Below are 71,375 nucleotides of genomic sequence, written 5' to 3' on the forward strand. Positions count from 1 at the left end.
TTTGAGCTCCAATCTTCAAACAACTTCACGATTTCAAAAGCACTCCCTCAATGTTTGAGATTTTCTCACTCCAAGGGTTTCCAATTCGTTGAGGTAGATTGGGAGACTGTTAGCACAGTCAGTCAACCAAATGAGTCATACACATGACATGTCCAATTAAACAAGTAAAAAGACGCTTTTGCCCCCGCTTTTGCCCCGTGAGTAACATATTTCATCTCTCACGGTGATAAATATGAATTTGCCGAAAAATAACTTATGAAATTTCTGATATAAATTTTCTTTTAGGAATCCCTACAAAGCGTATAATACAAAATTTGGGAGATTAATAAAAAACATAAAGTACTTCAATTATAGGTAGATCATTAGATGAGCTACTGCTCTATTTATTTTTAAAAAATGTTTTTTTTTGAACTACATAAAATGAATATTTTCTTGATTTTATTAAATTATACTGTATATAACTCTAACCAATAAATCTATCTACATAAACTAATTTCTTATGGATCATATATGTATAGAGGAGAAATTTACAATATAATTTATTTATTTATTTAATTTTTTTAAAAATCTTTGTCATCCCTTACATTAGAAGTTTATGCATAGTAAACATAAGTCTACTTCCTAAATTATGATAATTAAGATAGACAAGAATGTTAATAATTGAAAATAAGATTTATTATTGATATTCTAATATATGACGTATGTGGCAAGAGTTGTAATATTTTGATATTAGTTTTTCGAACATAAAAACATTATATTGTTCAACGTTAAAGGTGATCACGGGTCGAACTCAACTTTGGGTTGAAAATCATGCCCAAACTACTATTTCGGACCAAAAAATAATGAATTTTCGAGCTAAAATTTTTATTGTAACAACAACTTATAATTTTCTGTAGAATGGACAATTAATTATATTAAGTAAGCAAAGATTGTGCTATTATGTTGAATTGTATTTTAAGCCTATTTTTTTTAAAAAAAAATAAATACTTTTATATCTTTGGAATATTCTAAACTAGATAAATCCCGTGCGATGCACGGTTTGTTAGTATTTTTTTTTAAAAAAAAAATATTTTTCATTTTTATGTGATTGAATATTATATTTTTTTGAAGAAAAAAAAAATAATTTTCCTCAAAAAAAAAAAATAACAATTTTAATCACATAAAAATGAATTAGTTTTAAAATATTAGATTCCTAATCTCAAAAGATATTTTGTATTTAATTAATTTAAACTTTAAAATCTCATTCGTCAATTTTGCTTACGTTACATTTGAATTATTTAATTGTAAATAATACTCTCTTATTTAATTGGCTACAACTTAAATTTACAACTATATATGGCGCATTAAGAAAATATAATCCTACGTGGCTCTCTAAAAACTCGGGAAAAACTCCCTTTATATATATATGAGATTAGATAGATTGTGTTAACATGGGTAATTTTCATATTTTCATTGAAAAACTCGCATAATTTTACAAAATTGTGAATTGTTTATAATTTTAAGAGTACTTAAAATTTAGACACTAAATTTCTACTCCCCTCCCACTTTAACCCTTTTTTTTTTTTTTAATATATATAGATATAAAAATTAGTGACATATTTAATCATGGTGCAAAAAATTTCTGCCAAAACTCATACAAACTTACAAAGTATTCTCTCTTTTTTATTCTTTATACAAGAATGTGATATTTCATGTTCCATTTTATGAACTACATCAAATTTGTCAACGATATTTTGAAACCCTTTATATTTTTTAATCAATTAATTAAATATAGTAAAAAATATAGCATTAATTAAATATAACATTACATTAATAATAGATTACGAAATAACCGTTCATGATACGGGACCTAGCCCATTTACTTTTAATAATAATAAAAAAAAAACTACTACATATTTAGACCGGTTTGCCCCATCAAATACCCACGTTTAAGACCTAGCCCATTTACTACGTATTTATTTGCCCCTGCCTGTCACTCAGCTCTCCATTGAATCGCACTTCCCATCGCACATTGAAGCAGTTTCTGAGTGTTTTAGGGTTCGGAAATCTCAACTATTGGTTCTAATTTCTAAGATTATGAAAGTTCATAACTTGCGATTACATTGCTAGAAAAGAAATTTATTAGCCTAATTTGATAATTGACTCTCATATCCCTAAAATTATACTGTTATGATTTTTCGAGATGATTTAATTAAATTTGGTTGCTAATGTATTGCACAACCCTTTACTGTTGAGATTGAACTATGAAATTAGGGATGAGCCTAACGAAAAAGTAATCATCAAATTAATACTGCTGTAGTTTGAATCAAAGCAGTTGGATGTGATTTTTTAATTGTTATTTGGTAAAGAGTAAATTTTGATTGATTGTTAATTGTGGTAGATAGGTGAAGATGGAAAACAAACATGGTAAGCATAGGACTGATAGGAGGCGTCGTAAGCGCATACATGTACCTCTTGAGATTCTATCTAGACTGCCAATCAAGCCTCTTGCCATATGTACTGTAGTGTGCAAGAAATGGAGGTATATTGTCTTTAATCTTAGGAAGAAATTTGAAGTTCCTGATTGTGGTTTGTTTTTAAGGTTTGCCCCTAATACACAAGATTTGGTGGGTTATTTTTGTTTTAAAACTAAGAAGTTTATCAACATACCAAAAAGTTGTGCCATTGATGGATATGTGGATGCTATTAATAGTGGGTATGATAAGGGGTTATTGACTAACTTATCATTCAATTTGGGACCTTTATTCAAGATTAACCCCTTGAATCCTAACCGGCAGGGTACTTTCTTCACTTTCTACCGCGGCTTACTACTCTTGGGATTATATGATGGTACTTATGAGGTGCACAATGTCGCCACTAACCAAGTTTACACTGTGCCCAAGTCACCTATTGTGACGCGATATGGTTCAAAAACCGATTGTAGCCGGGCGGGTGCCATTATTAAACTTCGATCTAAGAATCGTGTTTGTCGTTTTCTTGTTGTGAGATTTAGCCTTGAGTACCGCAAGTATGAGGTATACTATTCAGAAGATGGTACGTGGGTTGGATTTGGGTTGGAAGGGTATAACTTCAATGCTGCTCATAAGTTGCTTACGGATAACTATGCTGTCATCCTTATGGAATCCAACATATATATATATTTATTGACAAATAGAAACCATGGTGTAAGATTTGCGATCTTTGGACCTAAAACTAATCACAAGATAACATATCATACATTTTCCTTGCCAAAGCTTTTGAATAGGAAACATTTGAGCAAAAAATTATGGATATGTGACAAGACACTCCATCTATCCTATTATGATATTGGTACTCTCTGCATTTGGAAAGCTGGGGAAGAAATTCAAAGACGTGGTGCAACATCAGCAAGCTGGGTATGGATTCGCAAGCTTGTGATTACCAATACCTTGGAGTTAAGTATATTGCCTTTCATCAAGACAAATGCTCAGAAATACCTAGCTAAAGGTTTTGATGTCGGTCATAGTGTGGTGCCAGTCACTTGCCTTCGTGATGCTCCCGTTATCTTCCTTCTTGTCAACTCGACTACCATTTATGCATATAATTATGCGATTGACTTGTTGGACAAAATTGGTTACATTAAAGATTATGATAATATATCTTGTGTCTCTATATTTGAGCCATGTTTTAGCTCGTTCCCTACCCATGGTAGTTGAGCGATGTAAGCAGATTTTTCGTTTTCTTGTTTTACTTTTGTGTGTAGAGTTAAGTCTTTTTTGACATTATATTCTTTAATTGATCTATTGTTACTTTTTTCTTAAATTGTCCATTTTATCATGGTTATGTTAAGCCTTGTATAGAAACCAAGTAATAAATAGAGGAGGGAAAGAGACCGATTATTTAACAAAATCACCCATTAAACTGTTGTTTCCCTTTCTTCTCCAATCCACCCAAGGCCCATGACTCTAACTTCGACAAAAATGAAATTGAACTCATCTTCAATTTGTTGATTTAAATGCATTCAAAACCCTAATCAACATGAATTTGGTGCTCCACTAACTTGATTTGTGTAAATTTTAGAAGAAATTTGAGTAATTGGTAAAGAAAAGAGCTGTAACATCACAGCCACACTGCTACTACTCCTCACTACACGTGCTCCCACTCCTTGTTGCTTATTTTATTTGCCAAAATGAGATGTCACACTCTTCCTTTCTTATCCATTTCTTTCATAAAGATAGATTATAATTGATTTTGTAATAATTTAGTTGTTGCCTCTATTGTTATTGTTGTTGATGTTGTTATTGACAATGATGTCAGTGCTATTTCATGCATTATTGTTGTTGCCTGTTGGTGTGCTGTTATCGCTGCTATTGTGTTGTTATTGTGGGCTCATTTATAGACATAGGAATGTATATTTATGACAGGTTTAGTATATGATTCATAACATTATTGCTCAACTTGTGACCTGTATTCAAAGATTGGTTTAAGGAGATGAGTTGTGATGTAAATGAGTATATATACTCGTGTTTAGTGTATAATTTGTGGAAATTACGTGATTATAGGTAGATTTACAGAATCACTAAGGTGGAATAATTGATGCCATATAATCCCTTAGTTTCGGCATGTAACATATTCAATCATCCCTATATACTAGGATTTAAAGCTCTCTACAACTATGGTTTTTGATCTTTTGAGGCTATATCATTCCTCCGTATCATTCTTCCGTTCTTTTTTATCTTCCCATGTGCTTTTTATTTGGTCAAACTTTAAAAAAACCTTGACCATGTTATGTAAAGTGTAAGTAGGAAGATAATTAAGCATAAAGGGGTTATGGAGGAGTATTGGTTATACAGTACTTATTAAGGGCCGAAGTTCATAGATATGCATCCAATACACGTGTAGATTTAGGATTAAGTAGAGGTACCCTTTACTTGGCACAAATTGTTGAGAGGTTATTTAGGGTATTGGTTATACAGTATATAGGGCCCGAAATTCATAGATACTCATTAATATCGTTACATTTCAATCTGTGAAAAAAGAAAGTAAAAAAGTTATGTGCTGCTAATTAGAAGTAAATGAAAATTATTAAGGTATAAGAGGGACATGTATAGTTGTACAATCAAGTAATCTCATCATAATCTGTGAAAATTGTGTTCCATTTGTTTCTTTGAATTGTTGGACTTGTGATTCCTTTTATACATGTGGTCAATTGATTTTTCATATAGTTTTCATTACACTAATCATTATCTGTTAACAGTACCTTGCTCATTTTTCATATTGCTGAGGCTCTTTTTTCTGTATGTGTGCGCATGCTTGATTTTCGGACAAGGGCATATAATGTATTGCAGTCTGCGTGATCAAAATCAGCATAAATTATTCATGACTGCTGTAATTTTTTATTAAGAGATCGTTGTTCAGGTTAGATTTTTTTTTGCTGTCTGTCTAAGTGTCTACTGTCTAGTCTCATATTATTGACTTGCACTGAATCTCTTGTCTCCTGCCATGGTGTTTATTTTATTTATTTTTTTTTTTTTTTTGGGTATACATGGAATACGTCTGAAATGTTTACTTGAGCTTGAGCTTGAGTTGCAAATATGTTATTCGAGTTTTGTCCCATGATGGCTTTGATTATACATTATATACTTTCTTACTTCAGCTAGGTGCTAGGAGTAATTGGCAGTTCAAATAATTTGTCCCGTGTTTTTTAGCCTTATTCATAATTTTATTTTGGTAGTAACACTAAAGTTATAATACTTAAAAATAAGTAAATTGATAGTGGTTTATGGAACAAATTCTTCTTTACTCTTCAATTGACCGGATTGTATTTGAGCCTTGTTTTATTTCAACAATGCATCTAAGTTGTCGATGTGTTTTCAAAGCAATGGATGGAGCAGGTTGGTTATCAAACGATTCAGTGTTTGCTGGCCCAATTTAACTTGTTGATATTATCAATGCTTGCATCTCGCTTCTTTGAAGCAAAATTTGAGGTACATATATTAATTACTAATCTCTCTTAAGTACTTATAAAACTTTGATTTCTGAATATTTTAGCTTAATGATTGCCCAAATTTAATGAAGGATTTGATACTTTGTATGCATTGCTTCTCTAACTTGAAGCATATATTGACATTGATCTAAGTTTGGAAGGAATTTTAAGTATGGCTCTTTACTTAATTGCTATAATTACATCTTTTGTTGTTTTCTGTTTTCTGATATAATTGTAGAACAAGATATGACAGTCTAAATTTTTCCTTTTTTGTGGTTGTATTACTCTACTTGCTATGCACTAGAATTAGATATTAGTTATCAACACCCTTAAGACGAGATTTTTGTTTTCAATTCCGTTTAGTTTTGACTTTAGAATGATGTTCAAAATTCTCTTAAGAGTTTCGATAATCTTTTGGTTATTGCTTTTATATGAAAGAGTCATTATGAAGTAATAAATGATAACTTGCAAATTATGCTGCAACCTGTGATCGGAGAAAGAAAATTTTGACTTGTAGTTTTGTCAAACATAGGTCCCTTGATTCCGGAGCTTACAAATCACTATTTTGTTGGAAGATTGCAATTAATTAATTTGTGGCGGGCACAAATATTTGTACTAACTGAGATAATCAACTAATTTAACCTTGTCATGTGAAAATTTTTAAATTTCAAAATCGATTTCAAATAATTTATAACTCAAAATGATTAATTTGCAAAATCGATTTCAATTAATTTGTTTTAATTAATTTTTTTGGATTTGGGATGAATTTGAATTAGGGGTTCTTAGGTGGATTATTGAACCCCTAATCAGGTATATATTCTTCCTTTGAATTAAAAGTAAGTTATAATTTCTTTTTTAAATTTGCTAATTTCGGTTACAATATTTGCTCTTCTTCATCAATGGTGCCAACACCACTTCCTCTTTTGCCTTTTCTCCTCTCTTTTCTTCATCGGGTAACTAAATATCAATGTTATTATTGTTATTTTCAGGAAATTAGATTCACCTTAATTTTTAGGGCTTTCTTTTTGCTCGTAAGGCTAATAAAGAGTCCAATTTCATCGGTGATGACATTAATGTAAGGCCCCTTTTAATTTTGCTTTGCTTATTTTTTTTTTGGCTAAATATTTTTTGTGCTCTTTAATTTGACATTTGATTTCATGTCCTTGCTGATTTTATGCTTTTTGGACCCTTGAATCTTAATTTGGTTGATGATATTATTAGCAAGCTTTAATTTGTATTTCTTGGGTTATGGCTGTTGTGTTTTTGAATTGTTAAATGATTATAATGATCTGTGAATGTTTGGAGAAATGGGTTAGTTACTAAGTTGAATATTTGGATGTTGAAGAGCTGATATGTTTGGTTTGGTTTGGTTTGGTTTATAAAGGTTTGGAGTTTTGGACTTTGGATTATGATTTATGCTATTTGTTTTTAGTTGTGAAAGAGCTGGTTGTTTGTTTGAGTATAACACCTTATCTTTTTCTCCATTTTATTTAGTTGAATTGCTGATCTTGATTGATGGTATTAGTTGTCTTTGTTGCAACCAATGTAGTGGAAAGTGTGTTCTATTTAGATATGAAGCTTTTCATTAGTATTATACAAGCTCATTCCCAGTTTTTCATAACAGAGAAGTTTTGAGAGCTGACAACTTTGTAATTGTCCGTAATTATGGAAAATTGTACGCCACATATGTTGGTAATGTGAGATTATATGGGAATTACATAATTTGATTCTCCACTTGTCCATATTAGCGGCAGTATACAAAGGTGTTTTCAACCCTAATTTAAGTTTTCAATTTCTTTTTTTTTTTTTTTTTTTTTTTTTTTTTTTTTTTTTTTTTTTTATTGAAATGAATTCTTGTTGGTTCTTAAATATACTTCGCAATTCGCATGAATGTAAAAAATTCTTACTTTTCATGCTTTCCAAAACAGTAAGTTTTGGTATGAACTTGAAAAAAAAATATTGTGAAACTCCTAAATTTCTCTCTTTTTCTTAGTTCATCATTAGTTAGCCAAATAAGAAACTCTTTCCATTTTAACCAATCAAATCAAACTATCGACCACGACCTCCCTCTTTCCTTAATTTCCATTTTAAAGCACATTTAAAAACCAAACAAGGTGTTAGCTATCAAAACTCATCTCTTAATTTCTTTGATAGTTGACGTGTAGCAATTTTAAAATTTTCTTCATATTTCCTAACATATTACTTTAGAAGAAATAAGAAGATTGCGTCTTTTGTTTAATTCAGTGTCTCTCTCTTACCCATTAAATTTGTTTTGGAAAATAGTTTTGATAGTTTTTGTTTCTTACTCTATATTCATTCAGCCACATAGCTTCCATTGCTGCCGGAAACAATGGAATTCCTGTCAGATCTCATAGATATAAATTTGGAAAAGCAAGTGGCATGGCTCCTCGTGTCAGGTAAGAATCACAGACCTTGCTGCTTATGAATTGCTGTTAAATTTTACAGATAATTCTTTTATTATCATAAGCAAGTGTTGTCTCTCAGTTATTATTGCAAGCCATTATCTCCAATAATCATCAGAAATAGACTCACCCATCCAAGCCATCAAACCTCTAACAGCTAACAGGTTAACAATAAAAGAAACGAATAATCTAGAAATTTTAAAAATAAACTAATTATCGAGTCTAGACACATATCCAGTTGGAGTAGAATTGCTTAAAGTGAGAGTGATAAACAAATGTATACCAAAGTTCTTCATCATTGCCTGTTTCTTGTCTTGTTGTCACTAGTTACTCAGTGCAGTTATTCTTGAATTTGATGATGTCCCATTGATAACTTATTTTTGAAGATTTTTCAACAAGGCAAAGCATGTGATCTTGGAGGTCCTGTTCTTGGTGGCATCGCTCAGCGTGAGCATCATGTTTTCTGCAGCAAGTCTTACATGCCCCAACCTCAACTACGAGCCTTCAAGTATATAAGAAAGCTACAGATAACTGCTGGTAAATTGCTAGAATTTTTTTTTTTAAAAATTTTTTTTGGAACAATGTTATTAATCTGATCAGTTCATGGACAATAATTTACAATCAATAATCTGTGTTGTTTAGTGATCTAAAACAATAAAAATACGCTGCGTTACAAAATTTGACTTTAAACTACTTGATAACTGACTCAGGCCCTAAATTGAAGGGTGTAAGGAAAGGGAAAATTATTGAATCGTTCTGTTAGGGGAACTTTCTGGAGCTTATGGCTGGACCAAAGAGGTTGACTTTCGCTTTGTGTCCCTTATCCTGTCAAGAAGCAATGGCGTCAAGCTTACATCTCTTACGGAGTCTTTACTATGGTACAATATATGAATTCTTTTTTCAATTAAGCATTTTCTTCCTGTTCTGATTTTTTTATTCTTCAATTTATTATTGTCTTTTGCAATATCATAATTCAGATTTATTATAAAACATTTATTATTGTGGTTGTTAAATGTCAATATCAATATAAGTAAATAATGATAGGTTGTTTAAACACGAATCTAAAACCAGCCGGATGGAGTGACAATTATCTAATGAGTTACTGTGAATTACTGTGTGTTTTGGGATGCTCTAGCTTTGGTTGATGTATGCAATTGTCTGTTTGAATGCTGAAGTTTTGGTTGTGGCACAATCTACTCCAATGCCTCCTGCTACCTAAGTATTCATCTATTCATCCTCATTGTCCACTGGGAAAATTACAATGTGACAGTTTTTCAAGTGTTATACGGAGTCAGTTTTATTGATGTCTTTGGTTGGTTTGTGTTGTGGTAATTATGACCTGCTAACTCATCTGATGAAAAAAAATTGATAGAGAGTAAGTGACAAGTAATCTACAGCATTTAGTCATTTTATCATCAAATGATTTAAACCCCAATTTATCATTTATGTACACTTTCGTACCGAATTTATAATATTTCTGGCAATTAGAAATAAATAATTTAATTTTGAAAATCTTTGTAGACTGTACACATGCCGAATAATTTATCACGGGTATCATGATTGAAATAGTCCATTTCCCAAATTTTTGCAGTGATTAAATTATCACAGTTTATTTCAACCAGTTCAAGAACTATTCCCAACCAATTCTAGCCTGAAGAAATTTGTTGTTGAATTGATGTCGGAGGTGGTCTCTTTGATTAAGAATGCGATCAAGGAGAGATCCATTGATGGTCACAATACCTCTGTGGTTACATTTACTATTTATCTTTGTAGGTTTTTGTCATTGCTGTCTTCCAAATCAATAGTGCTAGGCAAATCAATTTTTAGTTCAATTTTATTTGCTGATTTATTAACTTAAATTAGCAAAAAAAACTGTAATTATGAATTGTATACTTGCTGCTGCTTGCATTCCATAATCCTCTTTTCGTTGATCCTTACTTTCTTAATCCTTGTCTCATAACTTGCCATTGTTCCCTGGTGACTTGGTGAGAATGCAGTGGATCAACTTGTGGAGATTATCAAGGATTCAAGGTCAGAATCTAGCATTCATATGAAATTGCCACAAACTCAGCTTTTGAAGGCTATCAAGGGCTGAATCTATATTCCGTGGAATCGTACGGTTTTTAAATTCTGTATTATTGGTTTTAAATTATGTATTATTGGTTTAGCTTCCTTGGTGCACCTTCTTTGCATTATGTGGTTTTCTGTAGCAATATAATCAAGAGACTCGGTTTGTCTTAAACGACAAGACAGAAAGCTGCATTAGAATAATAGAATATTTTAGCTATATGCTACAGAACTATGAAGTTACCTTAGGGGATGTAAATTCCTTGTAGTCAGAATGATATAATGTGAGCAATAAAACCCAATATTTGAGAGGCACATATCCTAAGAATGATGGTTTAATTCATATGTTCAAGATGAAAGTGGATAAAGTTATATGGGATATTGCGCATGTCAAGGTTTTAGTCAGAATTTTTAAGTCTGTTAGCACATATCACTGATGACTTAGGCACTTCCAGCCGTGTAATTGTGGATGCTCAACATCTTCTGCTCATTTATATGAGAAATAGTTGGAGAAAATTTTATTCAAATGCCGAGACAAAACGCCTGCTGTCTGCTTGACTCTACTATAACACCACATTGCAAATTTTTCTGACCGACTTAAAATTTTCTAAGATCAATCAATAATACTGATGCTGAATAAGACTATAAGAGCAGAACTACAGAAACAAGTGTGTCAGCTTACCTGAATTTATTAAGGCTGATGTGAGTTTTCTGTTTCTCTTGATCTCCTTGAGTTGCATGATTTGCTACACCTGTTCACATACTCTGATGTTCTTGACACTACATCTATTATTGAGGATAGCTTTGAATATCTTGATGCACCTATTGTGAGGATTGCTGGGGCCGACGTACCAATGCCTTATGCACCCATTCTTGAGAGAATGGCTCTACCACAGTTTGTTTTTACTGTGTATCATGTTGTGTTAATGCATATTGCTTTCAGATTTTAGGAATATTTGTTTGTAATTTCAAAAATATTACTTGTGTTCCTTGGTTGATATCTAAGGGTAGTTATTTAGCTCTGATTTTTGACGATCTTTTGGTGCTTTACTGATTGGATACTCCAGATTGAAGATATTGTACGTGCTGCAAAGTGGGCATGTTATAGAGCAATACCAAAGGCGGCGCGGCAGCAGCATAAGTATTACCATACCTTTCATGTATCTTTGAGGTAGTTTCTTTGTTTTTGATAGTACACTATATTCGTGTTAAAAAAAATAAATTAAATAAGGATAGTGCACTATCTTTTTTCTTTTATGCAATGCATGAGTTAAATTTCACGAGTACTTTTTTATTTTTAAGTTTAGCCAGCTTATATGTTTATTTATATATTTTGAGGATTTTTTTTCTGTTTTTACTAAAATGCTGAAGTGTTAAGATTTATGACCTTTCTCAAATTTGTAAGTAACTTCAGAAAATATACGAAGTACTTTTTTTTAAAAAGAAATTATTTGTTGTAATGTATGAATTATCTCATCGCTTTACATTGTAGAACTTATGTCCTTAGCTTTGTTTCTTGTGTGATTCAATTGTAATCCTAGCATTTTTACTTTGTAATTTAATTTCTTTTCTTTAAATGTCGTTTTCATTTTGTAATTATTTAGTTGTTTTTGCTGCTAGAAGGCTAAGAACTACCAATAACAGAAGAGAGAAGGAAAGCCTTTGTAATATGAATTATTTGGTTGCGGCTGCTGGAAATTCAATTCATAGCTTAAGTTCTGGGCCATAACTTGATTTCAATGATGCTGCCAGTCACGTAAGTAAAAAAAATTGCCTAAAAGATGTGAAATTAGATTAGTTTAGCTTAAGGGAGAGGTAGAGAGAAGGAAAACCTTTTATATAAAAATTGCATAAAAGATGTGAAATTAGATTAGGTTAGCTGAAATACTCTTTCGATGCACCTTGCACCCAAGCGTATACAAACATTATCAAGAGAAGAGAAGAGAAGGAAAAGGAGTGTAGGATTTGGAGGAGTAAAAAGAGGGAATGAGAAAGAGTATAATGTTTATTGGCTCGGGGAAGGTGGAAAGTAGGAAACTATAGATTTAGAGATGCAGGGTTTGGAAGTTTATAATGCGAGAGAGAGGTGGGTAAGCAAAGCTGTAATAAAAGGGATACAAGGCTAATTTTCTTATAATGGACACATTAGATTCCAAATCTTTAGCATGCCCACCTAGGGAAATCATATGGAAATCCATCTAATTGTTCTTGTTCGAGTAGAGTAAATATGATCTGATATATCAAAACAGTAGAGCTACCTGGAATAGCTTGGATGACTTCAATTGCTACTCTTGATCTTTTGCCTAGATTAATGACTCTGACTAACCTTAGTCATATCAATTAGTTTTAGTGATGGGCTCCTACCCCAAAGTTATTTGAAATTTTATATCAGGAAATCTCCCACTATTCTATTTGGAATTTGCCTAAGGGGAAGGGCATTATAGGTAATGTAATTTACTGATGCTAATAGTATTATGAGGAGGAGGATAGTCGGTTAATAGAGGTAAATGAGAATCAGAAATACTAGAAATAAAAAAGAGTAGGCAAAGAGAAGCATTTGTAATATGAAATTATTGTGTTAGCTTAGTTTAGCTCTTTGTAGTTAATCAGGCCACTTGAAAGCTTGACATTCTATCTTTATTTTGATGTAATTCAGAACAGTCAGTCAAAATATCTTTTTCATTTTCGCCTTTTTTTAATGGTAAGGGAGGATTGTAGATGGTTCTTGTGTGATCCAGCTCTTTATATCAGGTAACATATATTTAATTTGTTATATTAATCTCCTTTTTCTAAAAAAGGAAGTTCTATTGCTGTTGAAAGGGAAGGAAACTCTACAAACATTAGTCATAGTGAATAAGGCGTGAGTTTAAACCTGATAAAATGGTAGCACTGCAGGCCCAGGCTGTACAATGAACCTACTCAAAGTATGGTAAGCTAAAATCAAATATGCATCTTCAGTCAAGCTGGTAGCAAGCATTGTAAAATCTATCTCAGTATCTCATTACAGCTCACTATATATAGTTCATTAGCCTGTATCTAATTTTGTGCATGTGTTCAGTGTGGGTTGATTTCTACAAGCTGAAGATATTGGAATCGATTCAGAATTGTATCCAATGTTCTTTAGTCTTGAGCTGATAGGAAAACTGAGCGTCTTTGATATAGGGATGTCTGACTGTGATGTGCTAAGTATTAGAAACTTAACCTACTTGATTTACTGGTGCAGTATCGCTGCTAGATGGCTTCCTGTACAAATTTGTCAATTGTAATGTTTACAAAATCAGTGCAGTGTCGCCAGCATACTCATAATTTTGTATTTCGTAGTAGAGAAGCAGAAACAATTATTTAAGAATGCTGGAGAGAAGACTATTGAGTGGTTAGACAAGCTAGGAAATTCTAATGGTACTTTTCAAATATCCCAAATCCGTTTGAACATGCAACGAGTAATGCAGAATATTGCTACGATTCTTCGTACACAAAGTACATTCAAGGTATGGACGTATGGCAATGTTTGTGATTTTTGTATTAGGTGTTTCTCATTTTTAGAATTATTACTCATCTCAATATAATTCACCTTTTTGAAGCCATTGAGCTGAGATTGAGATTATTTGATTATTATTCATTCTTTTAATTTTTACAGATTAATAGTTTATTTTTTTACACCGTATATTGTAATTTTTGTTTTCTGATGGATTTTATCGACAGAGGAGAGGATATTCTTGGTATTGGAGTATTTTGATGGTGGTGAGTTGGTGACTTTGGAGCTTACATTCATAGGCATGGTAGAGTTACAGAACTGCTGCTAGGCACTTTATCAAACAGCTGGGTACAAGTTAAAAAAAAATTAAAAAATAAATTAAAAAAATAAATAAATCTTGCTTTAGTTAATAATTGTTGTTGTAAATATTAGGGTTTGTTATTTTTATATTTGACACAGTAAATATTACTCCATCTGTCCCTTAATATTGAAACTTTTGCTATTGTAGTCATTATTCAATTTGGTACTAGATTTAGGCCCTGTTTAGTTCGCCTTATATTTGCTTATTTGATCTGATCTGATCTGATATGAATGTCAGATTTGACCAAGCTTTGACCTTAAATATACGATAATCTATACGGAAAAAAATATATCAAGTCTTGTTAGATTCGTAATAATATGTATTTTATTAATATGGGATTTTTAGAATTTTTTTAATTACGAAATTAAAGATATTTAGCGATAAAAAACTGTTGATAAAACGATGATTTGATATGAACTTATTTTTTCTGATCTGAATTTATTTTTAAAGGTGAACTAAACAAGGCCTTAGTCCAAGTTTCATCCTCTTACTTTCTCTACCCTCCTTCATTCTACAATCTAGAAATAGTAATTTTTAAAATTCAAATGTATCTTTTCGTTTGACTCTATGCAATGTGCAAAAATCTCTCTTTATAGTGCTAAGAACACAAAATACTACCTCTGGTTCAATTTACTCGCAACAAACTCACAAATATTACCCCTTTGTTGCGAGTAAATTGAACTGGAGGTAGTAATAAAGGCGAGTGATAGCGATATATGTGTGAGCCAAATCAGGTAGGCTACTAACTAACTGGAAATATGCAAACTATGGGGTGGTATAGTAGTTAATGATTATGGTGATAAGAAGAGTTATTCAAGTGTAGGTGAACAATAAAATAATTGAGGGGCCGTTTGGTTGGGGGTAATCATGAAAGGGAATGAGAATCAACTGGCCCGATTCCCTTTGTTGATGTCTGTTTAGCACTTTCTTTCATTCCCTTTCCCCTCTTCATTACCCTAAATCCCTCTAAGTTCATTCCCCACCCTCTAGACTTTTTCATTCCCATTCCCTAGCCACCACCACACCACCACACCACCACCTTCCTACCTCCACACACTACCGAGAAACCCAACCACCGCACTACCCATTGCTTCGTCGCCTCTCCAACGACCTTCGTCGCGTCCCCAACAACCCTTGCCGCCTCTCCCCCTCCCCGTAAAACTCCCTTCTCCTCCCGCAAACACTAACTTAGCCCCTAGAAATCCCTCCCTTTCCTCGCAAAACCGCCGTCCAACCCTCCCCCACCCTCGAAACTGAAGAGAGAGGGATTTCTAAGGGCTGGGTTAGTTTCTAGGGTTTTCGGGGTTGATTTTCGGGGAAGAGGGAGCTGCATGCCCGGGGCCGGCGAAAGGCGGCGAAGGGCGGCAAAGGTACGGCTGGTGGCTTGGTGGACGGATGGTGGCTACAAAAAGTGGAAAGTGAATAAATTAGGTGGTTGTGTGGTGGTTGTGGGGTGGTGGGTGGTGGGTGGTTGTGGGGTGGTGGGGTGATGAGATTGTTTCCCTTTATTTCTAAAACAAACAACATAGAGAATATTGGGTATTTTTATTCCATTCTCTTCCATTCCCTTTGTTCATTCCATTCCGTTTACCCCGGGTGAACCAAACGACCCCTGATTGTTTAACACCAATTCGAGATGTTATGTTATAGAAGCTACAAGTGATAAGAAGAGTTATTCAAGTGAAAAAAGAATAACATTTGGAAGACCATATTTAAAGAATTGCTTAATGAAATATTTATGTAAAACAGTAAAGGACGAGTATAAGGAATGAGAAAAAGAAAGTGAACCGAATTGAAAAAATGCTGCTCCCTTCGTCCCATATTTACAGGCAATATATCATTTTGGGTGTCCCATATATTCCTCCTATTAGAGAATCTTTCTATAGTTGGACTACTTTTTTGGACAACAATACCCTCATCAGATTTTTAAGAAATAAATAAATAAATAAATAAATATATATATATATATATATATATATATATATATATATATATATATAAAGTAGTACTCGTAATTACTTACAAAGCATAATTGAAGATTTGATGTATATTTCCAAAAAGACATATTGACAACCATAAACTTAGGTAAAAAAAAAAAAAAAAAAAAAAAAAATCTTACCTTATTTGTGACATATGGAGGATTTTTTTTTTTTTTTTTATGAAAGATATTATGTATTTAGTACGGTTATTACAATATGATTATACTCCGTATATATTTCTCTTGTTTTTTAAAATTATGTTATACAAAGCTACAAGTTTCAACAATAAAATGCGAATATCATATCAACAAATGATACTTTTGTTATTTCCTTGAATGATTATGATTAGAATTTTTATCAATTAATACTCTATAACTGACTACGGATACTTCAATAATGCTTGCCAAGAACAACAAATGTTGATTATTCTTAGCTTAGTTTGATTTTATTTTTATTTTAATTTTTTTTTTACCATTTTTGTTGTTCCATTCAATTTTAATTTATTGAATATTACCATGCGTGGCACGGGACCTAACTTGGTAGAATTTAAAAGAGAGATCCGTAGAAAATGATAGAAGTTTAAAAAGTTAAGTAGATGCAACATTTGTACAAGAGAATGTGAACAAGGATTGAAAAAAAATGTAAAATTAGAAGATGAAAATTAAAGTAAATTTAGGGACGGACTATGAGTGTTGATATTCAATAGACAAATACCATATTTTGTTGTTTTGGATGTCATCGTAAATCGACTAGTAAGCTTATGTAAATTTTAGCGTATTAAGCTAGTTATAATATTTTATCTCAAATTAAAACTTAGATTTATATAAGCATTTTAATTAGTTGGATGATAATGAAGATGATATGACCATTACAAAAATCATGATAGTTATTTAGGAATGTATGACATAAGAACACAAAAATAATTAACAAAGGCGAGTGATAGCCATAGATGTGTGAGCAAAAGCCAAAAGGGAAGGAGTTAAGAACAAAATGACTTAATCCTATAGGCTTGTTTTTATAGAGTAAGACGTAAGGAGCTAATGCATTTAGAGGAAGACGTGAGATCAAATCTCAACACAACCTATTTTTTTTTTTTTTTGCTTTGTTATTTTAAAATTTAAATTAAAAGGCAATTATTCAATTTTTGAAGTAAAAATGTTATTAATTGAGTACTACAAAAGTGCTATCATTCGTTGTTTAAAAAAAAAAAGAGTGCTATTAATCATTTTTCCTATAACCCAAGGACGTGTTCCATTTACATAATACGATGTATCTATTACTCAAAATTATTGCATTTATTTGAGGGTTCATATTTAATCGGATGACATATATTTATAAGCCGTTATATACCATTTCATTAACAAAAGGTCAAAAGGGTCTAGTTTTGGGATTTGTTAAACATCGCCCACAAATTACTACATAAAGCCCACAAAATTTACTTGGTTTGACAATATTGCCCTTAACCTTAAAAAAAAAAAACACTCACACTCTCATCACTCACACTCTCATCGCTCATCTTCTTTCAACCTCTCTAAAAAAAAAAAAAATTTCAAACAACGGCAATGTCGAGGCGGCAAGGCAAGGAATTGGCGGCGGCGGCGGAGGGAAGGAGGTCCCAAGGAGGCAAGGTACAATTTGTAAAAAAAAAAAAAAAAAAAAAAAAAAAAAAAAAAAAAAGGAAAAACCGCCGTGACGGAGGTGGGGCGCCCTGGCTGGACGCCCAGCCAGCGGTGGTGGCGCCAGCTGCAGACGCCGCCACCAGTGGGCTGGCGCCTGGGCTGGACGCCATAGCCACGGTTGTGGCGTTTAATCAAGGCGCCGCAGCCGTGGCTATGGCGTCCAGCCCAGGCGCCAGCCCACTGGTGGCGGCGTCTGCAGCTGGCGCCACCGCCGCTGGCTGGGCGTCCAGCCAAGGCGCCCCCCCCCCCCTTTTTTTTTATATTTGTTTTAAAATATTGTTTTTGTTTTTTTTTTGTGTAATATCTTTTTGAATTGTTTTTATATTTTGTTGTTTATTTTTATAAATTTTTTCAATTTTGTTGTGTTTTTTCTATGTTTATATTTTGTTTACAATTATTTGTTTGTTTTTTTTTGTACATTTTTATTTTTATTCTCTATTTTGATTTGTTTTTATATTTTTTTTGTGACTTTGATATTGTTTTTGGTTAGTTAATTTATTTTAAATTTTATTATTGATATTGTTTTTGGTTAGTTAATTTATCCTACCCCAGTGCACGTAGGACGCACGACGCACAACTGAGTGCTTATGTTTTTCTACTCCTCGGATGTACCTTGTTTCCGGATAAGAGCGGCGGAAACAAGCTCAGGCCACGCGACATAGTAGAGGCGTGTGACCCCGACAATGTAGGCCAGTTTTCCTGGGGATCGGCTACGTTGGCGTATTTGTATCGCCAACTAGGATTTGCGAGTCGGGCTGACGCGGCAGGTATCACTGGGTGTCTGACTCTATTGCAGACCTGGATATACGAGTACTTTCCTGCATTGCGACCACATCGTGACTCGGTTCCTATTGATGAGGGGATGCCGCGTGCTTGTGCGTGGAGTCCGCGCTCGGAGAAGAAGTCCGTTGACCGCCTCCGATCGATACGGTTATTGCTGGACAGGCTGTCCCCCTTAGAGGTAACGTTTATAAATTGTTTCTACATTTTATTATTTGCACATATTATATTCATGTTATTAAATTTTAAAACTATGTGCGGGTGAACTGGATGCCTTTCGGCCCGAACCCTAGTGTTAGGGTACCCATGACCCTGTACACGGGACTCATTCAGTATCGTGAGATCGTCGAGGCGTACATGCCCCAGCGTTGTCTTCGCCAGCTTGGATTTGTCCAAGTTGTCCCTCCTCCCCCGGCATGCCCGATGAAGGCGATCCGACCTGCATCGTCGAGGGACTACGTCGTGCAATGGCCGGATATCATGACCGGGACGTGGGACCAGTTTCCGATGGTGGCCCGCTTATGGACTGCGGAGTTGCAGCGGCCGCCCTCTGGGGTTCCTCCCATGTGTGACCATTACTACATGGAATGGTTCAACCGGTATTCGCACCCGAGGTTGATCGCAGATCTCAACCACAACGATGATGATTATGTGCCACCGCCTACTGCCATGGAAGCGGTATGTCTCATATTATATTTATCGTTGTCTTTTAATTAAGTTTTATATGTTGTTATTGTATTTCATCTTTTGTTTTTTGTTGTATGCAGTGGATGGGAAAGATAATGCAGGACGTACAGAAACTCTCTCTTGAGAAGGACAGCATGAGTGCATCAGGGAGAGTTGTTGTTGATAGTCTGGAACAGACCCTTGCGCAGTGGGAGTCGTCGTCGAGGAGGGATTACTGATGGTTTTGTCATTTTATTTATAGAGCACTTTAAATATTATCGTTTAATTTATTAAATTGGACATTATGTTGTAAGTTTGTAACATTTTAGATTGGTCTTTTAGCTTCCAGCTTAAACATATTATCATTGCTGTTTTTAAATTTTGATATAACCGTTCGTGGATCCGCGCAAATTTTGATATACTATCATCTCATGGTTGTGATACCCCCATTTAGAGTAACCAATCACTTCCCAACCGTCACGACTCCGTAGTTGTCGAACCTTTACTCTGAACTCACACCCACAACCTTTCCGCTTTGTATCAAACCGAGTGGCTGTACGAAAATCTCTGTCTTCTCTTTTGCGATAACGGTCACATCTCAAAATGCGATCCATTCTACCATCCCGTTGAGATTTATGAGTTACTACTACCAAGCAAAATCCAGCTGCAATTGCAACCTGTTTTGCCCAATCAATCGCCTGTTGAGCTTCTTCGAATGGACCATCATGTCCAAATATCCCACTGTAATCATTTCCGTCTCCACCATAATCCTGCATCAATTATATATTACAATAAATACATTTAACATATAATACATTTAATTTCTATATTTACACAGAATTAACACAAAAAAAAAGCATAATTATGTATAATCAAACTTAATTTTTATAAAAACCCAATTCGAATTTTCAAACTAAATTTAAAAATATACCATTTCGAATTTTCAAACTTAATTTTAAAAAAAACCTATTTCGAATTTTCAAAATTAATTTAAAAAAAAACCCATTTCGAATTTTTTTAAAAAATCATTTTCGAATTTTTTTTTAAAAAAAAAAATTAAATAAAAAACAAAAACAAAATCAAAAAAGAAAAAAAAATATATATATATATGAGGGTGGCGTCTGCCAGGGCTGGACTGGCGCCTGGCAGGGCCGCCGCAGCCAGTACAGTGGCGCCTGGCCAGGACGCCAGTCTGGTGGTCTGGGCGTCTGGGCTGGACGCCACTCTGGTGGTTCTGGCGTCTGGCTTGGACGTCCAGGCTACGGTTTGGGCGTCCATCCTAGGCGCCGGAGCCACTCCGACGGTAAACCGTCAATTTTAACGGTGACTTACCTCGTTTTCCGTCGACGACGACGTACCTCCGGCGTCCCCCACATCTCCGGCCTGCCCTCCGGTCTCCCCCGGCGAGCCAGTACGGCTCCACATTTTTTAAACCGAGATTATTTCAATTTTAGAAAATGGGCATAATGGTCACACCAAGTCATATTTGTGGGCTTTATATGGTAATTTGCGGGCGATGTTTAGCGATTCACCTAGTTTTATCTCAACTATACATGATCTCCATGGTGACCCTGTTTATCATTAATCATTATACACAATAGAGTATATATACAATGTACATCTTAGGGTTGAAAACCTAATTAAGTAAACTAAATATTATAAACAAATATATACGAAGTAACAAATATACGAAGTCTATCACACCCCATAGTCGGAGAGCCTATTATTTACACCCGGGTAATTTGCTCATTATTTTTTTGCTTATTTAATGAATGAACACAAATTGAGCAAATAACACGGGTGTACGATACACTCGAGTGTATATAACAAATTCTACGTAGTCAGTCGAAGCAGGAGATTCTCGAAACTAAAAAAGGCGCGTAAACTAATTAATTAATTAATAAAACAAACAAACAAATTCAATTTCAACAAAAGGAGACTACGTTCAATCGCAACAAAAGGCAGCACAAATAAAACTCAAAAAATCGCTATAAATAAAATCCTTCGCTCTCTACAAAACAGAAATCACACCTATTTCCAATTCTCTCTCTACCAAACAGAAACAAAATCAACTCACTTACTGCATTTCTCTCTCTGTAGCAATGGAGGTAAACGTCGCTAAATCGGAGAAGAAGGCGACAATGGAGGAAACTAGCGTCGCTGAGTCGGAGAAGAAGAAGACGACAGTGGAGGATACTAGCGTCGCTGAATCGGAGAAGAAGACTACAATGGAGGAACCGAACTCCAGCAAAGTTGCTACAATTGGTGAAGAAATTGAGAAGAAGAAGATGAGCTCTCAAGAAATCTTGATGGAGGAGGAGAAGAAGACTACAATGGAGGAACCGAGCTCCAGCAAAGTTGCTGCAATTGGTGAAGAAATTGAGAAGAAGGAGATGAACTCTCAAAAAATCTTGATAGAGGAGGAGAAGAAGACTACAATGGAGGAACCGAGCTTCAGCAAAGTTGCTGCAATTGGTGAAGAAATTGAGAAGAAGGAGATGAGCTCTCAAGAAATCTTGATGGATGAGGAAAAGAATATTCAAGAAATTTCTATGGTGGAGAAGCCAAAGAAGAGGAATGCGAACCCTAAAATGAAGGAAAAGAAGAAGAAGAAGAGGATTCGAGTTCATGTTGAAGATGAATATGACTATTGAACAACAAGATTTCAACTATCCTGACGAGGACGATCTGGATAGTAGAACCGATTATGAGCCCGACACTGAGGACGATTCAAATGATGAAAACAGCTCAGGCAATTCAGATGAAGGAAGCGGCAATTCAGAGGACAACAACAATTCTGAGGAATCTGTTTAACCTGCTGGTGATGAAATCTGTGAGAAATTCTTGTTGATAATACTGTTTTGTGGTGAATATTCTGATGATAATACTCAATAGTGAATTGTAGCGTAAGTTTGTTGCAATTCTTAAGTTTCGCAAATGAAATGAAATTAGTATGTGAATGATATACTCAATAGATTGTAAACAGTAAGTTTCGCTTTCGCAAATGCTATATTAGTATGTGGTCTAGGTAGTGTGAATAATAGCATATTGAATCATATTTGATTCATTGACTAGTAGTGTTTGGGTACATGATAAGTGTAATTTCAGTATTGTGGTTTTTGATATATGATAAGTGTAATTTCAGTATTGTGGTTTTTGATATATGATTGACAATCTAAAGTCAAATACAATATTAGCGGCATAATCATGAGCTGTAGCTATGCCTTGATTTAAGGAATTCAATTCCATTATGATAGCTGTAATTATTCCTTTGATATTATCCTCCTTGATTCAAGAGGTTGTAATCTTGTATTACCGTATTTAGTTAACTCTTGTACTACTATATATACTTTGTGAATATTCAATGAGAAAAGTATCCTTCTTCCATCACTCTTTATATTGCTCACAAGCCGTAAAGAGTTATATTTTGTAAGAAGTCGAGGGATTTCTGTTTTAATTCCTTATGGCAGTTATGTGGTTACAAGTTCTGTCTTTGCAAGTCTCTGAAACAACTTCCTTATTTGCACTTTCTTCTTAAAGTTAATTACCCTCCCAGATTTTGCTACAGTGTGAATGTGTGATGCATATTGGTTTGTTGATGTTTCTGTTTTAAGTAGTCATGAGATTGCAAAGTGTGGAGCTATAGATTTTGTTTTAAAAAAAAAAATTGATCAGAAGTTGGGTTCCTTTCATCCAATTTGAACCAGATCACTATGCTTTGTCAGCTCTTGGACGTCAATCTTAAGTAGTCATGCATACCAACAATTTCAGGCATTCAAGCTAAACTATTAAGAGTGTCAATTGATTTGCTAATAATTAATCTCCAGAATCATGGTACAATTTTCCTCCCTATTTGAGGGACTGGCAAAGAGTGTTTCATCCAAAGGCAGGAACACTAAGAATGATGAGGGAAGTAGAGCTACTGAGTCCTTGGAAGATGAAGCAAGGAAGAATCATCTTATCTTAAGATGTCCTGGTGTAACAACTTCGAGGTCCAATGTTGCTGCATCAGTTCTTTCCAAGAAAGGGGAGAAAGGAATTAATCAAGATTGCTTGACAATGTGGAAGGTACGTTTACAAGTTAATTGTTAGGAATTTGTAGTTGGAGGGGAGGAATATTACGAAGTGATCTCATGCTTTCGGCCGGTTCGAGTAGGCTGGCAAAAACTTTTTTGTTTTTCTGTATCCCACCCAACCAGGCCAATCTAAATTTGGTATAGCCCCAAACAAAATTAAATCACATGGGGAAGTCACTTTTAGGCTATACTAAATAATTTCCGAGTCATGCTTAAGTTTTAAAATTAATAGTAATTGAAATATAGAAAATTTTAGAGAAATGTAAATATGCAATCAATATGAGTGATGGTTACTTTCTTAATTTGAGTAATTTGATGGTTTCTGAAGATATAATGGATTATATCTTATAGGTTGAATAGATGCATTCACTAGCTATGTTAATCTACCGGCATGTGGTTCAAGATGACAGAACCTTTGCTAGAGCTGCTGTTCCGAGTGGTGTATTCACTGGTGAGTTCTCCTTTTCTGTAACAGAGGCTTCTAGCTTATTGATTGTAGTTAATCTTGCTCGTATGATTTCAGTTGTCTAACTGCTGTGAGAATATAGTTTCCTCATTGTTTAGTAATAAAGTAACATATTTTTCCTGGTCCATCGGGATTTCTGATTAATCATAGATATATGCCCCAATTCTGTAGTCTTTAATATGATCACATCTTTCATATATAGCTCCTACTGGAAGGATAAGTTGTAGAATTGTATGTTCTTGTTGCTTTTAAAGTTTTAATCTGATCAAGAGATCTCTGAATATTATTTGCGAAATTAGGTGTATTCCTTATCAGTTTTTTTTTTTAATTTTTTTTTTTTTTTTTTTTATATATATTACCTCAAGAGTTTTGAAGACGAAAATTTCAACTCTGGTAGGGATCAATCATCGGTTTTACATATGAATTAAGATCTGTTCAGCTTGAAATAGAAATTTAGGTGGTGGCTACTTAGGTTTTGTAAAATTGATTAGTATATTCTCCTCCCCAAAAATAAATAAATAAATAAAAAAAAAAAAAAAAAAAAAAAAACGTGTTTAACTGTGCTTCATTTCCCTGTCAGTTTATGATACCTGCTGTATTTGTACTTGCATTACATAAAAATATATGTTGCTGCTAAGTTAGGGAACATGAACTAGGTTTATTCTGTGATTTGCTGACTTTTTAAGAGGTACTCTCCTGACCTTTTCTCATGCATCAGTGTCTTAGCCTACATTATTTCTCCTGCACAAGGAGTTACTACTTGCATTGCTTCTGCCAGGTTTGCATTTGAACTGCTTGGTCTGTTTAGAATGTGTTTCTTTAACCCTTCTACAACACATGCACTGGTTTACTTTGGTTATCCTAAATGCTTGCATAATGTCTAAGGGTTAATTAATTAGTTGACGATGGAATTGTTATGATTAAATCTCAGTTTTTTTGAGATAAGGTATTATATAGCATTTGTAGATGCATACTTTTTTATACTGATTTTCTTTCATTTCATTAAAGCAGATTGCTTTTAGCTTTGTTTTTCCTCTTGACTGATTTGATTAATTTGAAACTCAGGTGGTTGGATAGATGGAGAGGTTATAACTTTAACTATTGAGAAAACAAAAGGCTAATACACATATACCAAAAATTGTCTGTTGTTTGACCTCCTATTTCATTTTGAGAGACTGCTATGTTGTGTGTTTTTGTAAATCTGATAACCAAAGATCTTGCTTTTAGATTGCTTTGTCTCCGCAAACAATACTTGACACCTTTACGTCCATGGTTTACCTATAACATGCTACTTTCTCGTAATATCTTTGTGGGGTGTTGACTTATGCCTCACTTCTGTGTCAGGATGAAAATAGATGCAATGTAGGAAAATGCTCTCATCTCATCCTCAAACATGCAGCGAAAGCATGAACAATAGTTAATAAGCTTCCAGGTAAATATTATTACATTACGCTGTAATCCAACATCCAAGCATAATTGTAATGGTTGGATTATGAAATCTTCATTTAGTTTGTATTTTCTGAGGACCAATTTTATGAATTTATTTCACAAATATTTGGTTGTTTATGTAGAGCATGAGGTTAAACCAGATTGGTTACACATTTGAGGTTCATCAGTTTAAATTTCTCGTTAGTCAACATAATATTTAGAGATTTAGTTGAGATATGATTCTTGTAGAAGATGGCTAGGCACCATCCTCATCTATAGAATTGTGAAATGTAGGCTCTGATTGCTGAGGTAGGTTGCTGTGGGGTGACACACTGATAATATGGGGAAAAATGTTTGCTTCTTTGATGACTGGGGAACTCATAAGTCATAAGCAGTGGGATGAAGTTACGCAATGTTGTGCAAATTGAAAGGTGATTTTTCGCTGATGCCAATCACATAGTTGTTTGTATACATAACTATTGAGAGCACTGACTACTTAACTTTTTGGATCACAATCTTGTCACATTCCAGGCACAATTATTTGACAAGGGATACATATCGAATGCCTTGGCAAGGGCTGGCCTAGGCATGGAAACAGATGGCAAGGGAAGCAGGAAGGGGGTAATTCATAGGGATTTTGATTCTTGCAAGTTTTTTACAGGTACAAACTTCTGTAATAATTATAGAACAAACTGTCTGTAAGTTAAGTAGAATAAACCCCCCTCCCAGTGTGCTTCATGGTGCAAGAAATCTGCTTGATAAATAGCTCGTTGTTTTATAGTTACTGATAATCTCTTTGGTTGGTTAATTGTTTGATTTATAGGTCGATATTCAAGAGTACATATATGGACATTGTAGCATACCGACACTTAAGTAAAGAAGTGGACTCACACACAGTAAATTGCTGAAATGACCATTGCAGTTGACATACAGCCGCAAAAAATTGAGCCTTTTATGCTCTGGAATGCTCTCTTGCAAAAACTTTATAGGCTGCTTATATTAGAATTAGCTCTAATTCACCAACTTCAGGTAAAAGACTATACAGCAAACTAGCAAAGCGTGCAAAGATGTATGGTAGCAGCTCAGAGGCTGCATCCAGTGAGAAGGATGCTGAGGCTTGAAGTAGTGGTTACATGCATCTCAGAGTTGGAAGTGAGATAGCCGATAAGTTACTGCTAGAATGTGTATAATATGATTGCCACCTTGTAGTATTAAATGGGTATACTTTTGGGCATAGTTGTCTTGAAGACTCGATTCAAAGTTACCTTATGCCTATGTTAATTAACTTTGCTGTCACTGATTCAGGATGATGATACTAATCCAAGTTTTTTTCCCCCCCCCCCCCCCCCCCCTTTTTGATGATAATGAAGAAAAACATATTTGGAACTAAAGATTTGTATCATTGTGAGAGCTGCTCGTGTTGGATGCTTGATTAACCTGTAAAACATGAAATTAGCTTTGTAAGTGGAACCTGTATTGTGTTTGGTTGTTTCTTAATTGTCTACTTCGGGCATAGTGTTACTCCAAAATTCAGTAGCATTAATTATAGCTAAAACCTAATCATTTGCTACAAAAAATGGTCAAACTAGCAAAATTATAACAGTTTGTTAATTGTTAACAAATTAAAATCTAATCCTTTGCTACAAAATAGTCAAACTAGCAAAATTATAACATTATAAAGAACATGATAATTTAATGTAATAAACATTATTTTAGAACATTTCAAAATAAACAATAAAAGTACACTAGATGAAGCCCGTGCGATGCACGGTTTGTTTAATTTTTAAAAATTATTATTATATATATATGTGCTAAAATTTGTTATATATTTAGATAAAATTCCTGATATCAAAAGATAATATTATTCTATATTTAATTAATTTAAACTAGGAAATCTCATTCGCCAATTTTGCTTACGTGTCATTTAAATTATTTAATTTTAAAAGAAATTAATAATCTCGTATTTAATTGGCTACCACTAAAATTTATTATCCTACGTGGCGCACTGAAAAAATTAAATCCTACATGGCTCTCTAAATCCTCGGCAAAAACTCCCCTTTATATATATACTAGTTTTGTACCCGTGCGATGCCCGGGTTGTTTTTTAAATTTTAAAATAAATTTTTAATCTTTATACGATTTGCTAGATTGTGAACTATATTATTTTAACCGATTAATATATATTATAAATGTATGTTTTACTCTTTGAACTATTTCCTTTGTCCAAAAAATATTATAATACAAAAAATAATTTATTTGATAATTTTTGAGAATTATAATCTAATAATTTTTTTAATAAATTATAATTGAATTTGTACATTTGAAATATTGGTATTTTATCCAAATAGAATTCTAATTTAATTTTTTTTATCTTATGAGGTTTATTTAAATCTATCCAACGTGGCGCGACACTTGGCGAAAAGTTATAACGCCAAGTGTCGCTGTCTCATGACCTGGCTAAAAGTTTAGCTATATATATATATATATATATATATATATATATATATATATATATATATATATATACACACACACACACACTGACAAGCATGTTATGTCCTTTACATTCTAAATCCTCGGGCAAAAATTCTTTTTATTAATTTTTTTTAAATGGTGCACATGAGTAGCAAGCCCCAAAAGAAAAACAAAGCAAAAACTAAAAAGAAAAACAACAAAAATAGAAGCTACTAACTACACCCCTCTAAGTAAGTAGTTCGATCTGAAACCATCCTAATACAAGCCACACCAAGCCAGGCCACATAAATCCTTCTATAAAACGACACCAAGATTCGAAGGGACCGCCTTAAAGAAAATAAACTTCTGCTCCATTGTAACACCAAAGTTAGCAAGCTAATCCGCATCACTTTTAAGTTGTTATGTTGTAACTATATTTAGCTAGGTTGTTAAAAGAAAGTCAAACTAAGAACAATCAAACTTAACAAAATAATAAGAACAATATGTAAATAAATCACTAATCAAATTAAGAACAATCACTAAACAAATCAAATTCTTCATCATCATTGGATTATACTAAGAAATCAAGCTTTTTTTTTTAAGACAAAACAAGCTAAGTAATCAAGCTAATATCAAATCAAACTAAGTAATCAAGCTAATTATCAAACTAATCAAGTCAAAACTAACAAAATCATGCAAATAACTTGATCATCAATGAAAACTTAGAACTAATTATAAAAAAAATTAAAAAAAACAAATGGGAAGACAAAACAATGGTGATTTTCTTTTAATATTATAAACAACGGAAAAAAGTCTAATGTGTTATAAATTAACCCCTAATATACTAACAGGTTAGTAGAAAATTAGTAAATCATTATAATTGATTCACAGTTTATTTACATATTTTTTTTACTGGATAAATAATTGCTTGAATTGAGTTTGATAATTAATATTAGTGAGGTTACAATTAGGTTCAACAACACAGTTTCAAAAAAAAAAAGGGTCCAACATCATTAATTAGGAAAGATGTTGGCCGCCATAGGAATAATGCGGGGGAGGGAAAAAAAATTAAGTTGAAGGAACAACCTGCTCAAATAATACCATGAAAGGGTTAAGATTGATTGTATATAATTCACAAAGAATTACATCATTAGGAATGGTGTACCGCTGGTAAATATAATTAGAGAGGGTGTACTTTTAACAAAAGTCGGGGTGTATTAACGAAAATTTTCCTTATATTTATCATAATTGTATAGATATTACACAATTTGAAGTTAGTGTTTTCAATATAAATAATTAACTCATCGCAAAAATAAAATTTTAATAATTAACAATAAAAAAAAAGTTTTAAAAAAAAAGATAATAAAAAGTCAAGATTCTTCGTGAATAGTTTGAGTTCAGCTCGGTCAAACCTCGACTCGTAAAGTTGTGCGTGAACTCGACTCAAATTCGAATAAACTTAAATAAACATGAGTCAATCTGACCATATATAGTTCGGGTCCGGCTCACCCGATTAGCACCCTTAGGTGTAGCCGTATAGGTATTATTCCCTCCGTTTTAAATACTTGCACAACTTTCCTTTTTATAGCTGTTTTTAAATATTTGCTCCATTTCCTTATTTGGAAACCTATTACAATAATTAATTCATTTCTCTCAACTAGTGGACCCAACGTAAATCATATTTTATTAATTACATATTTTCTCTCTTCTAATTCTCTCCACTACTTTTGTTTTTTACAATTTTTTATTCTTCCACCAACCTCACTGCCTCCATATTTTTTTTACTTTCTCCAATTTTTCTTAAAACTCCGCATATGGCTTGGAAAAATAAAGCAAGTATTTATATTTAAAAACAGATAGAGTAATACTGTAATAATTAACCATAAAAAGACCCAAGCCACTTACTTATTGGACAGATCTGACCCATTTATGAATGGACAGGTTAGGGCTTTTATTAATGGCCCATTGAAATGTTGTGAATAAATAAGGAGAAAAAAACCTGATGAAATGCACTTAACATCTCCATTGAAGCGCACTCATCAATTCATCTTCATTGCACTCCACGTTCTCCATTTATGAGGTAAGTTGTTGTTTCTTTTAGTATTCATCATATCAATTTCACAATCTGGGTTCATCTTTCATCTAATTGAATTTAATTGTCAATGCAATAAGTTTAGGGTTCGAAATTCTCAATTATTAATTCTATTACTAAGATTATGAAGGATCATAACCACCGATTATGTTGCTAGCAAAGAAATTTATGAGCCTAATTTGATAATTGAATTTCATATTCCTAAAATTATGTGATTTTTCCAGATAATTGAATCATATTTGGTTGCTAATAGAAAATCTCAAATATTGGTTCTACATACTAAGTTTATGAAAAGTAATCATCAAATTAGTACTCGTATTGCTTTAGTTTGAATAAAAAAATAAAAGCAGTTAAAGAGTAAATTTTTATTACGTGATAGTTAATACTCGTGATAATTTTTTTTACTCACTTTTGAATATGTTACTCCCTCCGTTACAGGTTATGGGCAAAGGCAATGATTAGACATTTTCCCTTTGTGCTTTATGTAAAATCGTTGCACATAACCTGTATTTGAGGTAGTATTTGGTAAAGAGTAATTTTTTATTGATGGTTAATTGTTAATTGTGGTAGATAGGTGACGATGGAAAACAAACATGGTAAGCGTAGGAGGCGTTTTAAGCGCGTACATTTACCTCTTGAGATGTGGCTTGAGATTCTATCTAGACTGCCAATCAAGCCTCTTGCGATGTGTACTGTTGTGTGCAAGAAATGGAGGTATATTGTCTATAATTTTAGGAAGAAATTTAAAGTTCCTAATTGTGGTTTGTTTTTAAGTCTTGCCACTAACACACAAGATTTGGTGGGTTATTTTTGTTTTAAAACTAAGAAGTTTATCAACATACCAAAAAGTTGTGCCATTGATGGGTATGTTGATGCTATTAATAGTGGGTATGATAAGGGGTTATTGACTAACTTATCGTTCGATTTGGGACCTTTATACAAGATTAATCCCTTGAATCCCAACAGGCAGGGTAGTTTCTTCACTTTCTACCTCGGGTTGTTACTCTTGGGATTATATGATGGTACTTATGAGGTACACAATGTTGCCACTAACCAAGTCTATGTTGTGCCCAAGTCACCTATTGTGTTGCTATATGGTCCAGAAACCGATTGTAGTCGGGCGGGTGCCATTATTCAACTTCCATCTAGGAATCTTGTTTGTCATTTTATTGTTGTGAGATTTAGCCTTGAGTACCACAAGTATGAGGTATACTATTCGGAAGATGGTACTTGGGTTGGATTTGGGTTGGAAGGGTATGACTTTGATGATGCTGCTCATAAGTTGCTTACAGATAACTAGGGTGCTGTCATTTTTATGGAATTCAGCATATGTATATATTTATTGACAAACAGCAACCATGGTGTAGGATTTATGATCTCTGGGCCTAAAACTAATCAACCGAAAACATATCGTATAATACCCTTGCCAAAGCTTTTGGATGGGAAACATTTGAGCACAAAATTAATGGTATGTGACAGTACACTCCATCTATCTTATTATGATATTGGTACACTCTGCATTTGGAGATCTGATAAAGAAATTCGAAGACCTGGTGCAACATCAGTAACCTGGGCATGGATTCGCAAGCTTGTGATTACCAATACCTTGGAGTTAAGTATATTGCCTTTCATCAAGACGAATGCTCAAAAACACCTAGCCAAAGCTTTTGATGCCGGTCATAGTGTGGTGCCACTCACTTGCCTTCGTGATGCTCCCATTATCTTCCTCCTTGTCAACTCGACTACCATTTATGCATATAATTACACTATTGACTTCTTGGAGAAAATTGGTGACATTAAAGATTGTGATGATGTAGCTTGTGTATCTATATTCAAGCCATGTTTAAGATCGATCCCTACCCATGGTATTTGAGCAATGTTAGCAAATTTTTTGTATGTAGTAACTACTAAAGGTATAATACTTTAAAATAAGTAAATTGATAGCGGTTCATGGAGCAAATTGATGTTCTTTTCTCTTCAATTATCAGTGCTTGCATAAATTGAGGTATATATATTAATTACTAATCTCCCCTGATTGTTTATTAAATTTAGATTTCTGATTTTTTTTTTTTTCCTTTTACGCTTAATGATTGCCCAATTTTATAAAGGATTTGATACTTCGTAATTTGTATGCATTGCTTCTCTAGTTTGAAGCATTTATCCATATTGATCTAAGTTTGGAAGGAAGTTTTAGTATGTTAATTTACTTTATTGCTTTATTTAGATCTTTTGTTGTTTTCTGATTTAATTGTAGAACAAGATTTGACAGTCTAAACATTTAGTCAACTTGCTAAGCACTAGAATTAGATATTAAAGTAAAACAACTGTATGTTTCAAAAAAAAGTAAAACAATTGTAAATAATTATCCTAGTCGTAGTTAGTTACATATGATAATTTTTGCATAGTCAAATATAGTTAGCATTCTTATCACTTAAAGTGCTTTTTTTTTTTTTGTGCACCCAAGTAGCAAGCCCCAAAAGAAAACAAAGCAAAACTAAAAAGAAAAACAACAAAAATAGAAGCTACTAACTAAACCCCTTTGAGTAAGTAGTTCGATCTGAAACCATCCTAGTCCAAGCTACACTAGGCCGCATAAATCCTTCTATAAAACGTCACCAAGATTCGAAGTGACCTCAAAATAAACTTTGGCTCCATTGTAACACCAAAATTAGCAAGTCAATCCGCATCACTTTTAAGTTGTTATGTTGTAACTATATTTAGCTAGGTTGTTAAAATAAAATCAAACTAACAAATTAATAAGAACAATATGTAAATAAATCACTAATCAAATCAAATTCATCATCATTGGATTGATTATACTAAGAAATCAAGCCTTTTTTTTTTCTTCTTTTTTACAAATCAAGCTAGTTATCAAACTAATCAAGTCAAAACTAACAAAATCAAGCAAATAACTTGATCATCAATGAAAACTTAGAACTAATTAAAAAAAATTTAAAAAACAAATGGGAAGCCAAAACAAAGGAAGAGACATTGGGTAGCCACATAATCAAAAAGTAGACCCCACAAAAATCAGAAATCAAACCCACTATCTATCCTCACCAAGATTACATTTACATCACTCACTCAAACATTACTTGGTTCAATTTCAAACACCCACTTCACTAGTTCACTCCTCCTTTCTCCAATGGCATCCTTAGCAACCACCACCACCCTTTCCCTGAACCACCTCACTCGCAACAACCCCACCACCACATTCTCTCTCCACCCCCACAAACGCAGACTCACCCCACCACCCCTCTCCGCTCTCCCACCCCTCCTCTCCACCATCACCGACATCGACTCCAACCCAACAACACTCGCCGTAATCGGTGGCGGATCACTCGCCGCATCAATCGCAGCACTAGCAGCATTGCTCTCGCTAACAGACCCCGAGAAGCGGCGTCAGCAGCAGGCCGAGGTCGTTGGCGGGAGCGACAAGGAGGTTGTTAGAGAATACTTTAACGGTACAGGGTTTCAGAGATGGAAGAAGATTTACGGGGAGACTGATGATGTTAATAAGGTTCAATTGGATATTCGGATTGGACATGCTAAAACTGTTGAGAGTGTTGTGATGATGTTGAAGGAGGATGGGTCGCTTAGTGGTGTTTCGGTTTGTGATGCTGGGTGTGGGACTGGGTCTTTGTCTATTCCTTTGGCTAAGGAAGGTGCTCTTGTTTGTGCTAGTGATATTTCTGCTGCTATGGTTCAGGAAGCCCAGGCTAAGGTACTACTCATCTTATCGTGTTATTGTCTCAATTTAATTGTCACGAAGGTAAGGTATTATAATGGTACTGTCTCAATTTAATTGTCTAGGAATTTAAGTAAGGCACATTTTATTGTTGTAGTAGAATTGTAGATTAGTCTTAGATGATTGTTAGTTACTCTTAGCTATTTCAATATAAATTATTATGTTTTTAGTTTGAATTACAGTAGTAATATAAATGTATATTGTGAGCTAGCTTGGTGAAGATGATGGGGAACTCACGAATTGAGCCTACCATCTGCTCGTGCTTGGGAGTGTGGGATTCCCTTACTTTTCCCTAACGATTACATTAATATCAACATCAACTCAATCAGATGTACGCGGACTTACCCTGTGGCTTGTGGCATTAGAAAGATTGTTTCCAATTGGCTTTAATCCTGATATTCAATAACTCTGTGCTACTTTAACATTATAAGAGATCTTTGCACCAGTCTTAGAAATCAAGATAAAGGCCACTTGTTTACAAATTTGTACTTCTTGCATTCATTTTGAACCAAACCGATGGTACCCTTAAGCACTGCAAATATGTTATATAAACAAGCAATAGTACATCAGTGTGTCATTAGAAAAAATCTGTTTGAAATGCTTTAGCATTAAGTGGCAATGAGTGCTCTCATGTTCGAATTTCGAGCAGCAGAGGTGTTGGTATGGTCTTCGATGTTTATAATTTCATAGACTTTGAGCAGGATCAAACAGAAGTTTCCGTTTCTATAAACTATAGCTCTTTCAGCAAAGAGAAATGCAGTAGATTCATGATTAGACCATTCTAGAAAGAGTAACTTTGTTTTCTTTTATGAACCTAAAAGTTATAATGACATTCACATATTTTATAACTCACAAAGAATGGCATAAATAACTGAACTCAATGCATGAGCGCAGTACAACCTTCTTGGTAAAGTTAGTTCAAGGAGCAGCGTTTGAATTAGAAAAATACAACTGACTTTCATGGTTTAATTTTATTAACCAACTTTCATGGTTTAGTTTTATAAGCTGGTTTATATGGTGGCATCTATGTTACAGTAGACACCCAAGTTGTCAGACTGTATGACAATATGATCCATTTTATAGTTTTAGTAATCGTAAACTCTTAATCAGCACTCTCTTCTGTTAATTAAATTGTAAATTGCTTTCATTTGATATGTTGAACCTGTTCTATACACGCAGGCAAAAGAGGAGCTTCAAATTACCGATACTAGTCCCTCATCAAATATTGTGATGCCAAAATTCGAGGTGAAGGATTTGGAGAGCTTGGATGGGAAGTATGATACAGTTGTTTGCCTTGACGTTCTTATTCATTACCCCCAAGATAAAGCAGATGCAATGATTGGCCACCTTGCTTCATTGGCTGAGAATCGATTAATACTAAGTTTTGCACCCAAGACATTTTTTTATTCTCTATTGAAGAGAATAGGAGAGCTATTTCCAGGGCCTTCAAAAGCCACAAGGGCATATTTGCATGCAGAGGCTGATGTAGAAAGGGCGTTGCAGAAGGCTGGGTGGAAGATTAGAAAGAGAGGATTAACTACCACACAATTCTACTTCGCCAAAATTGTCGAGGCAGTACCTGCATAAATAAATTCAGAGGTTAGATCCATGTTTTGATTTGTTCACATTCTCAACCTGTAGATTATTTTTTTGGGTTAGTCTTATGTAAAGTCCTGTGATTTAAGTGTATCTTAATATTCTGTGTTATTATAAATTTCTGTATTCGTCAAGTATAGGCAACTCTAACTTTAATTAGACAAAGAACAGAAGTTCCAATTTTGTATGGGAGGCTTTTGTTGTCCATGATAATGAAAATAATCAGCTCATTTTTCTTATGACGGCAGATATTTTTTTACTTCTTGCGTCCAATGTGTTCTGGACAGCATGTGTGATGTACATTTTTTGAAGTAGTCGAACACTCGAACTCTTTGTTCACCTCAAGTATTCGTGTGCTAACATGAATGAGTTAATAGACGCTTGATGCTTTACTTTGGACCAAAAAAATTGAATTACTATCTATCTCATACATACAGTGTATATTATGTGCTTTGAAGTGATGATATTCAACTGTAATGGCCAATTGTAAATGCTGCTATGACTATCCTCTGGATCTATGTACCATAAACAAAACATTGTACCTTAATAAATAGTGACATATGTGCAGCAAATCAATATACAAAATGTTTCAATGTTAACTTCCAGTTCAGAGAAAAGATATGCCTGTTATGTTGGGTAAAGCCGAACAATGATATGTTGAAGGCAGTGTGATTGTCTTTACATGGTAATGGTTACAAAAACGAAGACTGGTGTCTCCGCAGTTTTAGTTAGGACATCAGTAAGCTTGCTGAGTATATTCGTCAATGCATTGTTGTTTTTCTTCTTCTGTTCAATGTCCAGTTGATACTGTTGACAGATGTTGTTGTGCCTGTTGAGTACAGTTCTGCATTCTATAATTTGTCTTCTGCCTCTATGACCCTATGTATCTGTGCCTTAAGAGGAGTTAGAGCAAGTTTTGTTCTGTGCCTTTGAGCAATTAGAGATGTCTAGGCATGATTCAATTGCAGTGTAGAATGTGAAGAAATCAAATGATTGAACCATAATTGTGACAGAATATAAGGAGGTAAAAGGCATACTCCAAAGATATGATGGCCTCCCTAATGGAATGGCGAAACTCGACTTGGGTGAAACCAAAATTGTAACCTGGAGAAAACTCAACCGTCTCCGAGAGTATTTCATTCTTATGGTGCCAAAATTTGAGGTGAAGAATTTTAAGAGAATTGACTTATATCACCTTATGTTTAACCTGTACTTTTGTTGACCTTGATAATTGGGAAAAAAATAAATCACCCCATTTTTCTTATGATCAACATAATTTCATTGCTTCCTCTTCATCTTGTTTGAGACATCACGTGTGATTTTTTGACTAGCCACCTTGGGTATAAATATGAATTGCAGATCAAAATATGAATTTATGTATTGAATAGCAGAGATTGACACTTGGACACGCACCCCATGTTTGACAGCAGGGGTCTTTTAGCAAAGTATGCAATTATTCCAGTATCTATATCGTTTATTCAATCATTCAATGTATATCCTGTGCTTTGAACTTCTGATATATGCATTTTAAATCGCCATTGCCATATCCAGTGTGTAAAATAAAGAATGATTCCTGGATTTTTGCCCCTTGTTTTTAGTATACCTAAATAAAAGGGACTTGGGTGAAACAAATCAGAAGTACAAAATGTTTAAATGAAAATTTGCAATTCAAAGATAATAAGTAATTGTGTCATGCATGACGAAGGTCTGAAGGTACTATGAGGTGTGGACATCTTTTACATGGTAAAGGTCTCGAATTCTCAGGTCACAGCTTCTCAGCAATCTTAGACAGGACATCAGTAAGGTTGCTAAGTGTAGACATCAATTCATTGTTGTTCTGTTTCCTCTGTTCTCTCTCCAGTTGACAGTTTTTGTTATGACTTTCGAGTTGTGCATTCAACAATCTGTTGTTTTCCTCCAACACCTTTAAGAGTTGTTCTTCCGAGCAGTTTGCTTTACATTCATCTGTAGATAATCGCTGTCTTTTGCCCTTTCCTTGTGAATCCTCGTTAGAGAAGTTTGGCCTTGATTCTTTTGAAGTATCTGTTAGTGTGAAGAGACATCAGATTATCTAACAATTACAGAATGAAGAATGCCTGAGATAATAGTAAATTTCATTTAGTTTAGCTTGTTTTGTAGAGAATTCAGAGAAATCAATAGACTGATAACCCGATAATGCATATGCATACTAATATTTGGTCTTGGTTTGGATTCCTAAGTCGAAGATTAGGGTAAATCCATAGATATTTATAAAATGCAACATGTGAACTATTGGGTTTGGTTAAGCTAATGTGTATAGAGTGTTTCATTCTCGTACCTTGATTCGAGCTTTTGTTCTTTTTCTGGAATGCTTGATGATGCTGCTCTTCTGCTCCCAAAGAAATTACAATCAGAAATGTATGTCATAGAAACAAACTGAATTTCAATACAAAAACACTAGATGGCAAAAAGAAAACAACTCTTTAAGACTGAACTAAAGGTGCAACACAATATTGTCATCCAATACCAAGAGTGTCTTAAGACAATATGACCCATCAATTCAATCAACACTGAACAATAATTTTATATGTTTCAATCAACAAACTCAGGTGTGGCATTGTAACCATTTTATATGGCGTCTGATATCCCGGTTCTGTTCGATATCAAAGGGCATTTTATATGTTTCAATATCTTTTTACGACGTAAAGAAGGGTTGAAATGCAAGGGCGATAAACTCAAAAACTTATACGAAGTACAATGTACATACAATGGTCTTATGGCCAATTTTATATTATGTTGCACAAAATCAAGAAATTCAAACGTCAAGAAAAACAATAATTGTATGTTTTTGGTTTTTAAAATACCTGAAATCGGTTCTTGAATGCAGAAATTCTTAACAGGTTCCTCAGTCACATTGTCAGCAGACTTAACATCATCCAACTTCCCTGTTATTGCCAGAGTCTCCTGCACTTTATTCTTGATTTCAGACAAAACCTCTGCACCATCCTGCATTTTCTCATCCTCCTCATCAACCTCGTCATCGTCGCCACCCTCCTCGGAACCAAACTCAGCATCATCAGATACAGCAGCAGCAGCAGGAACCGCCTGTAAAGGCAACGGCGAAACAGCACCAGCAGCACCAGTCTCCCTTCCTTCCAAAACCTTAAACACTTCGACATCGAACGTAACAGGCAGCTTCTTCTCTTTTCTAAGATCATTTCTCATATTCCAAAAAGAGTCAGCCTTATTTACCATCTTAGACTCCCAATTTTTCACCTTCCTGAAATCTCCTATCAGATTACTCCACCTCTTCTTGCATTGTGCAGGACCCCTCTTCACACCTTGCTGCTTACAGTAACATGATATCATTACCCACTTCGGCTCCGTGTTATCAAACAACAACGACGGCGACGATGATGATGATCCTGCTCCTGCTCCTGCACCTGCACCTGCATTAACTAGTAATGCAGAACTGATCTTTCTGCCTTTGTGAGGGGAGTTTTCAGTGATTTCCTTAGCCTGAATGAGTGTAAGAGTTTCTTGCCTAGTCCATCTTGGGTGTCTTTTGCTCTTTGCATCAGTTACACTGCCATCATCCAAACCCGGGTTTTGGTTTCCGTTTAATTCAGAAACAATTGCCATTGTTTTTTATTTAAAAAAGCAGGGAAAAATAATAGTAAAGATTCAATCTTTTTTTTTTTTTATTATTGGTTTTTGGGATGTTCTTAAGTTTTGGGGCTGTGCTATACAATTGAAAGGGGTGATTAGGGTAAAGGAAATTGATAATTTTTGGAGATAATATTTGGGGTCTGTAAGTAATCTTACAGTTTAGGTAGGATAGTGATCTTTTTGGGTGTTTTTCCAATTTTAATTAATTGAGAAAATCTTTTCTTTTAAGTCAGTAATAATGGGTATTATTTGATAGCTAGGTTAATTGTGTATCTTATAAATAGGGTGATTATTTCCTTGCTTTGGATGATTTACTTACCTAATATATATGGTACATTGTATAAAATAGAAGATCAAGTTTATTGCCATTCTAGGACTTAGGGAAATAGAAATTGATACAAATTCTTAAATGAAACTGATTCACATTAATTTATTGTGAACCACTAAATATTAGAGAAACTGTGGTTGTTTAATTAATAAAAAAAAAAAAGTCACTATAATAAAAATAAGGTCATTATGTTGAAATAAAAGTCATTTTGGTATTATATAGTCTATAAGAGGTTAAATTTTTTTAATGAAATATTTTATATAATGGTCAATATGAAAATTAAAGGTCACTATGTTAAAATTAGGGTCATAACGCCGTATTCAAGTTCAGAATAATATTAAAATTATACAAGTTTTAATAAAAGTTACTATGTTAAAAATAAGGGTTACTATGTTTAATATAATGTCAGTTGCGTGTGTATAAATTTCGGGTCCATAATAATATTATTGTGGACCAGGTCCATACAAGTCTTTTTTTTTATTGGCATTAAGATACAACTTTAACCGCAAGTGTTTAATATTGCACGAAACTACGGAGTAATAATTTAGCGGGATAATGAACAAAATTACCCTTGGCCTCTTTACATAAACCTATTAAGCAAGTCAGAAGTCGACAATGCATAACATCATCCAAGGCAATGTCCAAAATAAAAAAGAATACCATGTCAACTTTGAGAGTCTTAAAGATGAGAATCAAGAATCTCTAAGGGTTATTGGAAGTGGAAAGATTTTTATCAAGCAAAATGATCAAGTTTTATTTGTATATGAACTAGTTGTGATTTCCTAGATACATTGGGCTTTTGGGTAAGACTATTTGGGAAATTCGGTATTTTTATCCTTTTTCTCTCAGTAATTTTACACTTTCTTCATCTCAATTTACACATTTTTTATTATTCACCATATACCTCTGAATTTTTTTAAAATTTACCATATATCCTTGAATTATTACACAAATTCACCATATACCCCTAATGACAACGAAATGAGTTCATAGATATATAGTGAATAAATAAAAAAACTCAAAGATATATGGTGAAAAAACCGTTAAACAAATATATAAAACTAGTTCAAATCCAACTTGGAATAACCCTTAAATTAAACTTGGATAATCCTTATTACCGCTATTAATTTAAAACTTATCAAATTCATTAAAACTTACTAAAACTGAAAAATAAGATGAATATCATAGATTCATTAGGTCCTTATTTTAGGATAGAAAAAATTCAAATAAATGTTTACAAACTTGGGAAAAAAAAAATGGAACGATCAGTTTGGATAATCCAAGTTTAATCTACAACTAAAACTATTTTTTCCTTTTTTTTTAATTGATAAGTTTCTTGAATAAATCTTGTGTACAAGGGTATAAGCATTTGTTTATTTTAAAATTCTCTTTTAGTCAACAACGTACCTTGTCAATAGTGTTAGTAGTCAAATACTAAGCACAAAGTTTCATATGCGGCTGGCCGCACTATATCTCCTATTCTCTTTTCTGTTTTCTTCTTCCTACCTAAACACACCCCTTTCTCGAACTCTCTTCTATGTCTCCTTTCTCCTCTTTCTCTCTCTCTCCTATTTTCATCTTCTCTAGTTAGCCCACTCAAATTAAACAAGTTAAATGGAGCGGCGGTGGTAGGGGGTAAGGAAGCTCCTCGTACTCCGTCGCCGAAAAACAAGCTAGAGGTTTTAAGGCCAAATTCATCCATGAAAACTCTAGATCTAGAGTTTTCATGGCTAAATTTGGTCTTATTAAACATATTTCAAGTGAAATTCGAAGCCAATATTAATTTTGAGGTATTTGTTCGATTTAATTTTTTTTAACAATTTTAATGGTTGTTAGTGGTACGGGAGTTGGTGGTGGTGTGGTGGAGTTTAAGGTTTTGAGGACGGAGGTTGAGAAAGGTCGGTGTTGGTGGTGGTTACGGTGGGTTTGGGTGTGGGTTAATGGTTACTAGGTCGGGGGCTACCAGGGGTTACTAGGTTGGTCAGGGGTTATTAGGTCGGTCAGGGGTTACTAGGTAGGGGGTTAATAAGGGTTACTATGTTAGGGGTTACTTGGTCGGTTACTAGGTTACGGGTTATTAGGTCGGTTAAGGGTTACTAGGTCGGTCAAGGGTTACTAGATCGGGGTTACTAGGTCAGTCAGAGGTTACTTGGTCAGGGGTTACTAAGTTAGTCAGGGGTAACTTTGTCTGGGGGGTTACTAGAGGTGTTACTTAAGTTGGGTTACTGGAGGGGTTACTGATATGGCACCTTGCCGCACCGTGCGGCCAGCCACATCAGAAACGTGCTAAAGAGCTTAAACTCCTATTCAAACCCAAACTACAATTCCTACTCATACTTGAATTGGGAAACCAAACCAATATACTTATACAAAAGGAAAAATTGCCCGAAATAATTTCATCTTTGGGGCGTCTGCTAAAAATAATCCTACATTTGTGTTATTTTTAAATAATCCGACCTTTATACTTAATCCGCTTAAATGGTCCCAACCGGTCATGTAACTTGTTATAACAAATCATGTGACACGTGTCGTCCTATGATTAGTAAAAAAAATAAAAAATTAAATTAAAAATAATAATATCTTTTTTGAAAGAAAAAAATAATAATAATAATTTAGTAATAATTACCACCAGCAGCCCAACAACCCTCCATGGTCGCCCGACACCCTGACTGACACCTAACGCCGAAACGCCGCGCCAAACACCTCCCCTGAACTACCGACCCTCCTCCCCTCCACCTGAACCGCCGACCCTCCCTCCCCTCCCCTTTCACGTCGCGATTCTAGCCCCCTTTTTCCTCCGTCCCAATTTCGCCCGCGAAAGAGGATTGTTCTTCTTCGACGGCGTTGATAAGAGGAGCACGAAGCAACCGAGCTCGTCAATGAGAGAGAAGACGGTGGAGGTGGGTTCGGAGGAGGTGGATATCGCCGGCATTGGAGAGATAGTTAGGGTTCCGCTGGAGCTTGGTTCGGAGGAGATTTAGTACAACAAGAAGGTTGGTTGGGCTGGGGGATGGGTGGCTGGGGCTGGGGGACTAGTGGCTGGGGCTGGAGGACGGGTGGCTGGAGCTAAGGAACCGGTGACTGGGGTTGGGGGCTGCTGGTTTCTTTCCTTTTTTTTTTTTTAAAATTCATTTTTTTTTTTTTAATTTTAAATTTTAGATAAATCACGTGGTGACACGTGTATTTTCAAACTTAAAATAAAAACCTGTTGAAAAAGTTACCAATCACTTGGGATCATTTAAAGCAGATTGATATTAAAGGTCGGATTATTTAAAAATAACCCAAAAGTGGGATTGTTTTGGGCTAACACCTGTATACACCTAAAAATGTCTCCCCAAAACCACACCCGATGATGAACAACCTTTCATCGCTGTTATTGGTTGGGTTGAGTATTTTAATCTTTGGAGTGCTTAAATCTATTTTCAATCCCAATACATTTCATAAACCAACTCAATTTCTAGTCCGGCCCATTTCACTAAACCATAACTTTTTTTTTTGGGTCCACATCACAAAACCGAGATAAACTGATTTTTTGGCCCTATAATTTTGATCCAAATAGGTTGGATAGGCCTTGAAATAATATTTCCAATGATATATCATAAGCTCAATTCCAATTTAAAACGAAGAAGATATGAGCAAAATACTAAACTCGGCCCAAAACCGACACCCTTTCACTAAAATGGAAAAAATCTTAAAATCTACAAATGATTTTTATCCGATTCTATTAGGTTGGAAAGTAGAATTTATAAGATTTCTAACGATATATTATATGCCTTTATTCCGAGTTACGGATCAAAAGTTATCTTAATTTTAAAAATGCGTAAAAAAACTAGAATTACTGGCAACAGTTTAAAAACGCGCCACGGTATAAGTTGACGTGGCACAATGCTATATACCAAGACACGGTATTCTTCACCGTGTCACAGTGCTTTTTCCGTGTTTTTTCCGCATATCTAGGAAAACTGTGCAGCGCAACACGATCTGCAATACTGTGCCACGGTGAACTGCGTCGCGTCGCGTCGCAGTATCCTGTGTCGTGTCCCCGCATACCGTGACACAGGAATTCCTTTGTGCTTTCCGTGTACAAAACCTCACGCGTTTTCTGAACTTAGCCGTATTTTTGGTAAAATTGTCTATCGCGACACACTTCTTTATCCCGTGTCACGGTAGACAGTACTGCGACACGGTGTTCAGTGCCGCATCACGGTACACACACCGTGTCACGGCGCTTAATTAGGGTTTTTTTCCGCTGATTTATCTCTTTTAGGGTTCCTTGGAGTCCCCTTGTTCGTCTCCTCTATAAATACAAACCTCATTTCTGCAGTTTCGGGGCACCAAAAATCATTCTCTCTCTCCTTACACCAAAAATCGTTCTCTTCTCCCTCTTTAGCCTAAACACTAGCCTTCTTATTATTCCATAATACTTCTTCTAAGCACTCCAAGGAGTCCATATTTGACCCGAGGTTCCGTCCATAAACCAAGACGTGAAAGGTATAATTAACTGAGGGTTTGAACCAAATTAACTCTAATATTTATTTAAATTAGTTGTTTCAATTTGATTTATATTTTAATTGAAGTTACTAACAGTTTATTCATGATGTAGCAATTCAAGTAAACGCGAAAAATGAGTAATTAATTAATTTAATTACTTATTTTATTTTATATTGCTAGTATCATGATTAGGTTTATTTGATTTGACTAACGATATCATTGTTAAATTGCTTCCAATATAAATGTTTATTTTATTATATTTATTGATCATCATATTGCATGTTAAAGGGAATATTTAATTGAATATCACGCTTAATAAGATAATTTGGACAACCGGTTTAGGTTCCTTTTTAATCTTGTTGTTTAATTAAGTGAACACAATATTTTAGAATTATATGTTGCATTAATATTCAACCACTACTAAATTTCGGCCAAATTGCGACCGCCTCAAACGGTCGCAGAAAATAGCAAAAACGGTCGCAAAACAAAATTGCGGTCGTCAACAGTTGTAACATGGTGGTCTTTATTCTCTTGGTCGCAAAAAAACAATATTGCGACCGTTTGACGGTCACAATTTTTTTGCGACCGTTTTTACTATTTTCAATGACCGTTTAGAGAACGGTCGCAAATATTAGTAATTGCGACCGCTTAATGGAACGGTCGCAAATATTGAAATTAGCGACCTTCATAAGCAGTCGCAAAAAGTTTTAAAAAAAAACAAAAAAAAAATAAAAAGAAAAAGACCCACCACCCAGGCACCCACCCGTAACCTAGATCCCCCAAAATCCCAAACCAGATCCCACCCAAACCATTACCACTTCCAACCCTAAATGACCACCATTACCACTGCCGCCGCCGCCCTCTACTCACCATCACCATCGCCTACCTTCAACCACCAATACCCACCACCCCCCACCCACCCTTAACCTAGAAAAACATTTTAAAAAATAAAAAATAATAAAAATAATAATAATAAAAAAAAACAGAAATTTAATCAACAAAAACAACCCGCATAATTTCAAACAAAAATACAAAAATCAAACCAAAAATCGAACAAAAAAAACAACATAAATTTATCAAAACAATTTAACCCACAAATAACACGCACAAAAATTAAACCAAAAAAAGCACAAAAATTAAATACAAAATCAACAAAAAATTCGAACACACAATCACACAATTCCGAACCCACAAAAAATTCGAACACAAAATCACACAAAAATTCAACTCACAAAAATAAAACCTACAAAAAAACCCACAAAAATTCCAACAATCACACAATTTTGAACCCAATTCGAACTACTATTCGAACAAAATAAACAAAAATTCGAACAAAAAAACGAAAGTAAACCACAAAAATAAAAAATATGTGAAAAACAAACACCATTTTCAGAAAATCAACATACCTTCCTTAATATTTCTTCATCTTAGGGTTTCTATGGTCAAATTCGACCATGAAAACTCCATATCTGGAATTTTCATGGTCGAATTTGACCATGAACAACAAAATTAGATAAGTCTAGCGCCGGTGAAGAAGGCGAGCATGGCTCGAGCGACGTTTAGAGAGTAAAGGGAGGTGGTAATTAAAGAGAAAAGCACTACTAGAAAACAGCTTAATTCCGAACGTTGAGGACAAGAAAATCCGTCGGAAAGTACGAAATTTCCGACGGATTATAACCCGTTTCCGACGGAATTTAATTTTTTTTTTTTAAAAAAAAAGGAAAAAACGCCAAAACCCTAATACTAAAACGGCGCCCCAACCCCCCCCTCATTCACATCCGCCTCTCTTCTCCCTTTTCCCTCTCCTCTCCTCTTCTCATTTCTCTTTTCCCTCTGTGGCTCTGCCCCTCCCCTCTTTCAATCTCTTTCGCCTCTCCTCTTCCATTTCCTCTTCTTTCCTCTTCCCTTTCCTTTCCTCTTATCTTCCTCTTGTGTATATCCGCAACATCAACCACCGACGTCGACCTAAAAATCCAAGGAATACCGACATCAACCATCTTCTCCATCAACCACCACCAAACCACCACCAACATCGACCGCAACAACATCAACAACGCTACAACGCAACAGCAACAACAACGACGCAACAATATTATAACAAAGCCGACTATTTTCAAGGTTTTTATTTTATAGATCTAGTTTTAATTTAGGTTAGATTGTAGATCTAGTTAATTTCTTTGTAATTGTTATGTTAATTTATGAATTTTATTGGCTAATTGTATTTTTTGTAATTTTATGTTAATTTATGAATTTATTAGATAATTTGTGGATTTTTCGATTTCATTGTTAATTTAAGATTTTTGGGCTAATTTTCGTTGTGGTGGTGAATTTTTCTGGGGGTGGATTTTCATTTCGTCGGGTTGATTTTTGTTTCGCTGGGTTTAATTTTCGTTTTTTGGTGTTTAATTTTCGTTTTTTTGGGTGTTTTCGGGATTTATTTTCATTTTTTGGGGTTCAATAATGGTGTGGTAGTGTCAGTGGTGGTGGGATAAGAACGATCTGGAGGTTCTGGGGTGGGGTCTGGTGGTTCTGGTGATTCTGGGGTGGGGGCTGGTGGTTTTGGGTGGGTGCAGTTTTTTTTTTGTTTTTTTAATTAAATTTTCCGACGGAATTTCCGTCGTTATTTTCCGGCGGAATAATATCCGTTGGAAATTTTCGACGGACTTTCCTAGGCCCGAAAACCTCTTCAGACGGACTAGTTTCCATCGGAAATTCCGTCGGAAAACGCTTTTTCCGACGGAATTTTCGTCGGAAAAGTGCGTTTTTTCCGACAAAGTATATCGCGACAACCAGTTACGACGGATTTCCGTCGGAAACTGGTTTTCCGACGGAAAACGAGATGTTTCCGACGGAAAATTTCCGTCGTAATTTGGCTGTTTTCTAGTAGTGAAGAGAGAAAGATGATAGAAGAGGGCGGTGTTTAGAGGGAGGTGGAAACTTCCATGAACCGTTTAGAAGAGAAGAGGAAAGAGAACGAGTGGGAGAAGAGGAAAGAGGAAGAGAAAAGGAGAGACGGAAATGGGAAGAAAAAGATGGAGAAGAGGAAAGAGAAGAGAGTAGATCAGGGAGGAGAAGTGTGAGAAGAGAGAGAAAGGAAATAGAAGTGAGAAGCTGCGTTCATATCTAGGGTTATTAGGGGGAGTTGGCCACTCAATTTATACCTGTTTTTTATTACAAAAATAAAAATCCTATTACGACCGCTGAAGACGGTCGCAACTTACGACTGCTTTTGCAACGGTCGCAATTCCGGTAATTTGCGACCGTTTTAAGCGGTCGCAATATAATTATATTTATTTAGAATTATTTTATACATGTTTTTTTTAAAAAGAAATCTTTAATTACCTTTGCGACCGTTTAATAGCCCAAAAACGGTCGTAAATCTGCGACCGCCTTAAAAACGGTCGCAATTTTGCGACTGTGTTAAAAACGGTCGCAGATTTTATATTTTACGACCGTTTTAATGACGGTCGTAAAAAACAGTCGCAATTTGACCGAATTTTAGTAGTGAACCAATTTAGCATAATTGTAGTTTGGAGCAAATTGAATCTTTGTTTGCATGCCTTTGAGATCGCAGGGAATACTTTTCACTATAAGAATCGAGTAGATGCCATACGGGCAAATGTGACTCCATGTCTCACTTCGTAGCATCATCCCCGATCCTCCTTTTGTGGTTTCGAACCATATGGAGTTAGTAATCTCATGGATTATGAATGGGGTGTAACCTTCACGGGTGAATCGATGTTGCCTATCGTTGTCCCTTATTCGTGGTTGTCTTAAATGATCCATGGACGGTTTACAAGTTCCTTAAAAACTTGTTGGCGGCTCTCTACTTTCCTTTTCCCTAATCGTATTGTATCAATTCTCACTTCCTATGAGTGTCAAGCATATTCACACATGCTTAACATAGGCGCACTTCAAGCGACGCCTACAGCGCCCCAAAGGTAGGATTAATCCGGACAATTTTTCTTATATAAAACCCCCAAAACCCTCAAAATTTCCCCTCACCTCACATTAAAATTTTCTATTGCTTTCCCTCATGTGCTCCCTGCTTTCACGATAAATTAACTGCCGCCTACTTTTGCCACTACTCAGCCACCACCGATGCCACCCTCCTCCGGCGACCTCACTGCAGCACCACAGCACAACCAGTTCGCCCTTTTGTAGGGAATAAATTTCAAGCGTTAACCCCATGCTTGAACCCCACTGTGATCATACACTAAAGTACGGTGGCGTCCAAAAGGGAAGAAGATAGAGCAAAGGAGTCGCCAACAAGTTTTAGGAACTTGTAAACCATTCACAGGGTGAAGGTTACACCCCTTAACGATCCAAGAGATCGTCAACTCCATAAGGTCTAGAACCAAATAAGGGTTCGGGGATGAAGGTACAAGTCCAACCTAAAAGAGATTGAACCTGCCCTAATAATAGGCCTCTACTTTATTCTGATCGTATTCATGTGAACTTTTCAATTAACATGCAATCAATAGGTTAACCCTAAACCTGTTTATCTATGTTGGTTGAATATTAATGCACAAATAAACTATTATTGGCGATCACTTGAAATTATAATCAAATTAACCCTAACAAGATTATTAATTATCTTATTAAGCGTGATTACAAGTATAAATTCCCTTTAAACATGCATAAAAAGGTGTGATCAAGCAAATAACAATAAATATCAAGCAACATAATTATAATCAATATCATGAATAATAATTATAATAATCATAATCATCATAATCATAATCATAATAATAATAATAATAATCATGACAATAAAATTATAATCATAATAATAATCATCATAGATAAAATAATCATAATCAAAATAATAATAATAATAATAATATTCATAATCATCATAAATTATAACAATTATAATCATAATTATGTTCATGTTAATATTAAAGCATAATAATAGCAAGAGCCTAGGCATGATACTAACAAGATTATAACAAACCCTAGCATGTCACTAAGCAATAAAAATCAAAGCTTTAGCCCTAACATGATACTAAAATCATAAATATTAGGAAGAAAATAGGAAGCATCGTAACAATCATATTTAATATTACCCTAGACATGATACTAGGAATATCATAATAACAATATAAACATGATTTCTACATCATAATATCAATAAATCAATTAAAGCACTTACTTTGATGCCTCGTACCTCTTTCTAATAACAAAATACACACGTTAGTAACTTCAAGGAAAATAATAATCAAACAATTAAATTAAATAATTGAAATAGAGATTTGGGACCAAACCCTCATAAATTAAACCTTTCACGTCTACGGCGAAGGCAACTTCGAATATGGCTAGGTGTTTCTAGATCTTGTGAATGCGGAATTTTGTATGTGAAAACAAAGTTTAGAAAAGAAAGATGAATGAATTAAGAGAGAATTAGAGAATTAAAGATTGCGAATGAAAACTGATTGTAAATGAGAATTCGTGAGAATTGGTGAATGAAAACGAAGTTTTTAATACGTTATTTATAGAGAAAATTAGCCAAAAAAGATAAAATAAACAAAACAGAGTCTGACGCATAAAAAACAGAGCTGGCGCAAACCCTGACTAACTGGCGCCAGGCACCAACACTAGCGCCAGGCCTGGTTCCAGGCGCCAAGCCTGGTTTTAACGCGTTTTCGAAAATCAGATAAGTTTGTCGTACTGGAGGATAAAATCATATAATTTCCTCGAAAATGCTATTTGATTTTAATTAAAACTCTAAAAAGTCAACAAAAGTCAATTTATCAATGCTAATTGAATTAGGAATGAAAAGAACCTTCTAGAAGAATCTAGAAGACTAAAACCATTCCTAATTGCATTAGGAATGATAAATCATATTAGGCCCTCCCCTAGATCATTGGGCCGCATATAAAGCTCAAACCGGGCCTAGTTTAGTAAATTGGCCATAACTTCCTCAATATTCATCGGACTTGGGCTTATAATATATCGTTGGAAAGCTCTTGTCAAGCCCCATCCAACTACACTATTATTGGACCCATATCATGGACTAACCAAACTGGATTGGCTGTTTTCTTAAAATAAGTTTTCAAAAATAGAGAGAAGAGAAAAGAAATTAAAACTATCCGCAACACTAAACTTTTCACACTTTTGCTTCATTCGATTATGATTCGACGTGAAAGGTACTCATCACTGGGTTTGGTTTTGGGGAGACACAAATGGGTGTCTACACCTTCTTCTCTCCCTCCTTTCTTCTTTTTTTTGATTTTTTTTCTTTTGATTATTTCAAGTTTCAATTATCTTTAATAAGTTTTAATTTCTTATTGTTATTATTAGGTTTGATTATGTATATGAAATTGTAAAAGACTACAAATTTTATGAGTTTTACTATGTTTAATTTATTGACTAAAATTTCATATTTTAATAAGTATATGAAAATTGGGTTTAAAATCTTGATCTTTCATGATTTTAGGGTTTAAAACGTATTGATCAAGTTATCTTACATATTATGTCTAAAATATGTTAAAGCATAATTATTTTGATGATATATATATATAAAATTTTAGATTTATTAAAGTTTCAATTTTAAGTTTAAATTGTATTATTATTATTTTTTTTTGACACAAAAACACCAAAGAGCTTCATTAAAAAGAGAGGAAATCAGGGTACATCAAGAGTAACAGCACATTCAACAAAAGGTGGAACAACATCAGTCCACACTTTTAAAGCACTGAATTTTCTACTAAAATTAATACAATTTATTTTGACACAAAAATATGAAAATAAATTGTATTAGTTTCATATTTTTATGTTCTTATTCTCATAAAACAGTAGTTGTGAGTATTTTATGATTATAAAGCCTTGAACTTTAAAGTCTAATTTCAAGAATTAATTTTCAGATTATTGTTTAATGTTTTGAAGTCTCTAATTACATTGAATTGGTGTATTTTTGGGTTTTAAGCTTACTAATCTAATATATGATGTAGGTAGTTTCAAAGATTGTTATGATTGTAAGATTTCATGAATAAAATATAATTTCAAATTTTGTATAAGGTTTTAAAATTGTTGTAATTTTATAAGTAAAGGTGTTTATTAAGAGTTGTTGATATAAATTCATAATAATACTTCTATACCATTAACTTAGAAGTTTGGGAGGTTTAAAAACGTCGTTTTAATGATTTTTAGAAGCTTTTAAAGTACATTAGTATTGTTGTAATTTATTGCTTGGGTATTGATTGAATTATTGTTATTTGGTCTAGGAAAGGACATTATAGAAGACGATTTCTAGTTTCTAACGTGGCTAACCAATTTGTTTACTCAAGGTACGTACAAGGATACAAAAAACCTTGACTTTAGGAGCATGTTTAAGGATTTGGAAAACTTATAATCGTGATTAGGAAACTTGTGGTTGATTGAAATTGTTTGGTAATAAATCTCTTTGGTATTTATGCATGAATGTGCATGACTTATAACTTTATGTATGTTACTTTATATAGTAAGTAATTTTATATGCATTAACTTGCAAGATGAACTTGGAGGCAAAAGTACATGATCATGTAAATTGAATTATTGTTACTTGTTAATGATTGTTAAAATGGAATGAGTACAAGAAGAATTGATGTCTTATAAGACGAGTTTGAGAATTTAAGGTGTCTTATGCACTCAAGGTGTCTACACACCGAGGTAGTTTAAGGGATTCAACACTAATTGTTGTTTGTCACTAATATAATTCAAGAATGGAATTGGAAATTTGAACTGCTTGAATGATTAATAATGTTGATTGGTTGCATTGTTCTCATGAATGAGTCACCACCAAATGTAAACCTGTAAATCACGTAAAGTATGAGATGGATGAGCAATAAAACTTTGGATTTGTGCACATCTAGAGTAATGACAAACAGGGGTTGGGGTATTGGCCGTGCACTTTTCTAGAGACCATTTTGATCTATGAGTCTCTTGTTTTCAAATACTTTTATTAAAATTATATAAGGACTTAGATGAGATCTCATACTAGATATGGCCACGGAGTCGCGCCTATCTGCCATTGGATGTTTATTGATGTTTTCGAAAGGAGGCACATGGTTTTTCTTTTATTAATGTTACAAATTGGAGCATGGGGAGACAACCTTGTTTATTGCTTAATCCAATGAATAAAATGAAGGAAAAATACACTTTAATTATCCCAACTATTGGTGATTTACCTACAATAATTCCAACTAAGGTTTATTTTTTAAATAATCCTAACTATTAGGTCAGTTTTCCTCCAGCAGTCCCAAACCGGTTACCTGCTAAAAAGGTAAACTCTTTTTTTTTTTTTTTTTTTTTTTTTTTGCTTTTAAATGCCACATATTAGCACATGATTGTCTTAATTTGAAAAAAAAATAAAAAATAAACAAAAATTAGCCCGGTCACCCTCTCCTCCCTTAAGCCACCATGAAACCCAGCCATCAGCCCCGACACCGTTTTTCTTCACCCAATGCCGCGACTTCGCCGTCTCCACCATTAGCCCGATCACATGTCCCCTCCGACCACCCACGGCCTCATGTTGATGTTCACGACCACCACAAAACTCCCTTCTCTCTCCCTCGAACAAAACCAAGCAACCACCAGCCATTAAACCCCCAGCCCTCGATACCACCCCTAAACCTCCCCTGATACCGCGGGATCCCCGCAAAACCACTGGCTGCCCACAACATTGTCCGATCCCCGCAAAACCGCCCCTAAATAAGCCATAGCCAATAGCCCTATCTCGAAACCTCCGCCCATGACTAAGGCCCCAAAATTAGAAACCGTCCACCTCCCCTCCCCCTCGCCCCGAAACCACCCGTAACACTAACCCCAGCCCTCGAAATCACCTCTCCCACCCCGAAATCACCAAAAATGTAACTCCCCTCCCTTTCTTTATCCTCCATATGCCGAAAAACGAAATTAAAGGGGGTGAGGGAAGGTTTCCGGCATGGTGGGAAGGAAGGGAGGGAGGTTGAGGTAGTTTCGCGAGTGATCAGGTGGTTATTTTTGGTGGAGTAGAAGGGGAAAGAGGAGGTTTCCGGCGAGGTGGTGGCTGGGCTAGGGGGCTTGGAGGTGGCTGGTAACTTCGTAGGGAGGAGAGGAGTTTTTTTTTTCGGTTTTTTAATTTTTATTTTTAAATTTTTTTTGAACCACTCATGTACTGCCACATGTTAAAGCAACCTGTTACATTAGGTTGATGACCGGCTGGGACACTTGGAGGAAAACTGACCTAGTAGATAGGTTTATTAAAAAAATAAACCTTAGTTGGGATTATTGTAGGTAAATTAGAAATAGTCGGGATTATTAAAGTGTATTTTTCCTAAAATGAAATGAAATAGACAATATTAATTGGAGAAGTCATAGAGATGTTAATAATAAAATCATGTATTTGATGAGTTAGTAATTAAATTGTTTGTGTGTTGTTTGATAATTAGTAGCATCCTAGGAATTTTATTGTAATATTTTGTAGCTTGTATGTACTCAACGTAGTTGATATATTGCGTGCTTTTGTGTATCTTTTTCTTGCTCATGGCCTTCGCCTTTCAATGACCCTGTAATGCTCCAATATTTACACTTGTAATATATATTGGGGAGCAGACTTATCACAGGTGTTTGCATAGTTTGGACTAGCATCAAGGTAGCGGGAATTTCAGAGGATTGTTGGTTATTACTCGTAGTTTATTTCTTTGCATAAACATGGATTTTATTTAAACTATGGTTGAATTATTTACTACTTTGATTAATTGGGTTTTGAATAAGGGTCTTGATGGTTCCAACTTGTAAAACTTAATTTGGTGTTGTATGATTGTGTGCTAATTGAATTTCTTTATAATATACTTGTGCCAATTCTTAATATGCTTGTTATGTTGGGATCGCATAGAGAGGTTGACAAAAATCCCGTGAAGGTGACTAAGCATAATAATAAGGAAATAGAAAGCGGTTACAGCATGGACTCTTGGGATGAGTGGACCTTACATCCAAATCAAAATGATGAAAGTGAGATACATACCAGGATTGGTACGAATATAGAACAACTTAACAGAACAAAAAGAAGACCATTCGGAGAATCCTTAACCAGATATCAGATGATGAGGAGGACTTAGAACCACCAAAACCACAAGTTGGGAAGAGGACTACTAGTAATCTCTAGTAGTCCTATTCCCAACTTGTGGTTTGGATTTCCTGATTATGCTACTTCACCTTCATTGGATTTTTGTCCATCTCTCTACGCGATCCCAACATAACAAGCAATCAAAGAATTGGCACAAGGTCATAAGCACATCATAAAGAAACTCAATTAGAACACAATAATAAGCAACTTGCAAAATAATTAAATAAATGCAAGGTATTCAGTATGCATGCATGCCCTTTCTAATTCGACTCAAATCTCACCAAATAAATAATCCAAACTTCGAAAATACTTTATAAACTTTAAAAACAATTACATTTCAAACACAATAAGTTTTAAAAATCATTTTCAACTTTCAAATTCAAGATTCTTAATCAATTATTTAGGCGCCTAAGACATACTAATTGACTTTAGTGGTAATTAAATTCAACCTAAGCTCTCAGATATCACTTTAAGTGTCGTGGTAATTATAAACTATTTTTATAGTAACTATAACCACTTAAAGGTTAACTTTTAATTTGTCGTTGGTTTGAATTTTATTTGAACGTGCAATTTCTTATAGATACGTGATTACATTTTATAAAAACTAATATGATTAATCTAATATATTTTAAGTTTTTTTTGTAAGAAAAAAAATTTATTAATTGAAAAATAATAACTTTTGCAATATAAAGGGGAACTGTAAGTACTTTTAACATAACTTTAACTCGTTTTACAATAAATTAATGTACACTCGTTGTACACAAGACTTTATCAAGTTTCTTTCATAATGTTTGCTAATGCACACCTTTAACAATTAATATGTTTAATTATCAACAAGTAAAATTATGAAAAGTTTTGATACATCAATAAAATTTTACATGTTAAAGTAAAATTCGTACCGTAAATATTCTTTTCTTAAAAAAAAAAACATTATAGCAATATATAAAGTGAAAGGGGTTTTGGATGATAAATTTTTCTTTTCTAAAATACCCCTCTCATAAAAGCTACCTACGTAGTTTTTTTAAAAGATTTTTTAATTAGAATAAAGGAAAATCGAGCTAATGTGTGTGTGTCATAGCTTGTTTATAATAAACTCAAAAATCATACGAAGTACTTTTTTAATGAAAAAGAAAAAATCACTAGTTTTCCAAATTAAAGCACAAAAATTACCCCAAAGCCCAAAATCTGTCCACCCTAGAGGCTGCTATTTTATGGAAATATGGACAGATGTTCAGGAAAAAAAAAGGAACAAATTACCCAGAAATTTGGCGCCTGAAAACCCATGAATTTCTTATTCTGAAATCAATTCAAAAAAATTTGGAAAAATGGAAATAGAAAGAACAGGAAGCGACATGGAAATGGAGAGAGAAGAAGAAGATGACGAAGAAACTCAACTTTTGAAGGATCGTTTTCGTCTTTCCGCCATTTCCATTGCCGATTCTGAAGGTCCTTTTCTCTCTCTTTCTTTCTCTTTCTTCTCTCAATTCTTCGATTTCTTACGTTTTTTTGTTCTTCAATTTGAGCAGCCAAGAAAAACGGAATGCAACCATCTGAATCCATTGTTGCGTGTATTTCCAATTTGGCGTTTAATTATGTTGGTAATCGCACTTGAAATTCCTTCGTTTCGATTTTCTTATGCTTTTCTAGGGTTTGCTAATTTGATTTTATTTTATTATGTAGGGTTTCGATTGTATATGGTTTTTTTATTATTTATAATTGTTTTTTTCTGAAGTTAGGATTTCTTTTGTGTTGCTTTGAATTTGGAATATTTTGATAGCAGTTAGCAAGTGTGATTTTTGAATTGAGAACAAGTGAGCTTGATCAAAATTTTGTAGCATTTGTAGTACCTGTTTCCATACGATTAATGTCAATAGCTTCTAACAATTTGTGATTGATTTGTAATAGTTTTACGCGTTTGTGGGTGACTTTTCTGGTTAAGAATGTGTATAGGACCATTTTTACATGAATGTGCATGGTAACTATCTTCAATATCAATTAGGTTTTCTTTTTTCATCGACTAGGCGTTGAGTGATTATGAATAGTTACAAAGAAAATTGCCCTACTGGGTAGTTCAATGATATGTCAAATGACAGATTACGTGGAATATGTAAAATTAGATAAGTGGTTGTAATGAAAAATTAAGAAGAAAAAAAATACCAATCTAGTAGGGAGATGATTTGGAAAGGACATTTTTAGGGGATATCTTAAGAAAAGTTATATACAATTTGCTACTATTGATTTATGACCTTGTAACAAGTTGATAGCTCTTCTTAGCTTCGAATCATTATGTTTTGTGCCTTGCATAAGTTGATGGATACCTAAGTGCTGATATACTAAACTCTTTTTTATGTCATCACTCATGCTTCTGGCTGTTCTGGGTACAATTGTAAATTATTTGATGACAATTTGATAGGATGATCTGAATCTGTAGCAATATTAACACTTTTAAGATGATAGATTTGTTTTTTGCATGCCACCCTTGTCATCTTTGGATATCAGGCATTCTGGATGCATATTGGATTTGGATTACACTCTTAAAATGGGAACTAAAATTGACTTTTTTGTGTCAAACCCGCTCTTTCACATGTTTTGTCTTGGAAACAACTTTCCTCAAATATGCTGCCCTGATGCCTCATAATCAACTACCCACAATATGTGCTGACTGCTCCTAGAGCTTTATTTTCCATGGCGAATGACTAGTTTTAGCACATGTTTTCCGTGATGAGATCAAGCACACATTTTTCATATGTATCTAGCAATCTTACTGTGTAACGAATCATGGGGGTTTACCTTTTGTATTACAGAGCATTTGGCCAAGGACCTTGAACTATTTGCACACCATGCTGGTCGTAAATTGGTGAATACTGAGGATGTTATACTTGCAGGTATTACATTCAGTTGTTTTAATGGAAACCACTAGTTTGGATATGAGGTTGCATGTGCTTTGTTAAACACGTGAATATTTATCATGTTTCTGTCACATAACTCTATTTGGTACTGTCAATTTTATAATTTTTACTTTAATTAATCACTCATAATATTCCAGTGGTTCTTCAGTAGTTCAGTTAACCAAGCATAAAGCTTCAGCTTCATCTGTTGTACAAGAATGTTTTGAGTTTCCATTTTCTTCTCTTTCTCCCTTTCTATTTTTGTGAGTTTGGGGGGGGGGGGGAGAAGAAGCTGACAGAACATCACTTACGATGCAGGCAAAAATATATTAAACATGTGAATTTTGAAACTGTTGTTTCTTATGAATCGTTGGTAGCAACAGATGTTGTGACAATACTTTCATAAGGTGATAATTATAGAAAAGTGGAAGCAGCAACTTTCTGTTACAGATAATCAAGAATACTGAAAACTTTTTTAGCAAGGCATCTAATGATACTTTAATCTGAATCTTAGAAGTCCTAAATTTCTGTTAGAAGGAAAGCAGTCTCTAATTTTTACAATAACATCCTAATCTATTTCTTTTCAAGAATTTCTGGACAAACTGATTACAAATGTTCAGACCAGGGCATGTCTTGAGGTTTATTCTTTGGAATAGTTATCTTAATAAGAATTATTAAAGGTTTAGACATATGTGATCTTTGCTGAAAATTTACTTATTTTATGATAAATGCATTGGTTTGCAACTTTTGATTGTAATGAGTTATGAATTTCTTTTAACATTTTTTATGTATATGGTTTGTCATCATATCCAACCCTTGTTTCTTTTTCCTCTGTTTAGTTTTATGTTTTTTTAATAACACAACATTATGTTTAAGCTGCTTAATTTATGTAGCTGTCTTCTCATCCCTTTTGAGTATAGTTTGGACAACAAACATCCTATACCACCAAACCTTCAGTTCATACATGGATTGTATCTGTCTCAACTCTCAAGTTGTCAAGTCTCAACTTATTGCCACCAAACTTTCTTTGAGTGCCAAACTCTTTTGCTTTACTCTTGCACATGTAGCTTGTTCATTATTGTGCTAAGCATTATACAATTATCACTAGGTATATCATTCTATCATCGCCAACTCATGTGATGCTTGGTTAATTAATTGTACAAGTTCAGTATCTTATTTGGTTGAAATAATGCTTGTGCGCATCCTCTATTCCTTTCTGAGCTATGTACAATCTAAAACCACGATTTGTCTGAGTAGCATGATGTATTCCAAAATTTGTTTTTGATCACCTTTTCAACCAACTGCATCCATCCCATAACAACAGGATCCACTTCACAACTTAATGACATTTTATTTCTGTATATGAAAGCATTGAGTAATATGTGACGTACAGTGCTTCATTTGTCTCATAAGAATTTTCCGTTTCCTTTTTATTACCTTGCCTCCCCCACACCCCCTCATGTACAGGGTGGAGTAAGCGGGGGTGTCACCTACAGTTTTAAGGTCAAACTTGGTAAAAAACCTATTTATTTTTGTGATGAACTGAAATTACTGCTAACTTACTCACACAAATAACAGTAAAATATAGAGAAAAGATTGGTTCTTTGATTAAACTAGATAAATTGATTTTTGGTTAATTGATTGAATGAGAAGAAATAATAAAGATTGAAGCTAAAAGATTGATTTTATATGGTAAAAGGGTTACAAAGATAGGTTAATAGCTTTTACTCTAAAAATAGCTTGAGGCTATCACTCTCTAACAATGGCATGAGGGCATAACTCTCTAGGTTTTCCTTACAACTTATTGCCTACCATTTTCTTTCCCCTCCCTCTCTATTTATACCAAGGACTATTAACCTAGTAAACTAATTTTACTACTAGAATACCCAAACTACCCCTCCTTAGGTTAGTCTATTACAATTTTCAGTTGTTAACAACAGCGATGAGTGCATCTTTTGGAATTTTGGACTTTGGAACGATCATGGTACGGGGATTTTGATTTTAAAAAAGGATTACGTTGTATTTGCTTTGAACGACCTGTAACCAGGACTATTGAGATTTCTTGTATGTTAGTGGAAGCAGTATACTTAGTATTCATGGGCATCTGATGATACTTCAATCTTAATTCTAGAAGTCTATATTCTAAATCATATCTGCATCCACTGCATTTTATGAATTTGTTAGATAAACTGACTACCAAAATGCTCAGGCCTCGGCTTAAGATTTTCTGTATTGATGGTTTTGATAAAAGATATATGCAATCTTCTTTGTGAAAAGTCACTTAGTTTATAATGAATGTAGAACCAGTTCGTGACTTTAGGTTGCAATTACTGATGAACAGATCTTATGTTGCCTTCTGTTCACTCATGGTTCATACCTTGTCTCAAACTGATTTGTCAATTGCCACTAATATTTATTTTGGTTAACAAAGCTTTTGCTTTATTCTTGCACATTTCATCTATAGAGTATTATTTGTGTTGAGTACCATACATTTATCTGTTGTTATATCATGCATATATTTTTATCATGTCTGATACATGCAGTCCATTATTTATTGACTATATTAGGATTTTTTTTTTTTTTAATTTTTTTTTTTTTTAATGTAGGGTTGATCTTTGCTTATGCTGCTCTTTGATATGTTAATAAAACACAATTCTTGTAGACAATATCCACTGATTCATTTGACTTAATCACAATCTAAATACACTTTAAGAAGCTTCAAGTCTTTTAAAATTCTGTTTTTCATCATCTCTTGAAGCTTGCATCTAGCGGTAACATGTATCCTTTGTTTGATGACAACAGCCTGACCAGCCTGACCAGCCTGTTATTCACAACTAAATGACTTTGGTGTTTGGTCACAGTCAATATACTAAACTTGTATTGATTTACTAGTATAGCCTTTCAATATGGACAACTTGTGATAGTCTTAAATTTTGTCTCAGCCCATCGAAATGAGAACCTTTCTCTATCATTAAGGACCTTCTGCAATGATCTAAAAGCCAAAGAACCTCAGTCAGAGAGGAAGCGGAAGAAAGCTTCTAGGAAAGAGGACAAAGCTACAACAAGTGCACTTGAAACTGCTGAACTCTTAAGATAGGTGAGTCTTACTTGTCCTATCATCCTATGTTAAGCACTTCGAGTTTAGCAGAATTATTTGTTATACTTATCCAGACTACCTTGTCTAGGAACGATCCTATTAGCCTGTTTCTTTGCCTATATCAGCTGCAGTGATGAAGGAAGGACTTTGACGTCTCTTTAAGCTATTGCATGGAAGGATAGTTCGGAGCTATGTCTAATATGTGGGCATTGAGCCCATGAAGTGGTCACATTGAGTTTAGACGAAGAGATAGTTTCAAGCTCTGTGAACGCTTCGTTTTTCCCCTTATCGATTTTGTATAGGTTAGTAACAGGTAGCATATGTTTATATGAGAATGTTATAAACTGATGCTCTTACAGGCAGTTAATATTAACTGCTTCGTAATACTTTAATCACGGTCATTACTGAAACAGTATGTTCATCACTGGTTACTGTTGACTTGTTTGTACAAAGTACTACTGTACTGTATTAACCTAAAAGAATTATGGCGTAATTACTTTTCTGTGACTTTAGTCCTTGTAAATTTAATGCATTTCCTTGATTGAGGAGGCAATACTTTCCTATGGAATCAGACCGTGTCCTATATCTGATACTGTATGAGTTCATCATAACCCAGAAATATTCATATATAGGGCATTTTTGTTACAAATAATTATTTTTAATTTAATTACTGGTATTATTATTTTGAATTTAATCATTTTTTTTATTTTTTAAATGATAAAAGTAAAATAATAAAGTGACATAGATTTCAATGTATAAAGTTGTAAAAGGAGATAAACTGAGATCAACTGGCGCTCCCTCTATTATTATTATTGTTTTTTTTTTTTGGAAAAATTGGTGAAAATAATCCCAACTTTGAGGCATTTACTTTTAATAATCCCAACTTTGTATTATTATTGAATAATCTCAACTTTATGGGGTATTCGCTTTTATTGGTCCCAAGTGACCGGTAACCTGTCAAGCAGGTAATATATATATTTATTTGTTTTAAAAAAATATGGCACCACTTGATTGGCTGAAAAAAGGCTAAAAAGAAAAGAAAAGAAAAAGAATTTTTTTTTTTGAAAAAGAAAAACCATCACGCCACCCCTCCCCAACCCCGCTCCGGCAGCCCCCTCCCCAATTCCCACACTCTAGCAACCTCTCTCCCTACACCCAACCTGCCAAAAAAAAAACCCTCCCAACCACCGAAACAGCTCCCCTTCCCCTAAATTGACCCGATTCCCACAACACACCCACGAAAACTATCCCAAAAATCCACCTATCCCCTTCCCTTCACCCGAAAACCACCTTTCTCCCTTCCCTAGCCCCGAACAACGTTTATTAGCGTTGGGGAAAGGGTAATGGGTGGTTTTTGGGGTGGGGGGAAGGGGAGGGGATGGTTTATTGGGAGGGTTTTTGGGGTGGGGGTGGGAATCAGGGGCGGTTCAGGGGAAGAGGGGTTGTATCGGTGGTTGGAAGGGGTGGGGAGAAGGGTTTCCGACGGGTGGGGCGAGGGGAAAGCGGCTGTCGGATTGTGGGCGGTGAGGAGGGGGCTGCCGGAGTGTAGGCGGTTGGAAGGGGGCAGGCGAATTGTGGGCGGTGGGGGTTGTTTGGTTTTTAATTTTTAATATTTATTATATATTTTTTTTACCAATTATGTTGCGACACGTGTCCCATAACCTGTTATAACAGGTTGGTTTACCGATTGGGACCAATAAAAGCGAATACCCCCTAAAGTTGGGATTATTCAATAATAATCCAAAGTTGGGATTATTAAAAGTAAATGCCTCAAAGTTGGGATTATTTTCACCAATTTTTCCTTTTTTTTTTTTTGAAAGATATTATAATACTACTAATTATTTTTACTACTCCTGTTATTTATTTATGGGGAGGGGCCTGGGGGGTGCTGGGAAAATGAGTTTGTGCCTTGGTTTTGAGTACCCATAAATTGATCATGCTAAATGATTAGATTGGATAACCCACTACTCCACTACTTTCCTTAAAACTTATTGTACCTTTTATTGTACCAGATTCAGTAATCCACTTAATTAAGGAAAATCTCTTTAACTTTTTTTTTCACATTGATACAATATACAGGTTTCATAATTAAAATTGTATCAATTGATTGGAGTGAGAGGGAAAGGAGGGATACTCATTTATTACTATAGCATTTTAATTTGTAATTTTAGTGAGAGATTATTACGAGCCGTAGGATTTTCATCTCACAATCAAGAAATTGAGGGTTTGATTTTTGAATTCTTTAACCCTTATAGTTGGTGATAAACTTGAAATATTAAGAGTAGTTTTATGTTGGGTGAGTTGCCCTCTAAGGCACTTACCATGTGTCTTTTGAGGTCAAAAAATTATGCAATTGCTAAAAAGTTCTTACTGTAATTAAAATGACTTTATCACCTATTTTGATGACGGATATTAATCAATGACTTTTTATGCAGATAAATTCAATCAAGTTTGGATATGGCTTTACCACCTATTTTGATGACGGACATTAATGCTTAATCATTCTTACGAGAAATATTAAGTCATAAACATCTACAATAATCAATATTATGAGAATTTTCAAAGACTTTAATGTAATGAAACTCAACCACGATTTTCAAGATATAAATGCTTAGGCCCTGTTCTCTTCACCTTAAAAAAATAATATTAAGTAAAAATAATTTCAGTTTAGTAAAAATAAATTCAGTTCAGTAAAATTAATTTCAGTTCAGTAAAAATAATTTCAGTTAAGTAAAAATAAGTTCAGTTCAGTAAAATTCAGTTTTCTTAAAGAAGAATTATAATAGAAAATCAGTAAAAATAATTTCAGTTTAGTAAAAATAATTTAAGTTCAGTAAAAATAATTTCAGTTCAGTAAAATTAAGTTCAGTTCAGTAAAAATAATTTCAGTTCAGCAAAATTAAGGTGAATCAAACAGGGCCTTAATCATTTTAAGGCTCAGCTTATTGCCATTTGGGCATCTCCAACCCCCAAAAAAAAAAAAAAAAAAAAAAAAAAAAATACTGAAACATGTGATTGGATTTATCGGTGGTGCCAATAATAAGAAGTCGTCCTAACAAACAAGTGAACAGGAGTATGGAGAGAAGAAGAAAATAGTAGTAGTGTGTACAACTAGTACTATAAAGAGGTTAAACATCTTATTTGGTGTGATGTATAACTTACAAAGTCTCATTATTTTTGATGTAAAATGCAAAAATAAAAATGTGGTCCAATTCTCATAATGTAACTATATGGTTTATGTGTGGCCTTTAGCCTTCCTTGAGAAAATGACTAATATAAGCCCATTACTTCATGTCTCCAAAGGATGCCTTATTTGGATGACACGTGTTCCATTTGTCTTCAATGGAGGACTTGTCACTACCTCTACAAATTATGTTTAGTGCCCCATGAGTTAATTCAATTGCCTTCTTTTTCTTCTTTTTATCATTCTTGTTTTAATTTCTACTTCCGGCTTTTTTTGGTGTATAGAGAGTCATAAGATAGTGACTTAGACGGGTTGCAAATTTACAAGTATAAGTGTTGGGTATAAAAGTGCTATGTCATGAGAGTTTATGAATTTAACTACTAGGTTGGTTCCTTAGTGTTTTTTACACTCAAATCGTAAGGGAGACCTTGTAAAGCCGTAAAGGTAGTGTAACAAGTGAGGAAAGGAGTTGCTTTGAGTCACACAATAATGCAAGTGGATAACTTATGATGGGCCAAATAAAAATAAGTTAGTAAAGGTTCCTTGTCAAAATGGTATAAAGTAGGAATGTAAATAACATTATGAAACGGGCTAATAGAGAAAACGCAAATATGCCATTTGGAAGTGTAGCCATGAACTCGGCATGAAGGCACAATCACTCATCGTGTATAACTTGCACTTTTTTTAATCAATACTTGGTTTTTCAAAAAATGGTAGGGTAAGATCACTTTGTACTCCACTACTTCATATTTTTTTAAATCGATTAGTAATAATATATTGACATTTCAAATCGACATATAATTTTGATCGTTTGTTAAATACTGGATAATGTTGAATGAGGAAAGAAGTTATGTGGTAAGACTATATCACTATACAGTACAAAGTAATAAACCAGCTTAGTAATATTTGAGGGGAAATGAAAGTACTCCCTCGCTTTATACTTTGACGTATATTTTTATACGTAAGACTACCACTATCATGCACTTTGTGCTACTGTGTATGACATAACCCGGGTTGGGTTGGACCTGTGAGAGGTCCCGGCCCGGTAGAGCCCTTCTCTTTACCGTAATAATAATAATAATAATAATAATAATAATAATAATAATAAATAAAATTAAACAAAAAAAAACTATGAATGACATTAATTTTTTTTTTGGAAATTCTCTTTGGTAAACTCCAACTTTTTAATTTTCTAAGTGGTAAACAAAGTTTTATAAAATTATCTTAGTACTCATAAACTTCTTATACTTATTACTTATGACATTAATTATTATATTTTATTAAAAATTTAACTATAATTAGGTTTTTTTTTTATTTTTTAACAATAAAAAGTTTAACTATAGTTAGGTTTTTAATTATTTTTAACAATTTAATAATAATACAAATTCTTAAATGGACCTAATTCACACTAATTTATTGTGGACCACCAACATTAGAGGCAATATGATTATTTTATTAATAAAAAAAGTCACTATATTAAAATAAAGGTTATTATGTTGAAATAAACGGTAGTGTGATATTAAAAACTAGAAGAGATTAATCTTTTTAATTAAATTTTAATATAATGGTCAATATGAATAATAAGAATCACTATGTTAAAATTAGGTCACTATTCAACATAACGTCGTACTTTAATTTCACAATAACATTAAAGGTCACACAATTTTTTAAAAAAAGATTACTATGTTAAAAATAAAGTTCCTATATTAAAATTAAGGGACACTATGTTCTATATAATGTTAGTTACGTGTATATAAAACATAGGTCCACAATAATATTACTGTAGACCAGGTTCACACAAGATTTTCTATAATAATTATACTAAAATTAAAAAAAAAATCAACCACCCTTCCCCCACCCGCTGCCAAGCCTCCCTCCCCCTGCTGGCGGCCGGCGGCCCTACCCAACCCCCGACGTCGGCAACCTACCTTCCCTCCTTCCCCCCTCCCCATCCCGACATCTCCCAAACCACCACCTCTAATCTCCCACCAGTCAGCCACCTTAGCCCAGCAGCCTCCCCACAACCGCCACCAACGCCTGACCCTTCCTCACCACGCCGGCGCCGCTCCTCCTCTCAACCCTACGCCACTGGCCGCCCATTCCCTTGAACCACCATACCCCCTCCCTCCTATTGAATCGTAAAAACCTCTCTCCGCCCTTCCACCTTAGCTAAACATCATGCAACCACCCCGAAACCCCTTCGTCAGCAGCCCAGGTCCCCTCCCCCACGTCGCCGCTGCCCACCATAGCCAAATTTCACCACCTCGAAACCCTAAAACCCCAAAATTGAAATCCTAAAAATCGATTTTGGGGCTTTTAATTTTGGGGTTCAACGTGGTGTTATAGAGGGTGGAGATGGTCGGGGAAGGGCGGTTTGGGTTTGTCGGTGCGAGGCCGAGGGTGAGGGAGGTCGGGCGTAACGCCAGCAGGGGCCTAGCCGCCGGCAGGGGAGGGGTTGCTGGTTGGGTAAGGGAAGGGTTTGGATTTTTTTTAAATTTTTTTTTTTTATAATAATTTAATTATTTAAAAAAAAAAAAAAAAAAAAACCTAACTATAGTTAAGGTTTTTTTATTAAAATAACACTTCTCAATGGTAAACAATAATTTAGGTTTACCATTGATAATAAAATTTAAGAATGTGTACCACTTAGAAAATTAAAAACTTGGAGTTCACCAAAAAGAATTTTCCTTTTTTTTTTATAACTAAACTCGTAATAAAGATATTAATAGCCTAAACTATACATTAATAAATTTAAATCTATAATCAAACAATAATTAAAAAAACATTCAAAAATAAAATAATTTAATTAAAGGGAGTAAGTTTGTATGACTGTCCCATGAAAAATGGCTATAACTCGCTTGTCAGTTTCTTTATAGGCACAAGATAAAACCATTTTCAATTCAATTAATCGGCGCAAATAACATGTGAACCAGCCAATTTATGAGTATAACTTCCTCCATCTTTTTTATTTGGCTTTTTGTCATTAATTCTACTCCTTTCTTTCCCTCTTTATTATTTTAATCCTGCTTTTCTTAGCTAATCATAACTGCTTTAGACTTTTTAATTAAATATTATTATAGGGAGTATTTTTTTAGGAGCAACTGCTATAAAAGTTCTTACTGTAATTAAAATGACAGTAATTTTTTTTTTTTTTTAATTAGGACTAAAATTACAAGTATGTTAATGGTAAAAAGTTGAAGTAAATGGGCTTGAAGTTAGGCACGCACTAGCTAAACGGTAGGGTGCAAAATTTGGTAGGTAAGAAAAGCAGTTAGCCAGCTAAAACTTCAAATTCAGAGATTTATTTATGTGAGCTTGTGTATTACAGGGTATAATATTAATTAAATTTGATTGGAATCAAAATTATTTTGATAGCACTATATAAGAAGTACATACGTAGTATAATAATTTTGGGTGTCATAAATAAGGGTAATTTTTGTTTGGGTGGTGAATTATTTTAAATTAGGTTAATCCCGTGCGATGCACGGTTTTATTATAAGAATTGAATTATAAACTTTTAACACATATTGAAATAAAATAACTACTTTCTCCGTTTTCCTATTAATTTTTGATTAAATATGAATATACAATTCCCAAAAGGCCAAAAGTGCATAATTTTCATTTTTAATTAGGAAATTTCAATTAAATTATATTATTAACTATTGTTAACAAATCATAAATAACTAAATAACATAATATCTATAGAAAACCAAAAGTTTCAAATTTCAAATGGAATTTAATTTTCAAAGCAATGTTAAACAGGGTAGCTCGTAAAGGAAAAATATGACATCATGCATGCATGTATTTTGGAGAATAAGAAAGTGAAACGTAGGCATTGATTACATCAGCGGTTGTTACTTTAGTATATATATAGATGTGAATAGTCAATCATGGTTGTTGTTTAAATATTAATTTTGGATTAAGATTAAGTTATTTTCATCTTGTTTTTGTTGAGCTGTAATTATTCAAGTTAAATTGAAATTATATATGTTGATTATAAATTATTTTCACCGAACTGGAATTAATTATACCTAATTGAAATTATTTTTACTGATCCTTTATTATAAATATTTTTTAAAATTAAAGATTTAACTAAACTAAAACATTTGAACTGAACAAAACTCCATCCACAATCAATTTTTTTAAATACAAATAGAAATGATCTTTATAGTGTTAGTCAATATTTTTTAGGATTTTTTGACTTTTACCACCAAAAAAAATCGCGAAATTGTTTTTTACTACCAAAAATTTTAGAAGTTTTATTTTACCACAAAAAAAAATTAAAAAAATTATGTTTTACCACCTGCCGTCAAAAACCTAACGGAATATTTTAAATTCTTTGATTTTTGTGCCAAACACATCATATTTAGGAGTTTTGGGGGACATTTTGTTTCTACGGAACCAATTTGAGGTCGGAATCGACAAAAAATGATTGAAAATGCTTCTTTTTGTGCATTTAATAATACCTCGGTTCGCGTGAAACACGCAAAATGAGGCATTTTTTATTATTTTTTGTCAATTCCGACTTCAAATTGAACCCATAGGGCCAAAATGCCCCTCTAAACCTATGAACAACATGTTTTGCGCACGAAAATCGAAGAGTTTTTCTTTAAACCGTTAAATATAACGGTTTTCTTGACGGTAGGTGGTAAAAACCAATTTTTAGAAATTTTTTTGGTGGTAAAATACAACTTTTAAAATTTTAGGTAGTAAAAAACAATTTCGTGATTTTTTTTGGTGGTAAAAGTCAAAAAATCATATTTTTTAATACTAATAAAAATGATATGTTCGTATTTGAACTCATGACTAACAATAATTACAAAAACTTTTAAAAAAATTGGGTGTACAGTAATTATTGTACATCCATTATAAAGATGGCCTAAAGTGATCAAAAGTTACCGCTGAAATGAATAAAAAATCTCAATATGCATAAAAGTAACCCAATACAAATAAAAATTATCTACGCTTTATTAGTAAAGAATCACATTTTAAATGACTAAAATTCAATTATTAGTGAATGAATGTAATTAAATTACTTTTATAAAACTTTTCTTGTTTTCTAGTTATATAAAAATTATATTATGTTTAAAATTTCTCGAAAAGGCAAAAAATTACCCTAAATTAGCTAAAATTTACCCTTTTAGTGCTCGATGTACAATAATATTAGTATAAATCGGGTGTGTACAAAAGTTTTTCCAATAATTAAGTTGAAAGTCTAACCATTTTAGCCAACTTTTAGTTATATTTTTATATTTAACGCTTTTAATTATATATCTAGATTTGATTGGGGTGTTTATTTATACACAAAGTATTGGGTGCGGCAAACCGCACCAAGTGTTTTGTCAGTCGAGAATCAAGAAAGTATCAGATCATCGTCATCTTCTTGTGATTGATGAAGAACAATTTTCCACCCGATGACAAGTTGAGGTGGTTACGGCGAAGGAGAGGAGCAAGGTCATTCATGGCTGAAGAGAGCAAAAGCTTGAGATTTTCGAATTTTTTGAAAAATGCCTAAAAATCGAATTGGGGTTTTCTTATGTGATGTATAATTGTTGAAATTGATTGTCTCACATAATTGTATGTTGAATTGTGAGCATTTTGATAACATACGCATGTATTTTGGTTGAGAAATGAGTAAGTTATGTACTTATGTTATACCCATGACTTTTTGTACGAGCACTTCAATGGAGGTTCCAGCATTGTTATACATATTATCAAACAAATTATATATATCCTCAAACAAGTTATACATGTCCTCCATTGGCTGGAAAATATTCTATATTAGTTATATGATATCATGGTTAGATAATATCCTCTATTAACTGTTTCGGGGTTTTCTGATGTCCTGCGGGAGAGTTACAATTCCGAGACTGGAACCGGACGCCTGTACCTGCAAAATAACGGAGACTCCTGAGAGCTCCGCCTCCAACGGTCAAGTTAGTACCTGATTAAGGAGTAATTAATACAGAAATTAAAGTAATAAGGTCTCTCTAGGTGAGAGTATTTAATGTAGGTAATCTGCTTTGCTAGCGAGATCAGCCGGTTATTAATGTGTTCCGTAAATTATTCGGTCCCTGATTAATGAGGATTAATCGAGTATTTATAGCCTTGGGAAGCGTGCAACTCTCTAGGTTTAAGGTAAACCTAGGGCCGATCGGGCTTCTAGACTGAAATGGGCCTTGATGGCCGGTTGTCCCATTTGGCATGGGTGGACACGTGGCGTGTCTTAAGTGGTCCGTGGAGGACGCGTGGCGGAACCTGGTTGGTCCACTTGTCAAACGGTGCTTGGTGGATAAAAATCCCCTAATCATTTGCCCCTCACAGGTGGCACGCGACTGGTCACGTGTCGCCTGTGACAGGCGTCGCACGGTGACAGGCGACGGCCCGTTACAGGTGTCACCTTGCAGACGGCCGGGAGATTCTCCCGCCCAAATTTGAATTCGGAAGCGACCCTTCGCCTTCTCATTTTGCCTATAAAAGGAAGTGCTGACTTCGGTCATTTTCACATTTGAGAATTTTTGCGAGAACATTCGGACCCCTGAACTTGCTCTGACATTTTCGGACTTTTTCTGCCTACCGCCTGTTCTGTCAAGCCGACTGACCCGAACTTTCAGGACTTCATCAACTGTCATCCGTTCAGGTAACTCAATTCTCTTACTCTTAATTTTCTTTTTATTTTTTGAAATGGCACCATGGAAGCACACGACACGCCCTAAGTTAGTGATCAGCCGGTCACCGGGGACGGCTGAATCTAGGACTAGGAGTGCCGCCTGCCCTTTTCTGGACCCATCTTTGCCCTTTATACAAAGTCCGACTGAATCTGTGTCTATGCAGAACGTGATGGCCAGAACAAAAAAGACTGCTAGAATATCAAACTCAGACGGCTCCTCCCAAAGGGTACTCCTTAGCGAAACATCTGACCAGGCGCCAGATGTGGAACGAGGCGACTGTCAAGCTGACAGTTCTGAGAGAGGGACCAAGGTGTTCCCTTCTCATCTAACCGTGGACATGTCCAATTTACCTTCTGCTCCTTCTAAGGGAGAGGAGGCGGGCCCCTCTAGGAGAGGGGAGGAGTCGTCCTCTTCGGACTCGTCAGGGGACGAGTCCGATTCCAGCTCTTCTGACCATAGTTCTTCTGACTCAGAAGAAAAACATAACCGCCTACAAGAGGCGAGAAGTTCCCATGCAGTGGAGAAGGGGGATAATTGGGCAGAGCCGTCCGCCTCTTACAGAGAGGAAAACACCCCCTACTACTGCAGGGTGCCCCGGGGCCGGATCGCAACCATGCGAGACAACGTGGCGAGCTTTATTGCTAACCACAAAATGAGCCCGGAGTATTTACTGTTTGTGCCGGATCCAGAAGATACTGTCGTCTGGCCGGCTGGTACCAGCTATGGTGACGGCTGTTTTGGCTGCTATGTGGCGGCCATCAAAGCTGGTCTGCGCTTCCCATTACATCCGGCTGTTCAGCGGATTTTAGATGGGTATGATCTGGGGTTATGGCAGTTAGCCCCCAACTCTTGGGTAAACGTACTCGGCTATGTGGCCGGGTGCGAACTGAACGGGGTGGAGCCAAGTTTTGAGGCTTTCGCCCACATGAACTATCTCAGCCGGACCCCTAAGTCGGGAGGTACCGGCTGGTATCAACTAACAAGCCACAGGGGTTACCTCATGACGAGAGGTAAGGCAAACAAATGGAAGGATTGGCGGAACACCTTCCTTATTATCGAGAGTTCAGACACGGAGCTGAACAAACGATTTAACAAGTGGAACAGGGATCCGCCTCTTCTTGCAGGCGGCCGCAGCATGCCGCCTGTTCCCCCAAAGGCTAAAAGAGAGATCCTAGACAAAGGACTCTTCAAAGTAGAGACTAGGGTGAACTCTACTTCAGGGGTACGAGAGCAAGTACCCCTACACTGCGTCCCGAGCTTCAAGTGGCTCTATGATGAGTACTTCTTGGCCGCCTGTGGCCTCGGCAGTCGGTGCTCTAGAGGTAGCCGGCCTGACGAATACTCTGTTTTTTCACGCCTTGTTTACTTGGGATTTTTACTAACTTTGCTGTTTATTTCTTTCAGCCGACGCCATGAGTAAAATAACAGCATCTAAGACTGCGGCGGCCATGCTGCGGGTCTCGCTAATGAAGCAGTCGTATGCCGACTCCCCCAGCAAGGAGGCACCCTTGGTAAGCTTTGAAAACTCTTCTCCTTTTAGTTGTATTATGCATATACTAACTCTTTTTGTTTTCAGTCTGGCACTCCAAGGGCTTCTTCCTCGCAACAGCCGGACCCCAAGGCCCGGAGGACGACTGTTGCAAGCTCTCCTGGGTCTTCCAGGAAAACAGTGGCGGCTGAGAAGCAGCCGGCCACTTCTTCAAAAACCCAAGCGGGGCCGCCTAGATGTATGGACCCTTGCTTGTAA

The 71,375-nt window shown here is 34.6% G+C and overlaps 5 protein-coding genes and 3 long non-coding RNA genes across 15 annotated transcripts in view; 6 read left to right on the forward strand and 2 right to left on the reverse strand.

Annotated features, from left to right (window-relative positions):
• LOC110686835 overlaps positions 1-84 on the reverse strand; it is a 1,064-nt gene extending 980 nt beyond the window's left edge. The window contains exon 1 of the long non-coding RNA XR_002504311.1: positions 1-84. This exon is cut by the window's left edge and continues 127 nt beyond it. This is a non-coding gene — a long non-coding RNA (uncharacterized LOC110686835).
• A 2,367-nt stretch (positions 85-2,451) lies between these two features.
• LOC110686903 lies at positions 2,452-5,719 on the forward strand. Its single transcript, XM_021863517.1, has 2 exons — positions 2,452-2,521; positions 2,778-5,719. Exons 1-2 carry the CDS (start codon positions 2,495-2,497, stop codon positions 3,672-3,674), a joined length of 924 nt encoding a protein of 307 aa, XP_021719209.1. The 5' UTR covers positions 2,452-2,494; the 3' UTR covers positions 3,675-5,719.
• A 3,464-nt stretch (positions 5,720-9,183) lies between these two features.
• On the forward strand, positions 9,184-14,382 carry LOC110686912. Of its 2 annotated transcripts, none has more exons than XR_002504360.1 (5): positions 9,184-9,245; positions 10,365-10,481; positions 11,502-11,605; positions 13,756-13,922; positions 14,137-14,382. It is a non-coding gene; the product is annotated as an uncharacterized LOC110686912 (long non-coding RNA). The 2 variants fall into 2 exon arrangements; XR_002504365.1 differs by having other exon boundaries at positions 13,759-13,922.
• Positions 14,383-23,763: 9,381 nt separating this feature from the next.
• On the forward strand, positions 23,764-26,663 carry LOC110686837. 2 transcript variants are annotated; one of them, XR_002504316.1, is made up of 4 exons: positions 23,764-23,901; positions 25,261-25,348; positions 25,639-26,005; positions 26,168-26,663. It is a non-coding gene; the product is annotated as an uncharacterized LOC110686837 (long non-coding RNA). The 2 variants fall into 2 exon arrangements; XR_002504312.1 differs by having other exon boundaries at positions 25,261-26,005.
• Positions 26,664-29,762: 3,099 nt separating this feature from the next.
• Positions 29,763-32,238, forward strand: LOC110686921. 2 transcript variants are annotated; one of them, XM_021863538.1, is made up of 3 exons: positions 29,763-29,878; positions 30,461-30,604; positions 31,258-32,235. In XM_021863538.1, the coding sequence occupies exons 2-3, from the start codon at positions 30,484-30,486 to the stop codon at positions 31,761-31,763; spliced, it is 627 nt and encodes a 208-aa protein (XP_021719230.1). In that variant the 5' UTR covers positions 29,763-29,878; positions 30,461-30,483; the 3' UTR covers positions 31,764-32,235. The 2 variants fall into 2 exon arrangements, with proteins under 2 accessions (XP_021719230.1, XP_021719235.1); XM_021863543.1 differs by having other exon boundaries at positions 29,772-29,878; positions 30,465-30,604; positions 31,258-32,238.
• Positions 32,239-32,763: 525 nt separating this feature from the next.
• On the forward strand, positions 32,764-38,119 carry LOC110686939 (magnesium protoporphyrin IX methyltransferase, chloroplastic-like). Of its 4 annotated transcripts, none has more exons than XM_021863581.1 (3): positions 32,764-33,614; positions 34,818-35,237; positions 38,101-38,119. In XM_021863581.1, the coding sequence occupies exons 1-2, from the start codon at positions 33,036-33,038 to the stop codon at positions 35,223-35,225; spliced, it is 987 nt and encodes a 328-aa protein (XP_021719273.1). In that variant the 5' UTR covers positions 32,764-33,035; the 3' UTR covers positions 35,226-35,237; positions 38,101-38,119. The 4 variants fall into 4 exon arrangements, with proteins under 4 accessions (XP_021719273.1, XP_021719257.1, XP_021719264.1 ...); XM_021863565.1 differs by lacking the exon at positions 38,101-38,119 and adding an exon at positions 36,248-36,581; XM_021863572.1 differs by lacking the exon at positions 38,101-38,119 and adding an exon at positions 35,483-35,644.
• On the reverse strand, positions 37,000-38,855 carry LOC110686795 (trihelix transcription factor ASR3-like). The gene is made up of 3 exons (XM_021863385.1): positions 38,078-38,855; positions 37,552-37,602; positions 37,000-37,277 (listed from the first exon to the last, which is right to left on the reverse strand). Exons 1-3 carry the CDS (start codon positions 38,853-38,855, stop codon positions 37,000-37,002), a joined length of 1,107 nt encoding a protein of 368 aa, XP_021719077.1.
• Positions 38,856-54,923: 16,068 nt separating this feature from the next.
• LOC110686962 (protein MHF1 homolog) lies at positions 54,924-60,415 on the forward strand. 2 transcript variants are annotated; one of them, XM_021863599.1, is made up of 5 exons: positions 54,924-55,234; positions 55,315-55,386; positions 56,593-56,673; positions 59,619-59,773; positions 59,848-60,415. In XM_021863599.1, exons 1-4 carry the CDS (start codon positions 55,114-55,116, stop codon positions 59,771-59,773), a joined length of 429 nt encoding a protein of 142 aa, XP_021719291.1. In that variant the 5' UTR covers positions 54,924-55,113; the 3' UTR covers positions 59,848-60,415. The 2 variants fall into 2 exon arrangements, with proteins under 2 accessions (XP_021719291.1, XP_021719283.1); XM_021863591.1 differs by having other exon boundaries at positions 54,928-55,234; positions 59,862-60,409.
• Positions 60,416-71,375: the final 10,960 nt, after the last annotated feature.

Source organism: Chenopodium quinoa, unplaced genomic scaffold, assembly GCF_001683475.1.
Source record: "Chenopodium quinoa cultivar QQ74 unplaced genomic scaffold, ASM168347v1, whole genome shotgun sequence".
Taxonomy (NCBI): domain Eukaryota; kingdom Viridiplantae; phylum Streptophyta; class Magnoliopsida; order Caryophyllales; family Amaranthaceae; genus Chenopodium; species Chenopodium quinoa.

What these genes read in the sequence shown, in the direction of transcription:
- LOC110686921 (XM_021863538.1), top strand. Translation starts at nt 30,484, where the DNA reads ATGGTAAGCGTAGGAGGCGTTTTAAGCGCGTACATTTACCTCTTGAGA. An exon ending in GTTGTGTGCAAGAAATGGAG is followed by an intron (nt 30,605 to 31,257) that starts GTATATTGTCTA and finishes ACCATGGTGTAG; the next exon opens with GATTTATGATCTCTGGGCCT.
- LOC110686939 (XM_021863581.1), top strand. Translation starts at nt 33,036, where the DNA reads ATGGCATCCTTAGCAACCACCACCACCCTTTCCCTGAACCACCTCACT. An exon ending in TTCAGGAAGCCCAGGCTAAG is followed by an intron (nt 33,615 to 34,817) that starts GTACTACTCATC and finishes CTATACACGCAG; the next exon opens with GCAAAAGAGGAGCTTCAAAT.
- LOC110686795 (XM_021863385.1), bottom strand. Translation starts at nt 38,855, where the DNA reads ATGGCAATTGTTTCTGAATTAAACGGAAACCAAAACCCGGGTTTGGAT. An exon ending in CATTCAAGAACCGATTTCAG is followed by an intron (nt 37,603 to 38,077) that starts GTATTTTAAAAA and finishes CTTTGGGAGCAG; the next exon opens with AAGAGCAGCATCATCAAGCA. An exon ending in GAACAAAAGCTCGAATCAAG is followed by an intron (nt 37,278 to 37,551) that starts GTACGAGAATGA and finishes TCACACTAACAG; the next exon opens with ATACTTCAAAAGAATCAAGG.
- LOC110686903 (XM_021863517.1), top strand. Translation starts at nt 2,495, where the DNA reads ATGTACTGTAGTGTGCAAGAAATGGAG. An exon ending in GTAGTGTGCAAGAAATGGAG is followed by an intron (nt 2,522 to 2,777) that starts GTATATTGTCTT and finishes CCTAACCGGCAG; the next exon opens with GGTACTTTCTTCACTTTCTA.
- LOC110686962 (XM_021863599.1), top strand. Translation starts at nt 55,114, where the DNA reads ATGGAAATAGAAAGAACAGGAAGCGACATGGAAATGGAGAGAGAAGAA. An exon ending in TTCCATTGCCGATTCTGAAG is followed by an intron (nt 55,235 to 55,314) that starts GTCCTTTTCTCT and finishes CAATTTGAGCAG; the next exon opens with CCAAGAAAAACGGAATGCAA. An exon ending in TGAGGATGTTATACTTGCAG is followed by an intron (nt 56,674 to 59,618) that starts GTATTACATTCA and finishes ATTTTGTCTCAG; the next exon opens with CCCATCGAAATGAGAACCTT.